Raw genomic sequence first — 57,881 nt, forward strand, 5'->3', positions numbered from 1 at the left:
CGTCTGTGCGCCTGCAGAGTTTGCGAGTGCACATCCACGCGTCCCACGACGCGAGTGGGCGGTTCCTCCCCCCACCCCCTGCCCCCCTCTACACCTCCCCCACCAGCCCCCCCCCCCCCCACCAGCCCCCCCCCCCACAGGCACCACCACTCCCCCTGACCCCCAAACAATCCCCACTCTCACCCCCCTCTAGCAACTCCCCCACCCCACCCCACGCCACCCCCCCCCATCCCTCCTCGTCTTTTCAATCTCCGCTCTGGCCCAGCCCGAACTGGGAAATTAACACTTTGTGCCCGCGTTTTAATTAGTTAAATAATTAGTTAAATAATTAGTTAAATAATTAGTTAAATCAGTGACAGGCGCTGGGTCCCCGGAGGCCACCCTCGCTCGCAAAGCGATGGGACATTTCGGCAATTAGTGGTGGGGGGTGGGGGGGGTGCTGGTGGGAGGGGGGGGTGCTGGTGGGGGGGGTCTTGGTTGGGGGGCGGGGTGCTGGAGGGAGGGGGGGGTCTTGGTGGGGGGGGGGGGTCTTGGTGGGGGGGGGGGGTCTTGGTGGGGGGTGGGTTCTTGGTGGGGAGCGGGGTGCTGGAGGCGGGGGGCGGGGGTGCTGGAGGGGGGCACGAGTGGTCGCAGTGAAGAGGAGAGATTCGCGTGTTTTCGTTGTTGGTTGTTTTTGTCCAGATTTCTGTTTCCTCCACCGCAGTTACGGTTTTTATTTTGTGTCGCTGCGCTCGTTGCTCAGCCCGCGTGTCCTGGAGAGGGTCGCGGCGGCAGCTTGCTGAGTAGTGGAGGTCCACACCTCCCTCTCCCTGGCCACAGACTCCAGCACTACTACACTATACACTACTATACACTACTACACTATACACTACATTATACACTACTATGCACTACACTACTACACTATTACACTACATTATACACTACTATGCACTATACTACTATACTATACACTACTATACAATATACAGTACTATACACTCATACACTATACACCACTATACACTACTATACATTAATATACACTACTATACACTACACTACTACACTATACACTGCACTACTATACACTACACTATACACTGCACTACTATACACTACACGATACACTACACTACTATACACTACACTATACACTGCACGACAATACACTACACTATACACTGCACTACTATACACTACACTATACACTACATTACACACTACTATACACTACACTATACACTGCACTACTATACACTACACTATACACTGCAGTACTATTACATTACTATACGCAACACTTATACACGACTACACACAGACTCGTCCTGCCGCCAGCAGCAGCAGCAGCAGCGTGTCCTGTTCCAGCCCCGGGGGGGGAGGGATGGGGATCTTCTCCCATCGCTTCATTTCTTTATTCCTCTGCCTTAGCTCGTCATCGCCGTGAGCCACCCCAGGGGTCAACCCTCGCAAATGAGACTCCTCTATCCCCCCAAACTCCCTCGAGCCCTCGCCACGAGCCTTCATCGACACGAACTCGCAGGCGGTGCCTTGGAGGTCACCGCGAAGCGTCTGCGGTTCGATTCCCTGCCACGGCCGATTGCGAGCGGCGGGTGAAGATGCCTCACCCAGTGCTGGGCCTGCCACGTGGGTCGACGCCTTCGACATTCGAACGGGGACCTTGGTGGATGCGGCCCTAATAGGCTGCTTGCTGACATCACTTAGCTCAGACGTATTTCGAAAGGCTATTTAGATTCTAGATTTGAAGCTTTCGTGACTGCAAGGATTCATATTCTTAGGTTTTTTTCGGGAAAGTCACGTAGGTAAAACATTAAAATTAATAAAAGTAAAATAAAATAAAAATCACGACGTTTCGGAGGCAATACAAGCTTCCGTCTTCAGGTGGAACCATTTACTTGATACAGCTGTCGTGGCTGTGACGGTTCCACCTGAAGACGGAAGCTTGTGTTTCCTCCGAAACGTCGTGATTTTTATGTTATTTTACTTTTATTACTTTTAATGTTTTACCTACGTGACTTTACCGAAAAAACCTAAGAATAGGCTATTTAGAGTCCGGGTTCTGGGACACGAAATATTTATGTGTGTATTCATAATAGAGGTTTATTTTGGTGGGGTGGGTTAGATCGCGTAAATATATAAATGTGTTGTTAAAACCCGCCACCACCCGACACAGCCAACTAGTAAGGGGTTGTCACGTAAACAGAACGTGGCCAATTCGTCACTAGTACAGCACTAGTGTAGAGTAGTGTATAGTGTAGTGTATAGTAGTGTATAGTGTAGTGTATAGTGTAGTGTACTAGTGTAGTGTACTAGTACAGCACTAGTGTATAGAAGTGTGTAGTGTAGTGTACTAGTACAGCACTAGTGTGTAGTGTATAGTGTAGTATACTAGTACAGCACTAACCAGTGTGTTGGAGAGCCAAGCCACAACATTCACAATCTGAGTAACGACGTTTCGCCAGTAATTACAACCAGCTTCATCAGGCGACAGCCAGATTCGTGGAGAAATCCTCCCGTTTCGTTCCTTATATACAGACGCGTAGATGTGGTGACCACGCTTCTGCGCTCTTGCGCAAAGTAGAGGGGGGGGGGGTGGGGGGGTTAAGATTTATTATTTTTCTCACGCGGCACACCACGTCGAGCATACCCCTCGCTCTCACGGCCGCGACTACGAGTCACGTGCCGCCTGCTCCAGTCCACCTTCGACCAGGGGGGGAGAATATTCCGTGTGAAATGAAGCATCTTTGTTTGGGAGAGGGAGGGAGGGAGGGGGGGTAACAGTTGGTGGTTGCGTTGAGTGGCTGTTAAGGGGCCGTCCATAAATGACGTCACGCACCTAGGGGGGGGTGGGGTCAGACATTTGTGACGATGTGTGACGAGGGGGGGTTGAGAAATGTAACGTCACATCAAAATGCGCAACTTTAAATAAATTTAGAATCGTTATAACAACACTAATTGTTATAACAACACTCCTACAACATCAGAGTGCAGCGCCACATTAAATACGCACTACAATGACAATAGTTTAAAGCGATTTGAAGCATGTTTTATTTTCAAAATGTAAATATGGTTGGGGGGGGGGGCAGAGCTTTGTGGCGTCATATTTGAGGGGGGGTCTGACTTTTTGTGACGCCGTTTGACGAGGGGGGGGGGGGGGGTCAAAAATCGTCCAAAATCGCGTGACGTCATTTATGGACGGCCCCAAAGGATAGGAGGAGTGGTTGTGGTTGGGGTGGCAGGGTTATAGTGGTGGTGGCGATCAGCTCTCTCACTCCGTCAATACGAAAACAAAGATCCCCCGTATAGCCTCAGCAGACTGTTGGGGCAAGTGCTGTTAGCGAGCACCTATGAAGGCCGGCACGGCACACAAGGGGGTGAGTGGCCAACACCACGCCCGGCCGCCTTTGTCTCCCCAGTGGCGATGTTTACACAGCGCACCAGGTAATCATTTGAGGCTGAGTCGACCCAGGGGCCGCCCAGGACCGGTTCAGATAATCGTCACTGGTGATTGCCGTAAGCATACGCGTACAAAAAAAAACCTTATAGCCTTAGACTGTGATGGCAAATTTTGTGAGCGAGTCGCACCGATGAAGGCCGTCACCGTACACGAGGCGGTGGGTGGCCGAAACCATAGATGCAATGTTTTTTTTGTTTTGTTACACATCGCACCAGATCGTCATTTGAGGCCGAGTCGACCTAGGCGAGCGAGGCCCACGACCGGTTCAGACAATCGTCACCGGTGTTGGCCCGTGAGCGCGAATCGAACTCGGGCCGGCGGGTTCGTAGCGCGGCGCGGTGCTAACCGCTGCACCGCCGCTCCTCTGCTCTCTCACGACCCCCCCCCCCCCGAACAGCAGCCCCCCACCCACTGCACCCCCACTCGGTGTGTGCCAGCGGTAATTTCCCGTGGTAATTGCCACGCCGCCGTCCAACACCGCTCCATTGATTTGAAGGCAAATTAATTTTTTTTTCTTCCTTTCCACCTCTTGCGCTTGTCGAGAGCAACCGAGCGGGGAAAAGGCGGCGGCGACTGCTGCTGCTGCTGCCCATAATCATCATCAGCAAGCGGCTGCAATATCATCATCAGCAAGCGGCTGCAGTATCATCATCAGCAAGCGGCTGCAGTATCATCATCAGCAAGCGGCTGCAGTATCATCATCAGCAAGCGGCTGCAGTATCATCATCAGCAAGCGGCTGCAGTATCATCATCAGCAAGCGGCTGCAGTATCATCATCAGCAAGAGGCAGCAGTATCATCATCAGCAAGCGGCTGCAGTATCATCATCAGCAAGCGGCTGCAGTATCATCATCAGCAAGCGGCTGCAGTATCATCATCAGCAAGCGGCTGCAGTATCATCATCAGCAAGCGGCTGCAGTATCATCATCAGCAAGCGGCTGCAGTATCATCATCAGCAAGCGGCTGCAGTATCATCATCAGCAAGCGGCTGCAGTATCATCATCAGCAAGCGGCTGCAGTATCATCATCAGCAAGAGGCAGCAGTATCATCATCAGCAAGCGGCTGCAGTATCATCATCAGCAAGCGGCTGCAGTATCATCATCAGCAAGCGGCTGCAGTATCATCATCAGCAAGCGGCTGCAGTATCATCATCAGCAAGAGGCAGCAGTATCATCATCAGCAAGCGGCTGCAGTATCATCATCAGCAAGCGGCTGCAGTATCATCATCAGCAAGCGGCTGCAGTATCATCATCAGCAAGCGGCTGCAGTATCATCATCAGCAAGCGGCTGCAATATCATCATCAGCAAGCGGCTGCAGTATCATCATCAGCAAGAGGCAGCAGTATCATCATCAGCAAGAGGCAGCAGTATCATCATCAGCAAGCGGCTGCAGTATCATCATCAGCAAGCGGCAGCAGCAGCAGCGACAGTAACAGACTAAGAAGCAGCAGCAGGAGCATCATCATCTGCATCAGCAGCAGCAGCTACACAGCTCTAACGATCATGCTCAGCAGCAACGTAAATATAGTTTTGTGTAGCTCCATAGAACATCATTTTCTCCGTCCTCTTTAGTTCTTTCGGTAAAGTCCCGTAGGTATAAAATAAAATAAAATTTATATAAAATAAAATAAAATTTATATAAAATAAAATTAAAAAAAATTTATACAATTTATTTTATACCTACGTGACTTTACCGAAAGAACGTAGGTACAAAATAAATTTTATTTAATTTTTTACCTACGTGACTTTACCGAAAGAACCAACGAGTATGGATTCCTACAGTCACGAAAGCTTCAAATCAAGATCTTCTCCATCATCACCATCATTATCAAACAGCAGCATTACTATAATTACCTCGTGTTCCATTATCAACATCAGCAGCAATCATCATCATCATCGCAACAGGAACCGGTGGTTCTTAATCAACACCGTATCGAATACTAAATGACCGCGTTGGCAATCTTCGTGGTCAGCAGCAGCAACAGCAGCGGCAATCATCGCGGTCGACATCCAGGGCGCAGACACCTGCCACCACCACCATCGCCCATAACTCCAATCCCTCAGCCCCCATCAGCGGCGTCTCGCGTCGCCTGTCAATGCCTCCCCTGTGGCTCCCTCCCACCCTCCCACCCTCCCTCCCACCTCGGTGTGCCGAAGCCAGCGCGTTGCCATCTGTGGCTATGCCAATCTGTTTCCCGTCTCTGAAGACCTTTTTTTAAAAAATTATAATAAAAAAATAATTCGGGGGTCGAGTCAGCCACGTGCCCCACACGCGGAGAGCACAGCGCCGAGGGTCAATTGTGCGAGCTGTGGGTGACTCTGTGTGTGAGTGAGTGAGTGCGTCACCCACCCACTCACTCACCCTCTCGTGTGTCACCCACACACTCACCCTCTCGTGTGTCACCCACACACTCACCCTCTCGTGTGTCACCCACACACTCACCCTCTCGTGCGTCACCCACACACTCACCCACTCGTGTGTCACCCACACACTCACCCTCTCGTGTGTCACCCATACACTCACCCTCTCGTGCATCACCCACACACTCACCCACTCGTGTGTCACCCACACACTCACACTCTCGTGTGTCACCCACTCACTCACCCTCTCGTGTGTCACCCACACACTCACCCTCTCGTGTGTCACCCACACATTCACCCTCTCGTGCGTCACCCACACACTCACCCTCTCGTGTGTCACCCACACACTCACCCTCTCGTGTGTCACCCACACATTCACCCTCTCGTGCGTCACCCACACACTCACCCTCTCGTGTGTCACCCACACACCCACCCGTGCGTCACCCACACGCTCACCCACTCGTGTGTCACCCACACACTCACCCACTCGTGCACCGTGCCGGCCTTCATAGGTGCTACTCGCAAACAGCACTTGCCCTAACAACAGTTTGTTAAAAGGCTATATGGAGGATCTTTGTCTTTTGTGATTGGTGACTTGTGTGCTCTGTGTGTCGTGGTGGGTGAATGGTGTGTGTGTGTCTTGGGTCGACTCAGCCTTAAATGAGTACTTGAGGCGGTGGTGTGTTAAAACACAACCCATCAGTACTGGGGAGACAAAGGCGGCCGGGAGTGGTGTTGGCCACCCGCTCCCTTGTTGTGCAGTGCAGGCCTTCTTCATATGTGCTCGCAAACAGCACTCACCCCAACAGTCGGTTACATGCTATCCGTGTGGTGTGGGGGGGGTATTTGTCTCTGTGGTGGGTGCAGTGTGTATGTGTGCATGCGTGTGTGTGTGTCTGCTGTGGATGTATGGGATGAGTGGCTGGTCTCTTTGTGGGCGTGCCGTGGTGAGATTAGTGCATTAATCAGAGTGATGTAGGTTTCATTATATATTCATGTTATTCTTTGTATACATCAGCGGCAACAGCGGTGGCCTGATCTATAGCTCCGAATATCATAATCTCAAAACAGTATTTTTTCAGTGACAATAAACAAAGACCCCCCGTACAGCCTTAACAGACTGTCGGGGCAAGTGCTGTTAGCGAGCACCTATGAAGGCCGGCACGGCACACTAGAGGGTGGGTGGCCAAAACCACGCCCGGCCGCCTTTGTCTCCCTAGTGGCGATCTTTAAAAACCTCACGGCACCAGGTACTAATTTGAGTCTGAGTCGACCTAGGCGAGGCCCAGGACCGGTTCAGATAATCGCCACCGGTGGTGGCCGTGAGCAGGAATCGGTCGCCGGGTTCCTAGCGAAGCACATTAACCGCTAGACCACCTGCCCCCCCCCCCCCCCCACATGTTTGCAGTCAACGACTCATGTAATACCAACATTATTATTACATTTGTGTTGTTGTTGCTGCTATTAGTGTGTGTACTTTTACGTACATACAATATCGTCATTATAAGCAGCGTCAGCAGCAAATTAAACTAAAACGAAATTATTATTTTTTATTTTACCAGGTAAGGCCCACTGAGCGATCACAAATGATAGCTCAGCCAAATACTCGAAACGCACGTTTCTACATGTGGAGGGAAAAACCGGATGACCCGGAGAAAAATCCACGCGACCACGGGGAGAGCGTGCAAGCTCCAAATATACAGCAGGCGCCGGGGTCGTAATCGAACCCACGAGCATCCGTGTACACCAGGCGAGGTAGTTAACATCTCGCTACCGTGGCTGCAGCATTATCATCGTTTCAAAATAGTATCCTATGCTAAAATATCAATATTATTATCTCAAGGATATTATGATAGGGAGCTCGACAACACAGAGACTCGTGTAAAAAAAGCACACAACCTCTGTGTTTTATGCAAAAACGATCAGCATTTCAATCTAGATTTGATCAGCATTTCCTGAAGAACTGCATTGTGGTCCTCTAGTTTTAGATCGTCAGCACAGTAAAGTTCAGCAAATGTGACAATGTGGCAGCAGTGATGCAGTGATAGACAACTGGACATCTGCGAAAAAGAGCTTCATGGCTCATCGGATTCCTCCAGTATAAATACATATTCTAATTCCGAATTACAGTGGGCCAAATTTCGATTTAAAGCTTTCGTGACTGCAGGGATTCATCTTCTTGGTTCTTTCGGTAAAGTCACGTAGAAGGGAAGTAATAAAATAATAAAAAATAAAACATAATAAAATAATTCTCACAAAAATGAGAATTATTTTATTATGTTTTATTTTTAAATAATTCTCACAAAAATGAGAATTATTTTATTATGTTTTATTTTTATTATTGTATTACTTCCCTTCTACAGTGGGCCAGTTTCGTCCTGAACAGGACTCAACAGCGAACTATAATTCATAATTCAAAATAAACCCAACACAGGAATATTCATCATCATCATCACCACCATCTCAGGTAGTAACATAATTGTGTAATTTAGATTTATAAATATCCACACAACAAAATATCAATTGGCTGAAATGTGTCGATGGCGGTTGACTTGCTTGTGTAAATGTTGTTGTTTAACGCGCGTTGATGATACGATAAGAAGATTGGCATGAGCCGCCCTCCACGCGGTGCCCAGTTTGTCACGGAGACAACACATTCAATGCGTTCCGAAAACGCGTCAGAGGAAACGGACGTCTGATGAGCTTTGATTGATTTAAATGATTTATTTGATTGAGTAGAATTCCAAGCCAAGGGACCCATTGGCCAAGCCGTTAACGAAGCCCGCCTCTCTCTTCATTCATTGCCATTCGTTTGATTTCGTGGGGGAATTCGCCCCCGGTCAAAGGAAGACTCGACTCTCAAACAAACACACAAACATCTCTCGTAAAATGTAATTCTCATCAGTCTTCAACACTTCTTATCCACCCGAATCTGCTCCAAACATCGCCTATTATAAATTTTTACACGTGCAGTGTTATTGACGAATGTGTCGAGATTTGCTCTTGTTTTCTTAGGTTTTTTCGGTAAAGTCACGTAGGTAAAAACATTAAAATTAATAAAAGTAAAATAAAATAAAAATCACGACGTTTCGGAGGCAACACAAGGTGAACATGGTAAACATGTTCACCATGTTTAGTTGTCACAAACCATAACAAAGGCTCACCCTCTTTAGCCTCACCCTACCATATGAATAAAAAGTGTGCTGTACTTGGCCCTTCCCCCCTCTCCAACCATTATATAAACGGAGTGGTAGCTCCTGCAATCTCTCATTTACTTGATACAGCTGTCGTGGCTGTGACGGTTCCACCTGAAGACGGAGGCTTGTGTTGCCTCCGAAACGTCGTGATTTTTATTTTATTTTACTTTTATTAATTTTAATGTTTTTACCTACGAGACTTTACCGAAAAAACCTAAGAATATGAATCCTTGCAGTCACGAAAGCTTCAAATCTAGAATTTGCTCTTGTTATTTTGCGCGTATCACGGTGGGCGCGACGCTGTGTAGGCATTCATCCATCAGTGGATAGATCGTTGCTGATGATTGACGACGATACCGTGTTCATGTTTGTGTTTGTCCCGAACTTGCGAGTTGCTTGCCCTCTCCAGACTGGGGCATTTCGACCATCCTTCACTTGCACGTGTGCACGTTCATATTGACGGCGCCATAAAATAAACCCGTCGCACGGACACGTGACATGACCAGCAGATGGCAGTACAGCAGCGGGCTCTGTCCACCCATTTATGATGATTTCGTTGAAATCGAATACAGTACTGTCGTTTGAAATCCTCGAGAATGTAGGATATTAAATTTCGATTTAAAGCTTTCGTGACTGCAGAGATTCATATTCTTGGTTCTTTCGGTAAAGTCACGTAGAATGGAAATAATAAAATAATAAAAATAAAACATAATCAAAATACAATTCTCACGACGTTTCGGCCACAACGCAAGCAGCCGTCCTCAGGTGAAAAACAGAGCTGTCTGAAAGACAGCGTCCTAATGAGGACGCTGTGACTTTACCGAAAGAACCAAGCAAAATTTGCAGGATACATCAAACCTGTCAACCCCTCCTCAGTGCTCTACCTTATTACACAACAATTCAGAACTTACTGGTCACCCCGTGCCCCTAAAAAATCTCAACGTTCACCCTACAAAGTTCCATCACAAGAGAGATCACACAAATAGACAAAATCATTGGTTTGTGCCCGTATTGAAACGGTCGTACGCCGTATGCACCTGAAAACTCCATTTCCCTGTACAGGAATACGGGGTAAACCGTACGGGTTGACAGCTATGATGTATTGAGGTATGATGTATTGACACAAATATCTCACAATGCATATTATCTTGCCATTTGTATTATTGCTATGCAAAAACAATAAGCGGGCAGATTGGTTTAAGTGCTCCGAGTACAGGCGGATATTGAGAAAAGCGTTGCATTGTTGAACTTCTTTCGCACCGTACGTAGCCAACCATGCTCATCGGAGGAGCGGGGGAACGTCAACACAGTGGCATCTGTGTGTCTGATGTTCCGTTGCAGGAGCAACAACGGGATCTTGATCAGTAGCAGTCGTACATAATACCGTGCGTAATGATGATGATGATGATGATATAATGATGATGATGATGATGCAAATAATGATAATTATAATAATATGATAAGCAATCTTCATAACGTAATAATATAACACGTAATAATGTACATAATAATATAATCATGCTAATAATGATGCTAACTATACTCTTTGGTTCTTTCAGTAAAGTCACGTAGGTATAAAATAAAATAAATCACGACGTTTCGATTGCAACATAAGCAATCATCATCAGGTGGGAAACCCACCGCAAGAATTTGTTTTCTTTTTTTCTTGATGTGGTTTTCCCACCTGATGAAGGTTGCTTGTGTTGCACCCGAAACGTCGTGATTTATTTTATTTTCTACCCACGTGACTTTACCAAAAGAACCAAAGAGAATGGATTCCTGCAGTCACGAAAGCTTCAAATCTAGATAATGATGATATAATAATGATTCTAATGATATTAGAAAAATGTTGATAACAGTTATGATAATAATATAATGATTACAACAATACCTAATAATGTACATAATAATAATAATAACACTGGTCAACAACAAAAAAAACTGTGTTTTTCTGGCCTGGACTTTTGCAGCTGTTTTAGACTAATTTCAGGGTGCTGATTCCAAATCTGATCTCAGATTTGCTCTATCACATTTCATTTTTTATTTTACCCGAAATTAATTCTGTCACTTATGATTGCAAGTTGTTGCGAGTCAGTGACTGCTTCATATGTTAAAATATGGTGCTGTATTTTTAGGATAGTGTGTTTATAATATCATTTTATGTAGATATCCACATTTACTTAATATTTTTCTTCCGTAGTTTTTATTAAAAATTCAATATTTTTATATCTCAAAAACCTGATGTGATAGACAAAAACTGACGCCAGATTTGGAATCAGCACCCCAAAATTACCTTGAGCAGCTACGTCTGCAAATTTGCGCGCGTTACAAATTGAACTATTATTATTAATAATACCTTATGCCAGAACAAGTGTGTTGACCAATAAAACGTCGCGCCAGGTGTGGTTCCAGAACCGGCGGGCCAAATGGCGCAAGCGTGAGAAGTGCTGGGGCCGTAGCAGCGTCATGGCCGAGTACGGCCTGTACGGCGCCATGGTGAGACACTCCATCCCCCTCCCGGAGTCGATCCTGCACTCCGCCAAGGACGGGGTCATGGACTCGTGCGCGCCCTGGCTGCTAGGTGGGTGACCGTGCCACACACACACACAAAGACAAAGATCCCCCGTATAGCTTTAACAGACTGTAGGGGCAAGTGCTGTTAGCGAGCACCTATGAAGGCCGGAACGGTACACGAACGAGGGGGTGGGTGGCCAGCACCACGCCCCACCGCCTTTGACTCCCCAGTGGCGATGTTTACACACCGCACCAGGTACTCATTTAAGGCTGAGTTGACCTAGGGGAGGCCCAGGACCGGTTCAGATAATCGTCACTGGTGTTAGCCGTGAGCGGGAATCGAACCCGGGTCGCCAGGTTCATAGCTTAGCGCGCTAACCGCTACACCACCGCTCCACACACACGCACACACGCACGCGCACGCGCACGCGCAAAGTACACGGGCAGGTTGAACCGTTCAGATGATGTCCCTACCCACACCCCGCCAATGCACAAGAATATAGAGATGCAAAATGTGCTTGCGGTAATTCCGCGATATGCGTTTATTCGATTACAAACAGAGAAGCTTCAAGGTATAACGAACTTGGGATGTATTGCTATTATTTTACACATGAAGCTAAAAGGCTAAATAACAAATGAATACGCTGAAATTAATAAAGAAGACGTTTATTGATCTAAAGTACTATATAAATAAGAATACAATTATAATAAGATGCATTATTACTAGTTTTAATGACATACTTGGACTGGTAATAACTAATATATATATTTTTGTTTTACCCTTTCGTTTTACACAATAAACAGACCTTTCGCCAGCAAAAAACAATTAAGCAGATTCGACATCCACCGTTGACATAAGCTAATAATCGCACGCGGGAACACTTGCCCTTTGTGACGTCTGCGCACGTGACAATGACATCATCACCATCATCACACGCGCATGCGCAGTGGCCACACATTATAAACTAAACTTACTCGAGCGAAAAACAACAGCAAAAACAAAAATAAGATAATTTTTGGGTCATTTAGTGAGAGAATCACAAAGATGTTTTTTTTTATTCCATCCAAATTTCTACATTAAAATAGTAAGTGAAATGTTTTTTTGCATACGTGTGAACATTACGGTGTCACCACTCAAATTCAAGTGTGTTTAATTTCAAGGTAACACCTCCGGATTTAGTTTATTCATTCGCCGGGTTAAAAACTGAAGCCACCGCGAGAATTAGAAACAATCCTCAAATATTTGCCGGGTCGCTCAACGCCCGTTGAGAAATGCATCGCGGTCAATGTACCCAGAGTCCTTAGTGTAGGGGCACAGACGCGGAGAGGAATAGAAGGATTTCCCGAGTGAGTGGATGAGTGAGTGGGTGAGTATGTGAGTGAGTGGATGAGTCAGTGGATAAGTGAGTGGATGAGTAAGTGGGTGAGTATGTGAGTGAGTGAATGAGTAGATGAGTGAGTGAGTGGGTGAGTATGTGAGTGAGTGGATGAGTGAGTGGGTATTTGAGTGAGTAGATGAGTGAGTGGGTGAGTATGTGAGTTAGTGGATGAGTGAGTGGGTGAGTATGTGAGTGAGTGAGTGAGTGGATGAGTGAGTGGGTGAGTATGTGAGTGAGTGAATGGATGAGTGAGTGGGTGGGTTTGTATGTGAGTGGGTGGGTGAGTATGTGAGTGAGTGAGTGGGTGAGTGGATGAGTGAGTGGATGAGTATGTGAGTGAGTGGATGAGTGAGTGGGTGAGTATGTGAGTGAGTGGAAGAGTGAGTGGGTGAGTATGTGAGTGAGTGAATGGATGAGTGAGTGGGTTTGTATGTGAGTGAGTGGGTGAGTATGTGAGTGAGTGGATCAGTGAGTGGGTGAGTATGTGAGTGAGTGGATGAGTGAGTGGGTGAGTATGTGAGTGAGTGGATGAGTGAGTGGGTGAGTATGTGAGTGAGTGGAGATGAGTCCGTATTGAAGCTTGGATCTGGCAGCAGAGTGGCTTATCTAAGAACTTCGTAACCCCGCGTGACCACACCACAAATGACCGCATGGGTGCACGCGTACCCTCCTGAAAAGGAGTAACGAGCCTCAGTGAGGCTTCCCTGCATAAACAAACGTGTAAATACGACTGGCTCTCTCGACTTGTACGACATTAACGTTATGCTCATGCGTCAGCCACGCTGCAATGTAACACGCAGCTCCATGGGTCGACACGTGGACTCAGAGGAGCCTGCGAACGAAATAATAAAAACAAAATCTCGGGTGGCAAAATTCCACCCGTGACGGCGCCGACGTATTTGAGGGTACCGCGGTTTCGAGTCCCGGTCCGGACTAACTCCCCCGCTCCCCGTGGCGCGCGGTTCGTGGTGTAGCCATGCACAGGAAATCCATGGAGGGGGTCAGCAAATACGAGGTGGCGCGTGACGGGGTCCCGAGCCCCCCGGGAGAGCCCTGCGACGCCCGGGGCCCCCCCCCGTCTCACTCCGTGGTGGCGGCGGCGGCGATGGCAGCAGTGGCGAGATCGGATGGCGACCCGCGGCGCCACCACCACCAGCATCAGCATCAGCACCACCAGCACCCCAAGGGGAGGAGCGGCAGAGTGCCCGGTGGTGGCGGCGGCGGCGGTGTCGAGGAGAGAGACGAGCGAGGGGACCGTGGGGAGCGAGGGGAGCGAGGGGATACCCCGAGCCCGGCTGTGCCGAGGCGGGAGGGCGACGAGAGGTGGAGACGCGAGGAGAGGAGGGAGAGCAGCATCGCCGCGCTTCGGGCGCGCGCCGTGGAGCACAGCGCTCGCGTGCAGCGACGCGGAGACGAGGGTGGAGGCGTGGAGAGCGGTGGACGTGGAGTGGACGATCAGGGTGGACGGGGAGAGAGCGGCGGTGGTGGCCCGGGGGATGGTGACGGTGGTGGCGGTGGTGATGGTGGTGATGATGGCGGTGGACGAGATGACGATCGGAGTGGGAGAGGCGGGCGAGGAGGGGGTGCCGGTCGACGGGGTGATTATCAGGGCGGACGAGGAGAGAGCGGTGGGAGTGGCCGTGGGGATGGTGAAGCCGGTGGACGAAGGGAGAGCGGTGGTGGTGGTTCACGTGATGAGGATGATGATGAGGAGGTTGATGATGATGATGATCATAGTGGGAGAGGAGACGGTGCGCTTGGTGGACTAGGTGATGAAAATGGGAGACGTCCAGAGAGTGGTGGTGGACGCGGTGATGATCGCGAGGGACGAGGAGAGAGCGATGGTGGCGGTGGTGGTGATGGGCGAGGTGATTCTAGTGCGAGAGAGAAACGTGGTGGTGGACCCAGTGGTGGAGATGGAGCACGAGGTGGCGAACGAGTCGATCGTCACTGCGACGAGTGGCAAGAGGGCGGCGAACGCACCCCACACGCCGGATGCTTGCAAGGGCCTAAGTCTCCCACAGTCAGCCCGGCGTCCGAGGCAGGGGTCGACTCATCTCCGGAGGCGGTCACAGACTCAGCCGTCTCGCCCGGGTCGCGAGTCGAACTCGTGTGAACGAGGTCGGGGGTTGACGTTGGTAGGAACTTTGGACTCGTTTGGGAAGGGGGGGGGGGAGTGAGACGAGTGTGATAGTAAGATCGGCGGCATTGTCATTCACAACATCCACGAGTTGTCAAGGAAATCGACAACAGGAGCGAGAAACAGTCCCGTGCACACGCACTAACCAATCGATTTATTCGCGAAGTTGTTTGTGTTTATATATGTGTGTGTGTGTGTGACGTATCTTATATATATGTGTGTGTGTGTGTGCTGTATTCAGTTATTTATGTATTATACATATAATATACGTGTGTGTTTAAGACGGCTTGCGGAAGATGTAAACATTGCATTGTACGTGGAATGTAAGAACACACGTAACATTGTTCATTAATAACGTGATGCCGTTTTATTGTAAAAAGAATAACGACGATAGATTAAATAACAACGTCCTTTATGTAAGGACCCATGAAGAGGCTCACAGAGCATCTCTAGGCTCGTTTTCCAAGAGGGGGTCCTCCTACCACATTTTGGAGTTTGTCCAACTGCGTTGTTCATGAGCGTCTGGCTTCGTGCGGGTGGAAACCCAACAAAGTCCACCACACACACACAACGGTGCGAGGGTGGGAGGTGGAGGGTGATACTCTCAAAAGCGCCGCACAGATGGATTCAAGAATCCGCTTGCTCTACTGCCACCGTCTGGCCACGATCGCTGCCCAAGCCTTCGATGTATTATTGTATTTCCCAAGGCTGTATCCCATGAAAGTATTTGTAGGGTTGTTAACTTGGATTCAAAGATCGTGCGCTTTCAATGGGTGATGTGAGAAAATGTTCTCGAAATTAAGGTCACGCGTGATGTTCTGTCGACGGAGTTGATTTTTGTTGGTGTTGTTGTTGTTGTTGTTGTTAATGATATCGTTGTGTTTATCACGTGATTAATCCAGCCATCGTTTTATCGACAACGTCAGCAGTGCGTGTCGAACAGTGGCTCTTAAACTGGAGTGCACGCACCCCCTGGGGGTTCGAGACGTGGCGAGATCTTTTTAAAAAAGGTAAATCATCGAAACACAAATGCAGTAAAGGGCCGTCCATAAATGACGTCACGCACCTAGGGGGTGGGGGGTCAGACATTTGTGACGGGGGGGGGGGTTGAGAAATGTGACGTCACATCAAAATGCTCAACTTTAAATAAATATAGACAACACGTTCTACTTAATTAAATCGACTTTTTAATAAATATTTTCTCCTACAACATCAGAGTGCAGCGCCACATTAAATACGCACTACAATGACAACAGTTTAAAGCGACGTGAAGCATGTTTAATTTTTTGGGAGGGGGGGGCAGGGCTTTGTGACGTCATATTTAGGGGGGGTTGTCTGACTTTTTGTAACGCCGTGTGACGAAGGGGGGGGGGGGGTCAAAAATCGTCCAAAATCGCGTGACGTCATTTATGGACGGCCCTTAAGTACAACTATTTCGTTTCATCAAACACATGTATTTATTAAAACCGTGCATTTTTTGCGTGACGATTGCGAACCAATCTGGGTGCAAGGCGGCAGTCAAGGTGCAGACGCACTGGTGCAGGATATGCATCAGTGTGTGTGTGTGTGTGCGAAACGTTGAACAGAGGTGACGCGGTTTCACTCGCATCCCGTGCGACTGGTAAAATGGCAATCATAATTATTAACCCGGGGTAAGTCCTTCCTGCAGCATGGAGACGTTTTTACGCAATTGTTTAATTGTCTCTTTTAATGAGTGCTTTTGACGTCACGCTCTGTGGCAGCGATGTGAAGAATCAGGAGAAAACGAGTGTGCGCGTTCATGCGACGGGATGCCACGATGTTGATGCCACGGTATAGAGACGAGGTCCATGAACGCAACCCACTTTGTGTGGTTTTTTTTTGAGGGAATTTCACAAATCCAAACGAAACTATGTTTTGTTTTACCAGGCAAGGCCCCGCTAAACTGCGTAGTTCTGTTTCGAAAGCGACCTGGCCACAAATGATAGCTCAACGAAGTGTCGTATCACGTGGATATTTAGATGCAGCCATTATACTTTGAACAGCATGTTTTTAAATGTGTAGGGGAAAAAAACGGAAGACCCGGATCAAAATCCACGCGACCACGGGGAGAGAGACACGCAAAGTCCAAATATACAGCGGGCGTCAGGGTCGGGATCGGGATCGAACCCACGTCCTCCTGCGTAGCTTTTGCGAGATAGTTAACATCTCCCAGCCACCGTGGCGCCCCCTGTATCTCTGGCTGATCCACCAACCCTCGCCTCTCCGCAGCGCTGCGGTTGCGAGTTGAGACATTTGATACGAAAAGCAGACAAACCGGTACATTCCAAGCTGAGCTCATTATGGACAGCCCCCGTTTCTTATTTCAGTGGATTACTACGTAACGATGGTAATGATATAATGTAATATAATGTATTATCACTGTAAAAAGAGCTTTATGGCTCATCGGATTCCTCCAGTATAAATACATATTCTGATTGTGATGATGCTAAAAATGTACAGCGCTGTCGGGACTAGGACCGGTTTAGAGATCACTCGCCACTGATATTCGCCATTGCAGGGAATTCAACTTATCTGGCCAGCTTCATAGTGCCGTGTGCTAATCACTGCGCCACCGCTCCCCTCCACGCTCACTTCTCGCCGCCAATGATCGATCGATTTGCGCGCCACCTTCGCATCGTTTCACATTAGTCCCGTGTCGTGGGTTCCATCGGCCTCTAACGGTAATATTAGCAACACAATTTGCATACATCGTAACGTAACTTAGGGTGACACGCGCACACCATTACGGGATGTTTATCGATCGCAATCGTAATATTCGAGTTTGTTTTTCATCGTTAAATCGCGGAATTGTTCCATGCCTCTTTAACTTTGTAACGACACGTGCGGTGATTATTTTAAATCGGCCACAATTGAACCAATTACGTTTAATTGCGACAAATGTATTCCGTAATCCGGAGGGAATTGCCGTCGCAGGCGATGATGCCTCTTGCTTGCTCTGTGAGATTGTGCATCGCTTACATTTAAAAACAGTTTTCGGAAGAAAAAAACTCATGAGGAGGTATTTACTCTCGGGATACGCCTCGTGTGTGTGCGTGCGTGTGTGTGCGCGTGCGTGCGTGTGTGTGTCCGTGTGTGCGTGCGTGTGTGCGTGCGCGTGCGTGTGTCCGTGCGTGCGCGTGTGTGTCCGTGCGTGTGCGTGTGTGCGTGTATGCGTCCGCGTGTGTGTGTACGTGCGTGCGTGTGCGTGTGTGCGTGCGTGTGTGCGTGATTGCGTGATTGCGTGTGTGTATGCGTGTGTGTTGCGTGCGTGTGTACGTGCGTGTGTGCGTCCGCGTGTGTGTGTGCGTGCGTGTGTGCGTCCGCGTGCGTGTGTGCGTGCGTGTGCGTGTGTGGCGTGCACATTCAGTTGGGAGCGGTGGCGCAGCGGGTGGCGCACTCGCCCCGCTCACGGCCGACATAAAAAATCGGTGACGAATATCCGCACCCGGTCCCTGGCCTCCTCTCGGGTCGACTCAGCCATAAATGAGTTTCTGTAGTCGCGATGTGGAGAGAGCGGCGGCGGCGATGGTGGTGGTGGCCGTTGGGGAGACAAAGGCGGCCGCGCGTGGTGTCTGCTCACATCGCTTAACCCCAACAGGCCGCTGAGGTCACACGGGGAGGCGGCCTGGGGGGGTGGAGGTTATCTTTGTCTTTGCATAAAAAACAAATTGTAAGCGCAAGTGTCGCCCGCGAGGTCGTAACCCTCCCTGTAGCCGCACCCGCCGCCAGATGACGACGATGTCGTCGATCGATCGAATGTGGCTAATCGAATGTGGATAATCGCTTCGTTGTGTGTCGCCGATGTGATCGTGCCCGGTGTGTTCCGTGCGAGCGCGTCCACTTACCTCCGTGTGACGATGGCACAGCGCGTCTGACCATGCGCACAGCGAAGTGGAGAAGGCGAGGGGTCGTATTCTATTTTGAACAAAAAATAAAATGTGGAGGCTGGCATTGTGATTGAGCGGTTGGTTGCTGGATGTTGGTTTGAGATTTGTTTTTTTTTACGTCTAGAAAAGTTTACTCCAATTGCGCTATTACGGGGGATCCGTTTTGTAAATCTCGCCGCGAGGCATGAGGATAACTGTGAACTTGAGGACGGTTCCGCGGAAGGAAATATCGTACAACAAGTTTCTGAGATTCATCTTCTTGGTTCTTTCGGTAAAGTCACGTAGAAGGGAAATAATACAATAATTAAAATAAAACATAATAAAATACAATTCTCACGCATTGTATTTTATTATCTTTCCGACAGACCTGTTCTTCACCTGAGGACGGTTGTTTGCGTTGTGGCCGAAACGTCGTGAGAATTGTATTTTATTATGTTTTATTTGTATTATTTTATTATTTCCCTTCTACGTGACTTTACCAAAAGAACCAAGAAGATGAATCCCTGCAGTCACGAAAGCTTTAAATCGAAAACGTTTCTGAGACTCTCCCTTCGAGTGAACTCTGAGCCGTACGCAAGGGGGGGCCGACACTGCGATATCCCTGTACCAAAATAAGCCTTAAAAACACCCCCAAACCCCGCTAGAGACACGAGATTGGTGCATGGTGGACGATATTATGATGTTTTCAAGATGCGTATGTTCTCCAATGCACATGCCCGTGTCTACTTTCCGTCTCTAAATGCAATTCCCAACATGCATCTCATCTACGTTCTTATTTACACACTTTAAAGTTTTTGTTCCACGTGTAGGTGAATGCCCATGCAGGCTTCTAACCCGTGTAATATGTCTAGGACTCATGTGCTATGCAGAAGGACCATTGGCCGAAACGTTGCCGACTATATATACAGTGTTTTATTTAAAGGCGATGTAGTCGACGATTGTGTTGCGTTTATAGTTACATCAATATGATAGTCCATCATTTACGATTAATGTAAATTATTTACTAATATGATTGCATTGAGGCTAATCAAGGCGACAAACCATGACCAGAAAAAAACACTTAATAAAATATATCCACGAAACGGTAAAAATGTTTTATGAAAATTAAATAATCGATATTTTTGTCATCGAATCGTGAAAATTCGTGGCGTCTCCGGAGTTGATGTAGGTTGGTCACACACAGACAACGACCCGCTCATCCACAGAGCGGCGCTATCCGCACGTGTTCGCGACAGACATTCAACCAATTGGACTCATCAAGTCTCCGAGCCCCACCCACTATAACATAGCCCCGCCCATTATAACCCTAGCCCCGCCTGCTCTGGCTTATCCCCGCCCACTCTGGCGTAGCCCCGCCCACTCTAACATAGCCCCGCCCACTCGGACCCTAGCCCCGCCTACTCTAACATGGCCGCGCCCACTCTGTCGCTAGCCCCGCCCACTCTGACCCTAGCCCCGCCCATTCTAACCCTAGCCACGCCCCTTAGAGCCATAGCCCCGCCCATTCCAACTTTGCTCCGCTCACTCGAGCCCGACTCTTAGCCTTAGCCAGGCACGCCAGAAGGCAAATAATGAGTTACTAAGGATTGTCTCAGGGTAGATTGAACACAGGATACACCTTTGCGTCAGAGTTAGCCTCTCCTCAGCTTTGAATTGCATGATAATAATCATCACGAGTCATGATCTATCCACCGCTGGATGAAGGGCCCCCCTCTCATGGAACATGTGGATATACCCACACTCTACCACACCATTTCTACCCCCCCCCCCCCGAATTGACTGCATACAAACATAAAAATCTCAACATTAGTCAATAACCACTGCCTTCAAATGAAAACGTGATGCATGCATAATATCGATTTAAAGCTTTCGTGACTGCAGGGATTCATCTTCTTGGTTCTTTCGGTAAAGTCACGTAGAAGGGAAATAAAAAAATAATAATAAATATTTTTTATTATGTTTTATTTATTTTATTTTATTATTTCCCTTCTACGTAACTTTACCGAAAGAACCAAGAAGACATGTATAATAGGCGAAGTTTCGGGCGTTGTCCCATCTTCAAAGCACGTGACCTGTGCATCGTATACCAACCGCCATCGCAGTGCATCACCAGACAGAGTGTTTAATTTAAAATCCATGGAGGATTTCCTCGGGCACCTTCGATTAGCACGGTTGGCTAGGTACGGTGCTAAAGAAGTTCAACGTACACCATACATGCATGCATACAAACATGCGAACGAGAACGTCGTCATTATTGGCTGGCCTGCAGGTGTCAGACTAAAATGTCTCCACAATTCTGGCTGGTCGCCTGATGAAGCTGGTTGTAATCATCGGCGAAACGTCGGACTCGAATTGTAAATGTCGCGGATTTTACTCTCCCAACACACCCGGTTAGTGCTGTACTAGTACATTACACTATACACTACACTACTCTACACTATATACTACACACTAGTGCTGTACTAGTATACTACACTATACACTCTATACACTAGTGCTGTACTAGTATACTACACTATACACTACAGTACACACTACTATACACTAGTGCTGTACTAGTATACTACACACTACACTATACACTACAGTACACACTACTATACACTAGTGCTGTACTAGTAAACTACACACTACACTATACACTACACTACACACTACTATACACTAGTGCTGTACTAGTACACTACACCATGCACTACACTACACTACACACTAGTGCTGTACTAGTACACTACACCATGCACTACACTACACTATACACTAGTGCTGTACTAGTATACTACACTACACTATACACTACTCTACACTACACTATACACTACTCTACACTAGTGCTGTACTAGTACACTACACTATACACTACACTATACACTACTATACACTAGTGCTGTACTAGTATACTACACTACACTATACAATACTCTACACTAGTGCTGTACTAGTACACTACACTATACACTACACTATACACTACTATACACTAGTGCTATACTAGTACACTACACTATACACTACACTATACACTACACTATACACTACACTATACACTACTATACATTAGTGCTGTACTAGTACACTACACTATACACTACACTATACACTACACTATACACTACACTATACACTACTATACACTAGTGCTGTACTAGTACACTACACTATACACTACACTATACACTACACTATACACTACTATACACTAGTGCTGTACTAGTACACTACACTATACACTACACTATACACTACACTATACACTACACTATACACTACTATACACTAGTGCTGTACTAGTAACGAATTGGCCACATTCTGTTTACGCGACAGACCCTTACTGATTGGCTGCGTCGGGTGGTGGCGGGTTTAACGACACATTTATATTTACGCGATCTAACCGCCCCCATAAAAAAAAAAACTTATATTATGGATAACATAGTTCTCGAAAGCCCTACTTACTACAACTACGTGTTCAAGTGAATGACGAACTCGCCAATTATAATCGCCACCAATTAGACGAACATCCAACCGGAGACCCCCCCGCCCTGACCTATGCAGGGGGTGTGAGCGGTGGGCGAGGCTTAACACACGTGGCTTCTCCAGAACCACGTGGGGAGGTTGGGTGGGTGGGGCGTCTTACTGGCTGCATACTTGACCTGGGTTCTAACATTTGCCGTATGTCTTCTTGGTTCTTTCGGTAAAGTCACGTAGAAGGGAAGCAATAAAATAATAAAAATAAAACATAATTAAAATTTTTTATGATGTTTTATTTTTTTTATTAATAAAATAATAAAAATAAAACATAAAAAAATAATACATTTTTTTATTATGTTTTATTTTTATTATTTTATTGCTTCCCTTCTACGTGACATTACCGAACGAACCAAGAAGATGAATCCCTGCAGTCACGAAAGCTTTAAATCGAAATTTGCCGTATGCTCTGGGCTGTGAGATCCCTCCAGAAAGTAGGACGCATCCCCCATGCTTGTGCCCACGCTGTCGGTGAAGTTGTGCAAATCTGGTCACAAACATCCACGCTTAAATAGGATGCGTAAGATGCACTTCTCCCCGGGTTATACAAATAAAGCCTTGTAGGTGCGTGTCTTACAATCTATTAATAGCGATTACAATTTTTAAGATCGCATGCATAAGAAATTATCATTCTATTTAACTTGTGTTATACGAGGTGGAGCGGTGGTGCAGTGGCTAGCGCACTGCGCTACGAAACCCCGTAACCCGAGTTCGATTCCGCGTCAAGGTTCACAACACCAGCGGCGAGTGATATCGGAACCATTCCCTGTGCTTCCCCCGCATTCACCAAGCCGCACTGGGCAGCGTGGTGAAATATGGTCAAACACCCCCCCCCACTCCCCGTACGGCGTGGGGAAAACTTCATCCAGCAGTAGATTAAACATGGCTGCTGATGATGCTGACGATTGGGTAAGATGCGTGGCTGCATCATTTGGTGAATAAGCAGATTCATCTTCTTGGTTCTTTCGGTAAAGTCACGTAGAAGGGAAATAATAAAATCATAAAAATTAAACATAATAAAATAATATTATATTATTATTTTATTAAGTTTTTTTATTATTATTTTTATCATTTTATTATTTCCCTTCTACGTGACTTTACCGAAAGAACCAAGAAGATGAATCCCTTGCAGTCACGAAAGCTTTAAATCGAAAAATAAGCAGATTGTTCAGAGGGGATGCGGGGTGGATAGAGGCGTGAGGACACGAGAAAAAGGGGGATTCAGAGCGAGGCAGTTCGGGTTGGCACGTGGTCGAGTTTGACCAAGAGTGGCCTTGCAGGTCACACATCGAAGAGGCCAAAACAAAAAATCAAAGTGGTTTTCTTGCTCAAACTAGCGGGTAGCAGAGCAGCCACCTCAGCTGCTTAGATTCCGCTGCCCAGAGCCAGTGGTGGAAATTCCACATTCCTGTGGGGTCGGTGTAAGTGTATTCTTGGAACAAGCAAACGGTTGGCTTCTCCAACACAGTGGTAGCCTATTGTACTGCCCCCCCCCCTCTCACAGAGAGGTTATGAACTGAGTGCACTGGTCACTTCGATGTGAAATGCACACGAAAAAAAAACTACACGGTGGTCACGATGTCACGTGACCCCCCGTTGATTTCTCTAAAACTGAATAATTTTTCGTATATCAATGGGTGTGTAAAGAGAGAGAAATAAGCAAGGGAGAAAATAAAATTTGGGGTCAATTAATAGGGGGGGGGGGATCACAAGACACCTGGACCACCCTGTACTTTTAATTTCAGCAACAAAAATGGCAAGTGGGCGTGCAACGAATATCCTGAGATGAGCTTAGGGGTTAGGGTCAAGGTCACTGGGTTAGAGGCAGCAGGTGCGACTGGTGATAGCCATATATTCCTGGCCAGCTCGCCAATCAGCCACTCACACCACGAATCCTAACCAACTCGTCAAGAAGCTACAAGCCCTATCCTATACCAGCTGTCTAACCAGCTATTAGTACTAGCGCTCACCAATAAGCCAATCAGCCACGAGCATTCGCTCTGCTCCTAATCCTAACCCACTAGAAACCAGTTACTAGCCCTTTACAACTATGTGATCAGCTACACGTACGAACTCTATCCCTAACCCCAACTTAGTACCCACGATTGCTAGCTAACCTCAAACGACTAGCAAAACTTAATATAGGGTTTTTTGGGTTAGATCGTGTAAATATATAAATGTGTCGTTAAAACCCGCCACCACCCGACACAGCCAACTAGTAAGGGTTGTCACGTAAACAGAACATGCCAATTCGTTACCAGTACAGCACTAACCGGTGTGTTGGAGAGTAAATCCACGACATTTACAAGATCTTGCGGATGATATTGGTCGCGAAAGCCTACGTGTTAAACTTGCAAAACCATCCACCCATCACCGCCTTTAACTCTACCGCTTTATCTTAACCAACGAGCCAACCAAACAAGTCGAACTCGGCCTCCTAAACCCGAACCTCACCCTCCCCCCCCCCACAGAACTCCACCTGTGGCACTGAGCCGGTCCGCCACCCATTTCGCCTCCTGGTTGGTTTGCAGTCCTCGCCCCGTAGCCGCAGCTCCCGAGTCGAGTTTGTTCAGCTCCGCTGTGTTTACCTTTCCCCCCTTTCTCGCACGTCCATTAGGCACTGCCCCAACACTCAGCAGCCGCCACGAGCATCGCTTTCACTCTCACTCGCCTGCCTGCCTGCCTGTACCCCCCCTTCACCCCCCACCCCCGCCGACGTTCACCCCATCCACGACCCAAACCATATGCGCTCTGCAAAAATCAAACAAATAGTTTGGTGCGGTGGTCACGATCGGGTTTGCGTGATACAAATTGTAGAAGAAAAAAAACATGTTGGAGCGCGTCTTAGCAAGGATATCTTCGAAACGAGAGGCGCCTTGCTCCCGAACATCTGGCTGTTGATTCCGGCGAGCCTGGCTCTGCCGATGAGACATCGCGCGTCTAAACCGGTGCGGAGGTTTGCTTTGGTATTGAATCGGGACCGCCGTTGGGTTGAGTCAGAAACACGTGGAAGGGTTTCACGTGGAGAGGCGCGGATCGGTGTACGACGGAGGTGAAACGTGGTGTTTGCGTATGCCGATCTCGCTAGCCTTGGCTGGTTTCACAGGTAAGGGACGCTGACTCAGGTGGCACGGAAGAGGCGATGTGCACACGCACTCGACGTTATCAGGAACGCTGATTGCCAAACCGACTTGGAGTCGGGATTATTCGGCGTAAGGCGCTACCACTGGAGTGCAACGCACGCCTATCTATAATAAGAATAAAACAAGTATGGCCATTGTTCCAATTCCATCTGATTTAAATGACACGTACGTGTACAGGCCGTCTTGGTCAATCCACTGCTGTATGGAGAGCCACACCACACCTTGCGTACATTGACCATACTTCACCGCGGTGGTCAATACGGATTGAAGGTGGGAGGAGTGCAGAAGCACAATGGATGTTGCTGCCCCGTCCTCTATAGCCCACAACGCCGATAGCACCTGTGATGCATGGAGGTCACCCATCCATGCGCGACCCAGGCTCACTCCCGCTTAGCTTCCGGGGTGTGTGGCGGCATCGGGCACATTCCGGGCGATGTGGTCACGTGAGTTAATTCGCGTAATTTCGTAGCAGTTGCAATTCGCAATCGGTATCTCACTCGCACGTCTCCAAAAAAAACCCCCAACAAATTGGCAATTTGCATCTGCCGCACATTAACCGCACCGATTTGCTCATCGCCCCGAACCCAAGCGGTGATTTAAATCAATGGGACGAATCTTCATCGGCGTCCGCTCGAGTCGATCTCCCTCAAGAGAGGACAGGCAGCAATGTCCACCTCATCAGCCTGTCGCATCGAGCGCCCTTGGGACCCGGTGAACCGGAAGAAGCAAGCAGATTCATCCTTATTATTATTATCATCATCATCGTCGTCGTCTTCATCTTCATAAGCCAGGATCTACTGCCGGTTGAATACCTCGTCAAAACCGTCGCCATCTCTCAGCGTCAAGAAAAGCAACAATCGTACCTGGCTCCTAGGTGGTTTTTGAAATTTCGAGGTAGTTTTTTTTACCGAATTTAAACAAAACATGTCTCTTCCTTTTATTTTGGTTTCCGAGCCCCGTGAATTAAAGAGAGCTCGAATGAGCCCCTCCACGGGATATGTTGTGCCTACCCCTCCTCCACGCTGACTTCTCGGAATGAATAAGAGTCCCCGCACTCTACCCGCACCACACGCGCACCTGCATAGACTGCTGGGCGCACAGCGACGGCGGCAGGGAGCGGTGGACCGAGGAGGCATTTTAAGAAACGTGCCACCGTTGGTTCAACTGCCGCGCCGAGAGATAGTAAACTGGGGCCGGGTTAGGGGAAGGGAAGAAGATGACGCGGAGCGATTGGCAATAGTTTTTTTTTTGCTCAGAGGTCATGCCGCAACATCGAGGGTGTTGCAAAAGGTCCGAGCTAGATCGCGTGCGATGAGCAGATACGGCACCGCTGCCTCGCGCGGCCTGTCCCCTTTGTTGAGCCTCGGCGCGAGAAGGAACCTCCGTCCGTTGGGGTCGAATCCGACCACGTGTTAGCAGCTCTCGCCGGCGCCAGATGCGCCCTCCGTGCGCGCGGCTGCCCCGGCCTCACGTTGCTGGGCCAAACTGCTGCGAGGCAGTACGTGGCACGCGACGCGAAATGCGCCCCGCACCCTCTCCCACCGGCCTGTTGCAGATATGAAAAGGTTCAAGTTTACGCGAGTTCACTCTTTTGCATTCGTCAAAGAGAACATTCGATAGATTTTTAGAAAGATTTTTTTTTTAATCTATAAGTTGCTATAGGATGAGTCGTGGCGCAGTGGTTAGCGCACTGCACCATGCCCCCCGGGCCGGCTCCATGAGTTTCATTTTTGGCCGCGGCTAACAGCGGTAGGGAATGGCTATCGGAACCGGTCCTGGGTCTCGTCTAGGTCGACTCAACCACAAATGAGCACCCGATACGGTGTGCAAACATTAACACTGGGGAGAGAAAGGCGGCCGGGTGCAGTGCAGTCTACGCTACCACAACCTCGTACTGCGTGCCGGCCTTCATAGGTGCTCGCTTGCAACACTCGTCCCAATGCAATGCGCACTGTTAAACAAATATATGCACACGAGTTCCAACTCTGTAGCAATGGCTCAATACATAAAGCAAAGACGAAGATCCCCCGTATAGGCTTAGCAGACTTTTGGGGCAAGTGATGTTCGCGAGCAGCTATGGAGGCCCGGAACGGCACGCGGGAGGGCGTGTGGATTGCCAGCACCACGATCGGCCGTCTTTGTCTCTCTAAATGGCAATGCGGGGAAGCTCAGGACCGATGAATGAAATCGTCACTGGTGTTGTTCGTTGGGCGGCAATCGAATTCGGGTGGCCGGAATACGTAGCGCAGCGCTGCTAACCGCTCCGCCACCGCTCCCGAGTTTTGCATTATGCCAACACAGCCGCCGTTCGCCACTCAGTGACGGTGACGTCACCACGGCGCCGGTGCCAGGCCAGGTGCACTTTGAGGCCACGTGAAGTGTCGAAGGCTCGCTGACAGGAGGACTAGGGACAGATCCAGAAGGTGCCTGGGGTTGGCTGACTAAGATGACTGGTAGATGCACCACCTGTGCCCCCTACTGTGCCAACGTGCTGTGTTTTATCCACCCGGGCGCTCCACTCGTTGTTGTGAGCGTCGCTCCTCTGCCCTTCGTTACTGCTGGAGGGCGACTGCCTCCAACTGCCCAGTAGCAGCGTCCTTCACGAGCCTCCTTCACAGAGGCCGATCTTGACACCGCTGGTACCAGTCATCAGAGGTGGGACAAAGTCATTGTTATGCAAGTCCAAGTCGAGTCGCAAGTCATCAAATTCATGACTCGAGTCTGACTCGAGTCCAAGTCACATGACTCGAGTCCACATCTCATAGGTGGGACAAAGTCATTGTTATGCAAGTCCAAGTCGAGTCGCAAGTCATCAAATTCATGACTCGAGTCTGACTCGAGTCCAAGTCACATGACTCGAGTCCACACCTCTGCCAGTCATCGGCAAGTCCACTCGGCTCCACATCCTCCTGTACCACATCACTCCATCTCTTCCCCAGCCCGTGTATTATAACCACCGAGCACACGCGCACCACGCTCACTGCCTGCGTTACTGCTCCCTCCCATTAAGTGGACGCGTGGCTGCCGAGCGTGGCCGACTCGAGCCGTGACCGCGGCTACAAACGATTCAGCAAGGGTCGTCATGGCGCTGGATAAACACCCCTGTAGCCTAAGGGAAGGGGGGGGGGGGGTGCTTTCCTGCAAATGATTGTGGAATTAAAACGCCGGGCTCGATCAATTCACGAGAGAAAGTTGAGATGACCCCCCCCCCTCCCGCACGCACACACACACGCGCGCAGAGAGAGAACAATTCCATTAAGCAACTTTGTTACTGGAAGGGAAAAGGGAAGTTTGGCTGGAGCCAGGACACGGTCCCTGCAAGGGGTGATGGATGATGGGGTGGGCGGCCGAAACGAGCAGACACAAGGGACCGTGGAGATATGACGGAGACTTGGTGTGGTGGTGTTCATCCAGCGGTGGACGGGGCATGGCTGAAGGTGATGATGATTATGAATACCCAGAGCAGTATTGTCGCTTTTTTTTATTGGTGCAAAGGAGAAATGAGTTGAGATAAAAATGCAACGAGTGTGAACACTGCGTGGTTTTTAGTTTGCACGTGGCAAGCAAAATCGGCCGTGGATGAGCGACGATGATGATGGCGATTGTTGGCAATGAAGATGAAGATCGCTGTTGACGAATTAACATCGTTGTTAGTTTTGTTCCTTGCCAATGGCAATGCGGTTCAGGAGCTAAATGCGAGTGTCGTGGTCTGCGTGGCACGAGCCTACTCCGGCAGGGAGTCCGTGGAGTTTTTCACGCCCGCAAACTCTGCGGCCCAGCAATGGAATTTCCATGGGGGGGTTTTTTTTGGTCTTCGAGTTTCCATTTCTTGAAGGAGATGCGTACAGCGGCGGCCTGTTGATGTTCTGATGAATAATGACGATTAATGATCGATGATAATGAGAAATGTTATGATGTATGACGGTTATGGATGCTAATCAGATTGCGACAACCGTGCAAACCTCGTCTCTGAGAGAGCAAAGCCAACGCTGTCCGCAAGTAACCCACTCATAGCGCCCCCTTTGAAGTGGAGCTCACTCACACTCGGGCCTCTCGAACTGGGGGGGGGGGGGGGGTTATCCCCTCTTCGAATCCCTCCACGTAACAAGACCCTCCTTGTCAAGCACCGTGGACGGAAGCACCACCTCCTCCCATCACCACCTCCTCCACCAACCCCTGAACGTGAGCTCCACCCGCGCACCCACACCACCACCACCACCATTATCTCCATCCAGCCACTCATCCCTACCCAACACCCGCACCCACTCGTACGACCCGCAGCAAAATATTTCCTGGAGGCGGAGACTCGGCGCAAGAGCTTAAATTGCGCGTTCACACCCCGACTCTCCCGCGGTGAGCTGCTCTCCTCCACACACACACAACACGCACAACACAGACGCGCGCGCACTTAACACACCCGCACACTCAGCCACGCAAAGAGTTTAAACAGGCAGACACACACACACACGCGCGTGTGTGCTAGACATGGCAACTGCAGTGGTGTACGGATGGCTGGGAGGCCGGGCGATGCTGCGTCTGCCACGCGGCGTCTGCGTGTCGGTGCGCGGGCTGGCGAGCGGCAGCGGTCCCATCGCGGATCGGCCGTACGCCGAGCTCAAAGACATGGCTCTGAACCAGCCAGATGCCTTCTGGGGCCAGGCGGCCAAGGAACGCCTGCGCTGGGAGCGCGCCTTCAACAAGGTGCGCGATTGCGACATGGACGCGGGCCGCATTTCGTGGTTCACCGGCGGTAACATCAACGTGAGCGGTGAGGACCCCAACCCACACACATACACAGCCAGCGCCGCGTGACTCGCACTCGCTCCTGCACTCTCGCACTCACTCCTGCGCTCACACTCGCTCCTGCACTCACACCCGCTCGCCCACTCACTCACTATTGCACTCACTCGCTCGCTCCTGCACTCACTCGCTCGCTCCTGCACTCACTCGCTCGCTCCTGCACTCACTCGCTCGCTCCTGCACTCACTCGCTCGCTCCTGCACTCACTCGCTCGCTCCTGCACTCACTCGCTCGCTCCTGCACTCACTCGCTCGCTCCTGCACTCACACTCACTCTGCGCTCACACACACTCACTCACTCACTCTGCGCTCACACTTACTCTGCACGCGTAGCGCGTCACTCATTCAATCCACTCACCGATTCGCTTACCCGCTCACTCACTCGCTCACGTATGCACCCACTCTGTGAGGGTGGGTGCCTGTGTGTGGCCATGCAACCCAAACGGTGGGCCACTCCAGTCTGCGTTCTTTCAACGGAGAAGAAACAGCAACATTCATAAAGCCCTCTTCGTCGTGGTTAAGCAGACCTCGCAACATTGACAATTAGCTCCTGAACCATATTGCTGCCATACGCAAGCAAACAATCCACTAACCCCATCCACACTCTGTGCGCGTGTGAGTGGGTGCATGTGTGCACGGCACTTCTCAACACGAGTGTGAACGGCTCCTGGGCCTCCCGTAGGTCGAATTGGTCTCAAACGAGTTACCTGCTGCGGTGTGCAGACATCGCTACTCCAAGTTGGTGATGTCTACCCCCTCGAGTGCCCTCTAACCCCCCCCCCCCCACGTGTTCCGCGTGCCGGCCTTCATAGGTGCTCGCGAACATCAAACTTGCCCCAACATCCTGTCGAGGCTACAAGGGTGCTCTTTGTCTTTGTGTACGACACTTGCGCCAAGAGGCTGTTTTAGGATACACCGAGGAGCTTTGGCTGTTGTGCGTGGGAGTTTGTGTGTGTGTTTAGCTGCCAACGTGTGTACGTACGGATGTGTGTGTGTGTCTGTATGTAGGGACACTTGCCCCAACAGCAGTTGAAGGCTATACGGAGGTTCTCTTTTTGTGTGTGTGGGTGTGTCTCTTTTTGTCTTCATATGATTGGGTGTTGATGGGTGGGTGTGTGCGAATGCGCGTGTGTGTGTGGAAAGGTGTGTCTGTGTGTGTGTGTGGATAGGTGTGTCTGTGTGTGTGTGTGGATAGGTGTGTCTGTGTGTGTGTGTGGATAGGTGTGTCTGTGTGTGTGTGTGGATAGGTGTGTCTGTGTGTGTGTGTGGATAGGTGTGTCTGTGTGTGTGTGGATAGGTGTGTCTGTGTGTGTGTGTGTGGATAGGTGTGTCTGTGTGTGTGTGTGGATAGGTGTGTCTGTGTGTGTGTGTGGATAGGTGTGTCTGTGTGTGTGTGTGGATAGGTGTGTCTGTGTGTGTGTGTGGATAGGTGTGTCTGTGTGTGTGTGTGGATAGGTGTGTCTGTGTGTGTGTGGATAGGTGTGTCTGTGTGTGTGTGTGTGGATAGGTGTGTCTGTGTGTGTGTGTGGATAGGTGTGTCTGTGTGTGTGTGTGGATAGGTGTGTCTGTGTGTGTGTGTGGATAGGTGTGTCTGTGTTTGTAGTGGGGAGTGGTAGTGTAGCTCCTAGCGCTACGAACCCAGCGACCCGAGTTCGATTCCCGCTCACGGCCAACACCTGTGACGATGATCTGAACCGGTCATGGGCCTCCCCTAGGTCGACTTAGCCTCAAATGTGTACCTGGCGAGGTGTGTAGTAAACATCGCCACTGGGAAGACAAAGGCGGCCTAGCGTGGTGTTGGCCACCCACCCCCTCGTGTGCCGTGTCGGCCTTAATAGGTGGTCTTGGACTTGCCCCGACAGTGTCCAGGCAATACGAGAGACCTTTGTCTTTGTGTGCAGCTGTGTTTAAGTGTAAAGGTAAAGGTGCAGCCCTGCAATTGCTTGCTCACGCCACTGCTGGCAGAAGGGCTCCCGCGGGCGAGCTCCAGAGAGCCCCTCTAGGAGGTAATTGGCCTACTCTTCCACGGCGACCAGTCTTCGAAGAGGTTGGAGTATCCACACTTTACCCCACCACGTGCGATTTGCCGATCGACTAAGAGTGGTAAAATCATGAGCACCTGTTGGGTGAATAGTGGCAGAGATGCGTGTGAGTTTGTGTCAACGTTTACACAAAAGACAAAGGTTCCGTGTAGCCCTTGGCAGGCTGTTGGGCCAGGTGATTTTAGCAAACAATGACAAAGATCCCCCATATACCCTTAGCGGACTTTTGGGGCAAGTGCTGTTAGCGAGCACCTATGAAGGCCAGAACGGCACACGAGGGGGTGGGTGACCAGCACCACGCCCGACCGCCTTTGTCTCCCCAATGGCGATATTTACTACACACTGCACCAGGCACTCATTTGAGGCTGAGTCGACCTCGGGGAGGCCCAGGACCAGCTCAGATAATCGTCACTGGTGTTGGCCGTGAGCGGGAATCGAACTCGGGTGGCCAGGTTCGTAGCGCAGCGCGCTCACCGCTACACCACCGCTCCCCAATATACACACATACAGAAAAAAAACACGCGCACACACACACAACACACAAGAGTCAACGAACACGCGCGCGCGTGCTAGTCGGAGTGTTTACAGCACAGAGAAGCGGCGCTGTCACACGCGCGAACGCACGCGCGCGCGTTCGCGTGACGAGGAGGAGGAGGAGGGGTTTCAAGCGAACGTTGCCGGGGGAGCAGTGAAGTTGGTGGCGGTGGTGGAGTTGGTTCCTGCAGCTCGCCACCCGGGTTCAACACCCGGCCATGGCCATCGCCCAGTGTGTGCCCCCCCACCGCATCCCCATGGTCGACTCAGTCGTGCACGTTGAACTTCTTTCGCACCGTACGTAGCCGACCGCGCTGCTTAATCGCTGGTGTCTTAAACTTTAACACTGCGTCATTTACAAAATCGGCGTTAGCCACGGTCAATCCACTGCTGGACCAAGGCCTCTCGCGAGCCTGAGATGCGGCGGTGTGAAAATTAAAGGCGCAGCCCTGCAACTGCTCGCTCACGCCGCTGCTGGCGGAAAAAGGCCTCCACTAGGAGCCCCCCCCCCCACCCCTTCCCCTCCCCCAGAGGGTGTTTTGGTCTCCTCTTCCACAATGGCCAGACGTCTCGGAAGAGGTGGGAGTAGAACCACACTTTACCCCACCACTCGCGACCCATCTTGTCAACTAACTGTTGCGTACCCACAATGCATGCTGCTGCGTGGACGTGAATATTAACACCGGGGAGACAAAGGCGGTCGTGCGTGTCGGCCGAGTGTGCAATAGGTGCTCGCTAATCAACGCCACTTTGCCCAGTGGTGATGTTTACCAAGGCTTGGAGTGAGAAGTGGACTGAATGAAGTTGGGTCATTGGGTTTAACATGACCCAGTCACGTGCTTGTGCAGCCGGGAGAGAGAGACGGCGTGATCAACCGATTTTAATCCTTAAATAAGCAAACAATTTAGCGGCGCGCAAGAGACAGCTCTTAAACACACGCAACTCTACACAATCGTCAGTGACGCTGCGGCCTTGAATAACACACATGTAACAGGCGACGTTTCGGCCAATGACCCTTCCTCATAGCCCCCCCCCCCCATTGGAACTCGATGTCTATGTGACTGCCTTGTCGCAAGACGGGCTTACGGTACAATGAGATGAAAGCGCTGCGCCGAATTGGAGCGGGGTGGGGATGTCAACTTGCCGTTCTCGAGACAGCCACATGGACAGATCCTGAATATTACCCCCCCGTTCGTTACGGATGAATGCATGCCATCAAAAGTTGATAATATAATAATATACAGTAATAACATTATAATATACTGTAATAGTATAATACACAGTCATAATATAATAAACAGTAATAATATACAGTAAAGGATATAAAATACAGTAATAGTACAATAATAATAATATACCATAAATGCAATTGTTTACACTGGAAACAGAAACCGCAACGTCTAAAAGTACTGCACACCAATACATACAACAAACACGACACGTTCATTATTCAATCGCCGCTTAAATAGTGGGAATGTGGGCGGGGGCAATCAATCGTGGTTGTACCATAGGAATGTGGAATTTCCATCACTGGCTCTGCAGTGCTGTAAACAGGGTGGGGTGTGATGAACAGCACCAAATTGCCTCAATGCGTCCATTGCAGCGGCAGGAATTTTCGCTTGGGGACTTTCTTTTTGAACGTGAGGGCACCAATCTCGAGAAGAGGGGGTGGGCGAAAGACTCAGTGGGGTCTCCAAGGAATCAATGAATGAATGAATGTCCCAAATCAACGCGACTTTTGTCCACACGGGCGAATGTGGCAGCTCGGGCAGGAAACATTCAAATTGGTGTGTGGAGTTACGCTCGCAGCTCGCACCGTGAGCTCCTTTAAGGGACGTCGGTGGTGGCGGTGGTGGTGGAGGTGATGATCGTGGTGGTGGTGATGGTGGTGGTGGCGGCGATGATCGTGGTGGTTGTGCCGGTGGTGGTGGTGGAGGTGGTGATGGTGGTGGCGGTGGTGGTGGTGGTGGCTCATTGCAAGCACTCCGGTTGAGAGATGAGCGTGGGAGAGGAACAGCTGAAGACGTTCACGGCCACGGTTGTGAAACGGTGACCCCCAACCAAATAGTATCACATATATTTTTTAATATCCAGCACAGTACTGTTTACGCACATACCGCACATCATATCGAAGGGAAGGGGAGCGGTGGCGCAACGGTTAGCGCCCTACGCTCCGAACCCCGGCGATCCAGAGTTCGATCGACGGCCACCGCTGACGTCAGTGGCGAGTGAACGATGAATCGGGTCCTTTCCACACGACTCGCCCACCTCCGATTTAACGCGTTTGGCGACATACGGTGCAAAAGAAGTTCAACACACACACACCTCATCTCCCACCCACCCACATCTCACCAAGAAGCCCCACGATCGACCCGGCCACCGCCCCCCCGCCCACGCCGTGTTTCTCACGGGGTCAGTGTTGTTGACCGTACTTCACCACTGCAGGTCAATTGCGAGTTGGCGCAGCGGGGTGCTGTGAGGGTCAGGACTGGTTCGGGTATCACTCCGCCGCTGATGGACGTGCGTGTGTTGAACTTCTTTCGCGCCGTACGTAGCCATGTCCCGCAATGGATCCCCCCCCCTCTCCCCGCCCAGAGGGTTGGGTTCGTATTGCAGGGGGCGCCAACCACTGCACCACCGCTCCTGCCCTGGCATTTGTGGCCAAATCCTTTTTTCAGTGAATTTCTGTTTCCCGTGGGAGGAAGTTGCACCCTCAACTCCGCGCAAAGACTCTGTCTCCTTCACAGACTTGCTGTGTTTGCCTTGTCTGAGTAAGTACAGGACTACATTTGCAATGTGCAACATCTTATCTTAAACAGATGTATTTAGCGCCTTAATCCGAGGCGCTTCACAACAACTATTAAAGTGGTGGTGTCGTTACGGTGACAGGAGAACAGGTGGGAGTGGTTAAGGAGTGGTGGAAGTTCCACATTCCTATGACGGGGGCGGGGGGGGGTCTCTCCATTGGACAGAAACCGCCGTTCACTTACCCACAAAGTGGTGCTATTTTAGCGACCCCCCGGAGAGATGATGGCCTGGGTCAACCCCCAACGCGGCATTTGAAATGTCACCCTTCTGACTGCGAGCCGCTCTCTCCACCCACCAATCCACCTGGCGGGTCGCTGTTGGTCGCTTGACGTCGTCCAGATGGATGCGAGCCGACAGGTCTGTGCAACCTGGAGCTTGCACTGCGAGTCGTGACAGGTCCTAGGACGGTGTCCCGACGCCTCAAGCTGATTGATGTGCGCGCTCTCCAGCGTGTCCACGTGTGTCTCCACGCGACTCTCCACGTGTGTCTCCCCAGTGACGCCACCGTGTCTCCCTCGTGTCTCCACGTTACTCCCCCGTGCCTCACCATGTGTATGCCCCATGTTCCTCCCACGTGTCTCCGTGCGGTGGTGTAGCGGTTAGCGCGCTGCGCTACAAACCTGGCGGACCCGACTTTGATTCCCGCTCACGGCCAACACCCGTGACGATTATCTGAACCGGTCCTGGGCCTCCTCCCCTTGGTCGATTCGGCCTCAAATGAGTTCCTAGTGCGGTGTGTAAACATCGCCACGAGGGAGACAAAGTCAGCCGGGCGTGGTGCTGGTCACACCTCTCCCTCGTGTCGGCCTTGATAGGTGCTCGCTAACAGCACTTGCCGCAAAGGTCCGTGTGTGTCCCTCGTGTGTGTGTGTGTGTGTCTCCACGTGTCTGACCCTGTGTTTCCCGCTCGTGTGGTCCCTCTGATAGTGAACTGCCTGGACCGGCACGCGGAGCGGACTCCGAACAAGGTGGCGCTCCTGTGGGAGAAGGACACGCCCGGGACCCACGAGAAGATCACCTACAAGTGAGAGGCCTACACGCCACCGTGGTCACACCGCCACCTACACCCCACGGTGGTCACACCGCCACCTACACCCCACCGTGGTCACACCGCCACCTACACCCCACCGTGGTCACACCGCCACCTACACCCCACCGTGGTCACACCGCCACCTACACCCCACCGTGGTCACACCGCCACCTACACCCCACCGTGGTCACACCGCCACCTACACCCCACCGTGGTCACACCGCCACCTACACCCCACCGTGGTCACACCACCACCTACACCCCACGGTGGTCACACCGCCACCTACACCCCACGGTGGTCACACCGCCACCTACACCCCACCGTGGTCACACCGCCACCTACACCCCACCGTGGTCACACCGCCACCTACACCCCACCGTGGTCACACCGCCACCTACACCCCACCGTGGTCACACCGCCACCTACACCCCACCGTGGTCACACCGCCACCTACACCCCACGGTGGTCACACCGCCACCTACACCCCACGGTGGTCACACCGCCACCTACACCCCACCGTGGTCACACCGCCACCTACACCCCACCGTGGTCACACCGCCACCTACACCCCACCGTGGTCACACCGCCACCTACACCCCACCGTGGTCACACCGCCACCTACACCCCACCGTGGTCACACCGCCACCTACACCCCACCGTGGTCACACCGCCACCTACACCCCACCGTGGTCACACCGCCACCTACACCCCACCGTGGTCACACCGCCACCTACACCCCACCGTGATCACACCGCTGCCACCTACACCCCACCGTGGTCACACCGCCACTTACACCCCACCGTGGTCACACCGCCACCTACACCCCACCGTGGTCACACCGCCACCTACACCCCACCGTGGTCACACCGCCACCTACACCCCACCGTGGTCACACCGCTGCCACCTACACCCCACCGTGGTCACACCGCCACTTACACCCCACCGTGGTCACACCGCCACCTACACCCCACCGTGGTCACACCGCCACCTACACCCCACCGTGGTCACACCGCCACCTACACCCCACCGTGGTCACACCGCCACCTACACCCCGTGGTCACACCGCCACCTACACCCCACCGTGGTCACACCGCCACCTACACCCCACCGTGGTCACACCGCCACCTACACCCCACCGTGATCACACCGCCACCTACACCCCACCATGATCACACTGCTGCCACCTACACCCCACCGTGGTCACACCACCACCTACACCCCACCGTGGTCACACCGCCACCTACACCCCACGGTGGTCACACCGCCACCTACACCCCACCGTGGTCACACCGCCACCTACACCCCACCGTGGTCACACCGCCACCTACACCCCACCGTGGTCACACCGCCACCTACACCCCACCGTGGTCACACCACCACCTACACCCCACCGTGGTCACACCGCTGCCACCTACACCCCACCGTGATCACACCGCCTCTTTTCAAATGTGCTGATGTGATGTAAAGTTCTCTGAACCGCCCAGGCATATAGGAGGAGAGGCAACTTTATAAAAAATAATTCCCGTTATTTTCAAGTGGCTGCTCTTGCTACTACGTGTCTCTATAAAACATTTATTTGGCGATGCTGCTGCGTTGGCAGTGGCGCACAAACGACTAAACACAAGGCAACACATTCCGTGCAAATAACACCGCCGTGCGTGGCCTTGAAAGGAAAACGAACACAAAGCAGGCGACATTTGGCGCAACGGCTCCTCATCATCGTGCCTGACAGCAGTTTATCTGACGTTCCTGCTGCTGCTGATGATGGTGCTGATTGATGATGATGATGATAATGACGACGACGGCAATGATTATGATGATGATGACGACTGATAACGATGATGACGACGATGATAATGATGACGACGGCAATGATTATGACGATGATGACAATGATGACGATGATGATGATGATGACGACGACGAGGACGGCAATCACTATGATGATGATGACGACAATTATGACGACGAGGGCAATGACTGACGACAATGATGACAATGATGACGATGATGATGACAATGACGACGACGATGACGACGACAACGCTAACGACGACGCCGCCGTCCGCGTGTCCTCAGGGAGCTGCTGGAGCTCACCTGCCGCATGGCGAACGCGATGCGCTCGCGCGGCGTGAAGAAGGGCGACCGCGTCGCCATCTACCTCCCGTCCAACCCCATCGCCGTCGCCTCCATGCTCGCCTGCGCCCGCATCGGCGCCGTGCACACCGTCGTGTTCGCCGGCTTCAGCGCCGAGGCGCTCGCCGACCGCATCCGCAACGGTGAGACTCGGCCGAACGCGCCGCGACGCACGTACGTAGGCACGAACTTCTTTCGGAAGCCGTGCGTAGCCGACCGTGCTGACCGTACGGGTGATTACGCAACGGAGGACCGCAGAGCTCGGGCAATTGTTGGTAGCGCCGGTTCGTCCGTGGCTCCTCGACGCGCTGCTGAGCCCTCTAAACATAACATCATCTGGACGACGCCTCCCGGCGGTGGCGGGGGCAGTGGGTGGACGCATTCGCCCGGCAGCAGTAGACGGGTCGCGGCCAACACCCGGTCGACCGTCTCTCCGCAGCGAACTGCGAGACCGTGATCACGACCGTCGGCAGCGACCGCGGCGGCAGGCGGGTGGAGCTGAAGGGGGTGGTGGACGAGGCGGTGCGAGCGTCGCCCTGCGTCAAGCGCGTCTTCCTGGCCGGCGGCGACGAGGCCAAGAAGCGCGCGGGGCCCCTGGACATCCCCCTGGAGGAGGTGAGCGAGCGGGCCCCTCTTGCGGCGGTCTCGTGACTCGTGACGGGTCGTTCTGTGACGTCGGTGGCGTGCCCGGAGACGACAGATCAGTGGGGGGGAGGGTGGTCGTCTCACAGAGCAGAGTACTGCTCGGGGTGACGCGACCGCCACCCGACACTCGATTACAAACACCGCCTAACAGGCACCCAGCCACACCGCCTGACAGACACCCACCCACACCGCCTGGCAGACACCCACCCACACCACCTGACAGACACCCACCCACACCGCCTAACAGGCACCCACCCACACCGCCTGACAGACACCCACCCACACTGCCTGGCAGGCACCCACCCACACCGCCTGGCAGGCACCCAGCGACACCACCTGGCAGACACTCACCCACACCGCCTGGCAGACACTCACCCACACCACCTGGCAGACACTCACCCACACCACCTGGCAGGCACTCACCCACACCACCTGGCAGACACTCACCCACACCGCCTGGCAGGCACTCACCCACACCACCTGGCAGACACTCACCCACACCGCCTGGCAGGCACTCACCCACACCACCTGGCAGACACTCACCCACACCACCTGGCAGACACTCACCCACACCACCTGGCAGACACTCACCCACACCGCCTGGCAGACACTCACCCACACCACCTGGCAGGCACTCACCCACACCGCCTGGCAGACACTCACCCACACCACCTGGCAGGCACTCACCCACACCACCTGGCAGGCACTCACCCACACCACCTGGCAGACACTCACCCACACCACCTGGCAGGCACTCACCCACACCGCCTGGCAGACACTCACCTACACCACCTGGCAGACACTCACCCACACCGCCTGGCAGACACTCACCCACACCACCTGGCAGGCACTCACCCACACCGCCTGGCAGACACTCACCCACACCACCTGGCAGGCACTCACCCACACCACCTGGCAGACACTCACCCACACCGCCTGGCAGGCACTCACCCACACCACCTGGCAGGCACTCACCCACACCACCTGGCAGGCACTCACCCACACCACCTGGCAGGCACTCACCCACACCGCCTGGCAGACACTCACCCACACCACTTGGCAGGCACTCACCCACACCACCTGGCAGGCACCCACCCACACCGCCTGGCAGACACTCACCCACACCGCCTTGCAGGCACCCACCCACACCGCCTGGCAGGCACTCACCCACACCACCTGGCAGACACTCACCCACACCGCCTGGCAGGCACTCACCCACACCACCTGGCAGACACTCACCCACACCACCTGGCAGACACTCACCCACACCACCTGGCAGGCACCCACCCACACCGCCTGGCAGGCACCCACCCACACCACCTGGCAGGCACTCACCCACACCACCTGGCAGACACTCACCCACACCACCTGGCAGGCACCCACCCACACCACCTGGCAGGCACCCACCCACACCGCCTGGCAGACACTCACCCACACCGCCTGGCAGGCACCACACCACCCACCACGTGTCACAACCACCAAGCTGCAGGCAACACAACGACCGAACCACCACGTGACACCGACCACCTCGCTATCACTTTCGCTGTTGGCTTCGTTGTTGTTGTTGTTGTAATTATCCTCAACTTTTGATGTTGTCCATCATCATCATTGTCATCATAATTATTATCATTGGCATACTCATAATCCTCATCATCATAATCATTGTTGTCTTCATCATCATCCTCATCATAATCACCATTGTTGTAACCACCAATATCATTATCATCACCGTCGTCATTGTCGTTGTAACCACCACCATCATCACCATTACCATCATCATCACCGTCACCATCGTCATCGTCGTTGTAACCATCACCACCATCATCGTCATCGTTACCAACACCATCACCATCATCATCACCGTCACCATCGTCATCGTCGTTGTAACCACCACCACCATCATCATCGTCACCGCCACCATCGTCATTGTAAACACCATCAACCATCATCACCATCGCGTTGTCGTGTCGCACGGACAGGACCTGGCGAAGCAGAAGACGTCGTGCGCGCCGGAGGTGATGGACAGCGAGGACCCCCTCTTCCTGCTCTACACCTCGGGCAGCACGGGGAAGCCCAAGGGCCTGGTGCACACGCAGGCCGGCTACCTCCTCTACGCTTCGCTCACCCACCAGGTGGGCGCTGACACCCCGCCGCTTGCGCTCCTCGCTCGACGTTGCGTGCGGGCCGCTGGCTCGGCCGCAGTAGGCGGCACGCGGCTGGCGGTTGAGCACAGTCGTAGCAAGAGGTATACTGGACGTGGTGCGCCGGGCGTGAAAAATGTTCTCGCTGCGGTTGTCCACGCATAAAAACAGCGTGATGGGGGGGGGTGAAGAGAAAAACTACAGCAAAGTGATTTAATAATCCAGAATGTGCCGAATCAAGCTGAGCAAATTTCATCCTGGTTAGAGCTATGCCTGGTGGTGGGGGGGGGTGCGGGAGACGTGGGTTGAAGGGATCGGCGGATGAATCCTTGCAATGTCCCCCTCCGTCACCTCTCTCCCGTGCCCCCTTCCCGCACCGCCCCCGGCCCAGTTCGTGTTTGACCACCGTGAGGGCGACGTGTTCGGCTGCGTCGCGGACATCGGCTGGATCACGGGGCACAGCTACGTGGTGTACGGACCCCTGTGCAACGGGGCCACCACCGTGCTGTTCGAGAGCACGCCCGTGTACCCCGACCCCGGTGAGTTCCACCCTCCTGACCTCCTGAACTCCTGACCCCTCACCCTCCTGACCTCATGAACTCCTGACCTCCCACCCTCCTGACTTCCCACCCGCCTGACCTCATGAACTCCTGACCTCTCACCCTCCTGACCTCCCACCCTCCTGACTACCCACCCTCCTAACCACCTGACCTACTGATCTCCTCCCACCCTCCTGACCTCTCACCCTCCTGACCTCTCACCCTCCTGACCTCTCACCCTCCTGACCTCCCACCCTCCTGACCTCCCACCCTTCTGAGGTGGGATAATTTTTTCATTGATGGGAGGCAAGAGGTTGCCAACCCACAAATGAAAATGTAATACAGGCCCTGAACTTTGGAATTGCAATGCTTTTACTGCGATGATGATGATGATGATTATTATTATGGTTATTGTAGACGAGCCTTTGGCCCATCCAAGGACGGGTGTATTGCAGTAAATCTGAAACTTGCAAGCGAAAAGCAGACCGCGACGTGATACTCATTGCATCAATGTGTGTGCAATTTGTAAGGCCGCGGTGACACAGACCTATTTCATTTAAAGGTTATAATCCCTTGTTCATCACGACGTCCTTTTTACTTCGATGTCTCAACAGCGTTACGGAGATCACGTGACGTGAGGGTTCTGCCTTTGTAGTGAGGGTTGAGTTGACGCCGAGGATGGGGGAGGAGGCGCCTCGCCCCCCCCCCCATGTGGAGTGACGTCAGCCGCAAATTATTATTTATGGGGGGGGGGTGTCCATTTGGAGGACGTCACCCACTCATGAATATTAATGAGGGGGAGTCCTCCATATCGAGTGACGCCACCCGCTCATGAATATTAATGAGGGGGGCTGGTCGATGTGGAGTGACGTCACGAGCGTTAAGGACAGACATTGCTGGGTGATTACAGTAGGTATATGCTAGTGTATGGGGTGGATTGTGGTGATGATAACGACGGTGGTAACAAGGATGATGAGGATGGTGATGGTGAATGAAAACGATGATTGTGATGATGAATTAGTAGACAATAGTGATGATAATGACAATACAAAGCTTAGTGATGTATGTATGTTGAACTTCTTTTCGCACCACACATAGCCAACCGTGCCAATGATGATTCTGACATAATAACGATGCTCGTCATGATGATGATTTGAGGACGTGGACAATTTTGATGACGACGACGACGATGATGATGATGATGATGAAGAAGCCACCGGCGTAGAGATTACGATCAGAACCGTGACGACAGTAACAGCGATGCAACGTTGACCGCGACGACGACGACGACAAGATTGCCGCCGCCGCCACCACCGACGGCAAGGACGCCGACGCTCACGTTCCCTGTCCGCAGGCCGCTACTGGGAGACCGTGCAGCGCCTGCGCATCAACCAGTTCTACGGCGCGCCCACCGCCATCCGCCTGCTCATCAAGCACGGCGACAAGTGGGTGCACAAGTACGACCGCTCCTCCCTGCGCATCCTCGGCTCGGGTGAGTCGCCCGTGCCAAGGGGTTGGTCGGTCAGCGGTGGTTTTCGCGGCGAGTCGTCCGAGCCGATGGGCTCCGGCGCAAGCCCCCCCCCCCCCCCTCCGGTTTTCCTACGGTTGGTCGGCACGCGGCGACGAATCGCCGCTCCCGCACTCCGAAGATTTGCTGCTGTCGTAGAGTGCGGTCGTGTCGCTACGGTTCTCTGTGGTGAAGTGCAATGTCTTTGAAAACAATGGCGCTGCTACGCCTCTCGAAATTAAATTAACCATGAGCCGCTCGCGTGTTCCCAGATTCAGCAGTGAGCGGAACCCCACCGTGCAACTTGCACACGTCTCGGAACGGGAAAGGGTTAAGCGCTTTCACCTGCGTTGCCCGCGGCGCTGACTGGCGATTGTGACCGATGTGTTCGCAGTGGGCGAGCCGATCAACACGGACGCGTGGGAGTGGTACCACAAGGTGGTGGGAGAGGGGCGGTGCGCGCTGGTGGACACCTGGTGGCAGAGCGGTGAGTCGCCCGGGGACGGGAGATGGAGTGCCGGCCGCGGCGGGGGGCAGCGGAGCGACTGACGATGGAGAGACGGGAGAAGGGACGGAGGGAAAAGAGAGATGGGCGGACAGACAGGATGTCGTAGAGACAACGGGGCAGAAGGATGGGGGGTTGAAAGGATAGGAGAGGGAGATAGAAGGCCAAGAGAGACGGAGGGTATGGGAACAGAGAGATGAACAGGAGAGGACGTTATAGAGACAGAGGGACAGAATGATGGGGGCACAGATATGGGGGGAATGGAAATATGGGGGGGGGGGGGGGGGGGGTACAGAATAACAGAGACACAAGCACAGATATATGGAGAGAGAAGGAGAGAGGGAATAAAAAAAACAGAGACAGGGACAGAATGAGAGAGTATGATGCCAGTGGATGGATCATGGGCGACGACGACGACGACGACGACGACGACGACGACGACGACGATGATAACGATGAAGAATTACCTTAGCCGGTGTCATCGTGTTCTTGTAATCACCGTTTGTCTTGGCGCTACCGCCCTTGCGCATCGCCCAGAGACCGGAGGAATCTGCATCAGCCCCCGGCCCTCAGAGCCCAATGCGGAGATCATCCCGGCCATGGCCATGAGGCCCTTCCTGGGAATCCAGCCGGCGCTGTTGGACGACAAGGTGAGACCCGGGTGGGCGGGGGGGGGCAGGAAAGGCAGGTGGATGCACAGGATTGGTGGATCACGCAAAGATGGAAGCGTTCGCCCTTAATGCGCCCGACCTCGCCGGGTCTCCCAAGGTTAAGCAGGCTTTTAGCCTGGTTAGCACTCGGACGGGAGGATTTGTGGCAATACTAGGTTGTTGGAGCCTTGGACTCCGAAGCGGCCTGGAGATTGCAGTCGAGCAGTGTGGATTCTTAAATCGATCTGTGCAGAACGTTGAGTAGTTTTTTTCCGTGCGTGTGTGTGCCTCTTTGCGCGCGTGCGCGTACGTTGCTGTCACCCGCGGTTCGATTCTCGCTCGCTCGCCCAACACCGACGAATATCTGACCCAGCCCTAGGCCTCTCTCAGCCTTAAACGAGTACCCAGCGCGGTGCGTGACCACTGCCAACTGGGGAAACAAAGGCGGCCGGGCCTGGTAATTCCGGCCTCAACGCGAGCTCGCCTTGCGACGCTTGGACCCCAGCGGTACCCGTTGAAGACTACCTCGGCGGAACCTTTTGCATGCCGCTGCTGCTGCCGTGTGACCTCCGCCAGGGCAAGGTGGTGAGCGGCAACGACGCCAACGGAGCTCTGTGCATCGCGCAGCCCTGGCCCGGTATGGCACGCACCATCTACGGCGACCACAAGCGCTTTGTGGAGACCTACTTCAAGGCGTACCCGGGTGAGCTCGCGCGCGCGACGCCGCCGCCGCGTCTCAGCGGCGTCTCGGCGGCAGTGGGCGGTGACCTCTGGTCGCTCTGCGGGAGCGGCGGGAGAGCGGGTTGCGCTGTCGCGGTCGGTCTCGCCGCGTTTTCCGCTTTGCGGCGTGGGAGCGGTGTTGCTTCTGGACTTGTCGTTGGCGTCATCGCTGTCAGAATCGGCGGCAGTTGGCGTCGGTATTGCTGGGCGCTGTCATTGGCAGCAGCATCGGCAACATAATCATCGCCATCGTCAGCGGCATTGTCATTGTCACCGTCGGCAAAAGCAGCATCACCATTACCATCTTCAACATTGGCATCCTCATCATCAGCAGCAACAGCATCGCCATCGCTATCACCACCGCAAGCAGCATTATCATCAGCATCATCGGCAGGATGAGGAGGAGCAGCATCTCATCACCATCATGATCACCATCATCATAATCGTCTGGTTAATACAGATGGTAATGGACAGTAGTGGGTATCATCATTAGCATCATCAATCATCATCATCATCGCGAGCGCTCCTAACACTTGCACTACTGCGATCATCATTGTCATCGTCATCATCGTTATCATCTGCAGCAACAGCAGCAGGAGCATAGTTGTTTCCGCCGCGCTAACCATCGTGCCACCACTCGCCGCCCAGGCTTTTACTTCAGCGGTGACGGCGCGTACCGCACCAAGAAGGGCTACTACCAGATCACCGGCCGCATGGACGACGTCATCAACATCAGCGGGCACCGGCTGGGCACCGCCGAGGTGGAGGACGCCATGGTGAGAGCGGGCGGTGGGCGGTAGCTGGGGCCGCGGGTGTCACGGCGGCGAGATGTTAACTGCCTCGCCTGGTACGCAGGAGGTCGTGGGTTCTATCCCGACCCTGATGCCTGCTGCTGTATATTTGGAGCTTGTGTGTCTCTCTCTCCCCCGTGGATTCTTCACCGGGTCCTCCAGCTATTCACCTCACAATTAGAATCGACACGCGTTTTAGATCCTTTGGCTGCTCTAAATTTCCACATCATAAGCCGCTTTATTGAGCTATCATTTGTGGCCAGGCCGCTTCTGAAAAAGAGCTATGCGGCTCAGTGGGGCCTTACCTGGTAAAATAATACAAAATAGATGAACAGTTTAGTTTGAGTGTCCGGACCCCGTCGGGTGCGATGGGACGATCCGTGGTGGATGCTCGCGCTCGGGGTGGCCACGCACGATTCGTCGACGTGTCAATCACAATCCGGTCTTGGTCCCACGCTCCGTCTCCTGGGATGGGCCGACGCGTGAGACCGTCTCCTCTCTCGAGCTTTCGCCACGCACTACCGCGGGCGTCTTCGGCAAGTTTGAAGCGCTTCGCTTGGAAGCACTTTGGCTCCCGTTGTTGGGTGCGCGATTTCCAGCGTGTATCCCGAGCACGGTGATCAGACCCGGATCGTTAGCTCCACACACCCACGTGTCGTTTCCCTCTCTCCTTGTTCCAGAAGTCTCTCGCGAAAGAAAAGTTAACGTGATCGCAACAGACCATCGTCCAAACAGCGCTCGGGCGGTGACGGTTTCGCGAGCGCAGGATGTTCGCCAGACCGACGTTACAATTCACGGTTCGGTTTCGTGGTCAGACCGCGTGGACAAAGTAAACAAAAGCTGTAGAATAATAAATCGATTTTTTTGGCTGCGCCGGGTGGAGGAGGGGCATACGAGACGCACTGGCATCTGACTCAAGCGATCCGACCAAAACAAATTGAATAGGATTAAGATCAATTTTTAATAAAATAAAGAAATAGATTTTGTTTTTGTTATGATTTTTTTTTGACTGACTCTTCCGTCTGTGCCCAGGGCGAGCACCCGGACGTGGCGGAGACGGCCGTCGTCGGATGCCCCCACGACATCAAGGGGCAAGGTCGGCGACAGGCGTGGGACGGACAGCAGATTGGGGATCCCAACAGCCTTCATGCTCCCCCCACACACCAGTTGTACACCAGTGGTGCACGTGACACACCAGTGGTGCACGTGACACACCAGTGGTGCACGTGACACACCAGTTGTGCACGTGACACACCAGTGGTGCACGTGACACACCAGTGGTGCACGTGACACACCAGTTGTGCACGTGACACCTGCCACTGTGGCAGTGCCACACCAGAGGCGTCTAGTTTGGCTGGCATGGAATAAAAACCACAGCCCCCCCACCCCACCGCCCCCCCCACGCCCCATCCAATCCCCCCCCCCCGCCCTCTTTGCAGCCTGACACCCGGGCCCCCCCCTCCGGCCCCAGTACATTATGAATGCCCAATGGATATACTCGCCTCCGCCATAGGAATGAGGAATTTCCACCACCGACTCAGGGCTGTGATTATCGCTGCTTCAATGCTCATTTGAGCAGGATATCACGTTCACTTTAGACTCTCCCCCGAACCACCAAACACTCGGGTCAAGGTTCGAGTGCTTCTTTTTGTGCACGCCACTGCACTGATCACCCAACGATCCATCTCATCCAATGCCCCCCCCCCCACCCCTTCACTGGGCTCTCCCCCCACAGGAGCTTACGCCTTCGTGATCCTGAAGGAGAGCATCAAGAAGCCGGAGGATAAGATCGTCGCCGACATCCGCAACATCATCGCCACCAAGATCGCCAAATACGCCGTGCCCGACAACATCCTGGTGAGCAAGAAACAAAAAACCCGGCCGGCGGCCACGCGACTCGGCGCGGCCTGGCAAGGGGAGAGTGTAGACGGGGCGGGGAGGGGGGAGGCACGGATGTTCGTACGTATGCATGTTGAATTTCTTTCGCACCGTACGTTGCCAACCGTGCCAATCGGAGGTGCGGGCGGAGGAGGGGGGGGGTGAAGGACAAGCTATACAGGAAAACCAGTTCGAGAGCAATTAGTTTTTTTTATAACCTAGATAATTAGAAAGTACAGAGGAGGAGTACAGTAGAGCAAAGAGATTCTGCTGCAGTGGCCCCCCGCCGGCCACGGCGGTGCAGGTCCCACGACGTGTCGGCGGGTGACGAACGTTTTACGGGGCAAACGCGTCCGGCGTCGTACGCGTCGTCAACGACGATGGCTCTGCAGGCAGCGATTACAGATACTGGTGGGGTGGGGGGGGTGGGGGCGTGGGGGTTGACGGCACGGCTGACGAGACCACTCGGTCGCGGCCATTCGGTTTTGGGGAATATCTCATCGTGGCCGTCATCGGCGTCGCCCCAGTCCACGGTCCACCGACCCACCCACCCCTCACGCACGCTGGATTTGTCTCTCCGTCCTCTCTGGCGATTTCCCCCCACCCCCCACCACCTCCTCCGAACTTTGGCTGCTACTCCCTCGCTAGGCTTGACCACACCGATCGTGCCGAGCTGTTACGGGGCGAGCCATCAGGGGGATGGGATGTCCTCGCCTTTTTGAGGCCTCATATCTTCGATTGAAAACTCACTTTTTTTGCACACTTTTATTGAACTTGCCTTGTTGTCTGTTTATATTCTTTCAAATCTTTGGCCCTTAATATCTTCGGATCTACGAAGCCTGACGAACTGACATTATTTTTTATTCTTGAAAACTCATTTCTTTAAAACTGCTTTTTGAGTTGCGTTTCTTATCCTTCCCCGCACCTCCGATTATCAAAGTTGGCTACGTAGAGTGCGAATGAAGTTCAGCATACATACACGCATACATACAGCGCCGAAGCAAAGTGCCCTTTCTAAGTCCCAGGGCTCGGTTCCAAATGGAACACTTGGATTTCAAGCCCGGGCCAAAAAGGCCCCAACCGCCGATCCTCTACCAAGCCCCCTCTCCGCCGCCCCCACCCTCTCCCTGACAACTCCCAAACTTTCCCCCAACAGATTTCTTCAAAATGTTGTTTTGTTTCTTAAAAGAAAGTCGAACGCAGATTAGCCTACCGCAAACACATTTACATTGGCTTGAAAAAAGGGCGCGCTGAATGCGATTTTGACACTCGAGTGCAAATGAGAACACGGGGCCGGTGGGCGATTTACTTGCGCGGGAAGGAACAGAGGAGCATTTCTCGCCGTGCCACCCTCCCTCCCCCCCGCCGCGGGCTCAAATCGGTCGGTCTGCAACCGGTGTGTTTGGCAAGAGGTCAAAGTACACTTTCTCCAGCCCGCCCACCGCTGAGGCAAAGGGGGGCTGGCTGCGTGCGGCAAAGCCGTCGCTTTGTTGTCGTGAATTGCGGTTCGGCTGCTCAAGAGGGCACGATCTGTTTGACGAGCGGCGCCGTAAATCCTGCACAGGCCCTAAAAAGTGCAACCTCTGAGGTCACGGAATTGACGGAGCATCGGCCCGGATTTGCTGCTCGACTCTCTCGCCACTCTCTCGACTTCCCTCCACACTCCTCCCTCTCCTCTGTCGTCTCTTACCTCTGGCCACTCATCTCTCACTCGGCTCCTCTCCACGCACTCTCCTACCTTTCCCGTTTCAACTTGCTCTATCCCACGTCTCTATGTACGTATGTCGAACATCTTTCGCACCGTGCGTAGGCAACCGCGAACGCTCCTAACTTCCCCCCATCTTCTCTCGCTACTTCCCCTCCGCACACTCTCACACCTCAACCCCCCCCCTCCCCCCGCTCACCCCTCTCTGCATTCGTGTTGGCTCATGGCAAACTTGAATATCTAACGTTGCAAAGAATATCCAGCACCATGGGTTTTGCACCAAGAGACCACTCTTGGTACAGCAATCGTGGGACGTTACTAACTTACACCATCACGTCCGGCCTCGCAAAGATGTGGTGACGTAATAGCTTGGTGCAAATTTGCCGCGGCGTAACGTGGGGGTGTGAACCATAAGGGAAAACTGCTGCGGCGTCTTCACATTCAGTTGGTCACACGTCTAACGCCGCTGAGAGATGGTGTCTTGGGCACTGGTGGGGGAAGTTCGTTGGGATTGAACGGTCCGTCGAAAGTTACTTAGAGCGCCCACGGGCGTCTAGAGTGGATAAGCAGCGCTGTGGGGGCCGATAGGCTAACTTATCGGTTCCACAGATCAGTGGTTTCTTTTGTTATTGTAATTTCACGTCGTGAACTCTCAAACGAAAGCCTCATTCGTTGCAAGTGGTGGAGCGGTTCACGCGCAAACATTCTCCCAGACAAACGTACGTACGTGCAGATTAGCTGCTTGTATTATTGATACGTTTAACGTGCCTTTGTGTGCCGGCTCTGTGTGAAGTGTCCATTGCAATCAGGATTTGAGCGACCATGACTCCCAGCCATGGCTACATCAGTAGCGAGTGATATTTGAACCGGTTCTAGGATCCCCCCCCACCACCACCACCACAACCCCCCTTGACCAACCTGCACTGACCAGCGACGCAACGGTGGCGAGAGGTCACGGGGTCGATCCTGACCTTGGACACCTGTATATTTCGAGTTGGCATGTTCTCCCCGTGGTCGTGTGAATTTTTCTCTGGGTCTTCCGGTTTTTCCCTCTACATTTAGCGACGTGCGTTTAGAGTATTTGGCTGCTATAAATTTCCACGCGATGGTAAGCCAGGCCGCTTGGGAAAAAGAGCTGAGCTCAGTGGGCCTTACCTGGTTAAATAAAATATCGTTTATAGTTTATTTTAGAATGGTCAAGTATGGTCTAACATTGACCTTTCTTCAGCAATGCCGGTAATTATCATTATTATTATTCCCTGGTCCAACAACAGCTGATCTTCCTGCACATGGGTTAAATTTGAACGCGACTTTCAGGGCACAAATGAGTCGGTCTGGCTTTTTCCAGCAACGCCGCCTGTTCTGCCCATCAATTACGATGTTAATTTGATGAATTAGGGTACACACACTCAGCCGTTGGAATAGTTACAACAACAATGATAACAAGCTTTGCAAAGGGTTCAGGTGTCACTCGTCAACTGATGTTAACTCTGGCCGGAAATGGAACTCGGGTCGCTGGGTTCATAGTACGGTTATTAAAATAGTTTTTTACCATTACCCATAACCCCAATTTGTTTTGTTCATGAGGTCACAAACCGCTGTCCGGTTTGCCACACACGGACGCCTTTGTGGCGAGATTTTAACGACCTCGAATGGTTATCAGGAGGTTGTGGGTTCGATCCTGACCCTGACACCTATATATTACGAGTTTTCATGTTCTCCCAACGGTTTTTCCCCGGCTTTTCCCTCCACATTTATAAACATGCATTCAGAGTATTTGGCTGCTATAAATTTCCACACGGTAAACCACTTTGGTTGAGCTATCATTTGTGGCCAAGTTGCTTCTGAAAGAGAGCTAATGTAGCTCAACGATGTCTTAGCTGGTAAAATAAAAATATTTTTTTTGTTTTACGTGTTTAAAAAAAACATTTAACTTTTTTTTAAAACCGAGAACTGCTTGTCCCTTGCGCGCGCGCGTGTCTGTGTGTGTGTATGTGTGTGTGTGTGGGAGCGGTGGTGTAGCGGTTAGCGCGCTGCGCTATAAACCAGTGACGATTATCTGAACCGGTCCTGGTCCTCTCCTAGGTCGACTCAGCCTTAAATGAGTACCTGGTGCGGTGTGTAAACATCGCCACTGGGGAGACAAAGGCAGTCGAGCGTGGTCCTGGCCACCCACCCCCTCGTGTACCGTTCAGGCCTTCATAGGTGCTCGCTAACAGCACTTGCCCCTACAGTCTGTTAAGGCTATACGGGGGATCTTTGTTTTATCTTTGTGTATCTGTGCAACTGTCAGCAGAGGAAATAGCTGTTCTGTTCTCTTTCCTCTCTGCGTTTCCACTCATTGGCAGACACATCTGCTGGGCAGATGATTGTACATTTTGGGAAGAAAATAATTACCAGAGCCAACGTTTCTAACATTGAATAATAACAAATCTAAAAGTGATGAATTTACAGCCGTTTCTCAATTCTACTGCTAGATGAAGCCCCCCCCCCCCCCCATCGTTATTCAAACATAGTGGTGGTGATTATAAAGATCATTCACTTAATTTACACATTGATGCCTCACAGCATGAAATGCCCGGGTTTGATTCAGAACTTGGGAGCCTATCTGTGTGGAATTGGTAGATCCCCCCCTGTTCTACAAAGGGAGTGAGTGGACGTTGTTCATTCTACCCCTGTTCTGTAGAGTGAGAATGAGTGAGTGAAGTTTTTATTCTCTCCCCCTGTTCTTCACGAGTTTCCTCCCGGGTTCTCCGGTTTCCTTTCAATGCTAAAACATAAACATAGAATGTAACCGGTATTGCCCAAACATCCCAAAGCTGAAAGAATTACCTCCAAACTACTCATTTGGGGATCGCACGCGACACACAGCCGCTGTAAAAAAATTTAGTCGGATTCTCCTGAGACTGGGTGAAGATTTTCCTGGCTAAACAAGCATAATCATAAAAAATATATAAATATAACAATAGGTTTTACCCTATCTGGCCAGAATAAAACAGTTGTATCTTGATTTGAAGCTTTTGTGACTGCCAAAATCCATATCCTTTGGTTCTTTCGGTGAAGTCACGTACGTAGAAAAAATAATAGATCGCGACGTTTCGATCGCAACAACAAGCGACCGTCTGACGTCTGAAGAGTATAAAACAGTTGTGTTAAGATGTTAAAACATCAAACCGAATCCTTTTACAAGGAATCATGTGTTGCATTAACCACATCTACTTGTGGTGAACGTGCAAACAAAAAAACGTGCTCTGGTAGTATATGCATACATATGAATATATATATCACTCTGTGAAAGTCACCCCACACCGAAAATGAGAACGCAAGCAGCCGGAGTCAAATTCCTCGTTCACGTGAGAGACGGAGGCCACGACCGCGGAGTCCCCGCTAACCACGTGGCCTCGCACGCGCCTCCTGGGGGCCCACCCCACGGGGGCCCACCCCACCCCACCCCACCAGGGGCCCACCCCACCGGGGGCCCACCCCACCCCACCGAGGGCCCACCCCACCCCACCGAGGGCCCACCCCCACCCTCGCCAACAGGGCCGATAACACTGGTCAACACACTTTTTCTGGCATAAGGTATTCCAACGGTTTCAAGGTAATTTTGGGGCGCTGATTCCAAATCTGGCATCAGTTTTTGTCTATCACATCAGGTTTTTGAGATATCAAATATTGCATTTTCAATAAAAACTGCAGAAGAAAAATATTAAATAAATGTGGATATCTACATAAAATTATATTATAAACACACTATCCTAAAAATACAGCACCATAGTTTAACACCAAAGCAGTCACTGACTCGCAACAACTTGCAATCATAAGTCACAGAATTAATTTCGGGTAAAATCAATGAAAATGGGGGTATGCCGATAGCATAAAAATGAGATGTGATAGAGCAAATCTGAGATCAGATTTGGAATCGGCACCCTGAAATTAGTCTAAAACAGCTGCAAAAGTCCAGGCCAGAAAAATATGTTTTTTTTTGTTGACCAGTGTTATTCTTTTCTCGCCGCCTCCGTCCCATGGCCACTGGCCATTGACAGCTCCAAGTGGCCACTCATTGTTTGGGGGGCACAAAGTCTTGGCACGATTTTTCGTATTGTTTCTTTTTTAAGCGGCCGTTTGTAAATGCGGCTTTCCATGGGACGGGAGTGCACGCGTCATGGCAAAGAACTGGCACTTGATTAAATTCCTGTCGTAGATTTCATAACCCTGCGTGGATGTGTTTGTGTGTGTGTGCAATGCTGCGCTACAAACCCGGTGACCCCCGAATTCGATTCACGGCCAAGAGCAGTAAACGATTATTTGAATCGGGCCTGGGCCTCGCCTAGGTCGACTCGGCCTCAAATGAGTAACTGGTGCGGTGTGTAAACATCGCCACTGAGGAGACAAAGGCGGCCGGGCGTGACTCTGGACCCCCAACCCTTCGCGTGCCGTGCCGGTCTTCATAGGTGCTCGCTAACAGCACTTGCCCCAACAGTCTGTTAAGGCTACAGGGGGAATGTTTGACTTTGTTGTTTTTACGCGTGTGCATGCGTTTTGACGTCGTTGTGTGTGTGTTTTTTTTTGGCGTAGGCCAGCAACACCTGGGCGCACACCACGTGAGTCATTGCGTGTTTTGACGTCGCCGTGCGTCCGTGTGTCCGCGTGCCACCAGGTGGTGAAGCGCCTGCCCAAGACGCGCTCCGGGAAGATCATGCGCCGTCTGCTCCGCAAGATCGCCGCCAACGAGGCCAAGGAGCTCGGAGACCTGACCACCCTGGACGACTCGGACGTCATCCAGGAGATCGTCAACGGTCACAACGAGCTGCAGAAGAAGTCGAAGAAGTGATCGCGTCGCCCTGACGACAACCCCCCCCCACCCCGACCCCGCCAGTGCTCCTCAACCTCACACTACAAGCGCTTATCACACTCACACTACCAGCACTGCTGGCTTCTCCCCCCCTCACCTTGCCAGCACTCCCTCTCCTCATCCCTAACCCCCGCCAATATCCCTCACCCAACCCTTAACCCATTCCCACCCATCCTCCTCCGCCTCCTCCTCCTCATCCGCTGCTGATGCTGCTGCTGCTGCTGACGGTGCTGTGATGGTATCGGAGTTGTTCGTCACCTCGTGTCTCTTGGGGAACCGAAGCGTTCACGTTCGCGTCGCGATCGTCCCAAAGTGCCTGCACGTGAGAGTCACGGCCTAACGAGGAGGGTCGTGAGCTCCGATTTGGGTTTTGTAGACGCACTGTTTGCTTATTCTCCTCCACAGCCATTTGTCGATCAGCTGTTGCAGAAAGACATCCCCTTGCCGTGTCAGTGATGAGGAAGGGGGGGGGTGTTGAGCGGTGAATTCAAAAGAACGTATTTGGGTGTCGCTTCCCAAACATCTGTGAGCTGTGTAAGAGGGCAAGCAGCAGACAGCATGGTCTCCCCAAAGAGGACTCTCGCCCCATCCAATAAACAAATAAATACTTGGCTCTTTCGATCCGTATGAGAGGGCCTATAATGAAGGGACCATCTGTTGAAGGGACCAGAAATCTTGCCATGTTTGCACTAAGGTCGGCTTCGCTGCTTTTAAGGGTGCTGGGTTATCGTCTTATAGCCACCGTAGTGTATTGGGGGTATTTAACGGTATCGTAGATATAAAATATGTATTCCAGAGGTGAAAAACAGTACGGCAAGCATATACGCACGTTTAGAAGAACAACCAACAGTCTTAATTCGTGAAGAGGTGCTAATAAAAATAAACCGCGTGGAAGTTTTAACTGAAGGTATTTTTAAAATGGTAATTGAACAAGGGAATGGCGGGACCAACGTGACCTCTGCAGTTTTAATCCGTGTTTTTTTTTTGTCTGCTTGACTTGTTGCTATGGCATTCCTCCACGAGTCAATGGGTCAGTTTGCCTTAGCCCCCTTGTACTTTACTTGAATTCTGCACTTGAGTTGTTTTAAACGCACAGTTCCAACGTTTCCGCCCGATGAATTAATTTACGCGGAATAAATACTGCTCGGGGGGCCGATGGTTGGTGGTGGTTATGATGATTAATGCTGTGATTTTTGTTTTGTTAATGTTAACAAAAGCGGAACAAACAGGGACGGTCTGTGAAACTGAATTATTCTGCCGTGGATACAAAAAAATAAACCACCCCCCACCGCAAAAAAGTCGAGAACTAAAAATGCACTCCAGACGGTCCCCGTTTTAAGCCTGGTGCTTTCTGTTTTTGAATGTTTATTGTCATTGAACAAATATTGGACACCTATGCACAGGAACGTGAGCACTCGTACGAATATGTGCCGTTAATATAATACCGAATGTTTCTGCAGAATGAGAAAAAACAACATGTATTATCTGTACATATACAAATAATAAAATATATATGAGCAACTTAACATCGAGATATGAGCGAGCGTCTTTCTTCACAATCGATTTGTGTCCGTGTCCAAGCAATCCATTACCGGGTTTAGAATTAACTTTGTTTTTCTCTTTCTCGAACAATTGCCGATTTGTGCGGATAAATGTCTTGTAAATCTGAGATGGATTTGAGCTGAGTGTGGCCAGGACCGGTGTTGATTTAAGGAAGAGTGCAGGGGAGTGTACTAATAGGGTTTTTCCCCTTTTTTCTGGCAACAAAACTGACACCTTTTGCAAGGAATCATGCTTACATTAACCACAATACTTGCAGTCAAATGCAAACAAAAAACAACACTCTGACTGCAAGTATTGTGGTTAATGTAAGCATGATTCCTTGCAAAACGTGTCAGTTTTGTTGCCAGAAAAAAGGGGAAAACCCCTATTAGTATATTTTGGTACTGCCAAAGGAGGTCCATTGATGAGTGTAGGGGAGGTCGACATAGGTCACGGGTCGGAATCCCAAATTACAAGTACACCCATTTTTGTCAAATTCTTTGAAAAGTAAGTCAATATTTCAAGAGCCGCAATGCACTGTGTGGTGAATACGAGACGGTCCTTAATAAATAACGTCACAGAGTAGTCCTTGGAGAGCCGCGTGCGGCTCCGGAGCTGATTGATGCGGGCGCCGGAGCAGCAACTGCAGGGATCTGAACCGGGTGTTAATAAAACACCCGACCAGGTACGTAGTCGGAACAGGTAGGAACAGGTGCAATCCAGTTCGCCTTCTCACAACTTTTAAAATGTTTGGTAATTTGACACTTTCACACGACTTATTCTTTTCTCGTTGCGTCCTCGGCTGGACTAATCGTGTGCCGTCTCCTTCCTCGTATTATACCTAGCTTTCTAAAACATTGTCAAGACGCAGAAGAAAGCATAAAGCATTGTCTTTGAGCTGTACGCCTTTTGGCGTCCTCTGGTCTAACACTGTTTGAGACGAGGCTCAAAAGAAAGCTGTCTCTGGTGTGGACCTTTCAGTTTCAAAGACAATGCATATATTATCAGAGTATGTTTGTTGCTTGCATTCTGACAACAAGTATTGCGGTTAATGCAGACATGATTCCTCGTAAAAAGGTTTCAGTTTTGTTGCCAGAAAAAAGGGGAGAAAACTATTCTCATATTTTGGTGCTGGCAAAGGAGGTCCCATGATAGAAAGCGTGTTCTCTTACAACTAAGAAACGTCCTGGGATTCGCCGGGCGGCTTATTTAGGTCGAGCGTTGAGCCCGGCACCACAGAGAGCCTTGGGTTCCAATACGGGTTTCAGCCATCCGGGATGATATCAGCTCATGTGCATGAGCGAGATGGATTGTTACAGGGCCGCGATGGACGACTACGGCCGTCATCCAGCGGTGGATAGAACACGGCTCGCGATGCTGATGATGTAGTTTTATCGTGCGCTTCATTTGAAAGGGGTGGGGGGAT

At 51.7% G+C, this 57,881-nt stretch overlaps 1 protein-coding gene across 1 annotated transcript; it reads left to right on the forward strand.

Annotated features, from left to right (window-relative positions):
• Positions 1-29,954: 29,954 nt before the first annotated feature.
• Positions 29,955-56,439, forward strand: ACSS1 (acyl-CoA synthetase short chain family member 1). The gene is made up of 14 exons (XM_078606211.1): positions 29,955-30,395; positions 36,738-36,834; positions 38,921-39,120; positions 39,417-39,592; positions 41,602-41,754; positions 42,155-42,302; positions 43,657-43,794; positions 44,204-44,296; positions 44,852-44,964; positions 45,541-45,667; positions 46,333-46,460; positions 47,508-47,571; positions 48,211-48,332; positions 54,719-56,439. The coding sequence occupies exons 1-14, from the start codon at positions 30,113-30,115 to the stop codon at positions 54,890-54,892; spliced, it is 2,016 nt and encodes a 671-aa protein (XP_078462337.1). The 5' UTR covers positions 29,955-30,112; the 3' UTR covers positions 54,893-56,439.
• The last annotated feature ends 1,442 nt before the right edge of the window (positions 56,440-57,881 follow it).

Source organism: Lampetra planeri, chromosome 25 (assembly GCF_965212315.1).
Source record: "Lampetra planeri chromosome 25, kcLamPlan1.2.h2, whole genome shotgun sequence".
Lineage (NCBI taxonomy): Eukaryota > Metazoa > Chordata > Hyperoartia > Petromyzontiformes > Petromyzontidae > Lampetra > Lampetra planeri.

Bases quoted from the DNA above. Each gene is read 5' to 3' on its own strand.
- ACSS1 (XM_078606211.1), top strand. From the start codon at position 30,113: ATGGCAACTGCAGTGGTGTACGGATGGCTGGGAGGCCGGGCGATGCTG. The intron at 36,835-38,920 runs GTGAGAGGCCTA...GCGTGTCCTCAG, and splicing joins CACGAGAAGATCACCTACAA to GGAGCTGCTGGAGCTCACCT. The intron at 43,795-44,203 runs GTGAGTCGCCCG...ATGTGTTCGCAG, and splicing joins CCTGCGCATCCTCGGCTCGG to TGGGCGAGCCGATCAACACG.